Below are 69986 nucleotides of genomic sequence, written 5' to 3'. Positions count from 1 at the left end.
GTCTCAAACAATCTGCCACTTGAAATGGCTGTAATGCAGCCCTAATCCCATTATCGGACCATTTGCCTCTTCCTGCCTCTCACTCATTTGTTGCCTTACTGATGAAAGATTGTGAGAGTTAAAAATGTGCCATTCACTTCGGAGGTCACTCAACTGAAATTGGGGTGATGAAATCTCCCCTCCTCGGCTTCCGGCTACAGTCCTTACAACTTGCAGTTGCAAATGTAGCTTTTACCTCAGTTTTTCGACGCTTCTTACTTTCACTCGTTATTTCATCGTTCACACTTAAAGGATTTTGGCACCCCGACACTCACAGCAGACTTTGTGTTTTAGAGAATCATACTGAACCTGGTGCGCTGGGGAGAACTTCATGTCGTAGTTGAGCTGGTTGGCGTCCACAGAGAAGCGGAAGTGAGCTCTCATGCTTTCATGCGACTCCGACCTGGGAAGCTTCTCGCCGGCCCCTTTGCCCTCCTCCTCCTTTCTTTTCTTCCGCCTGTTCCGCCGCTCTTTGGCACTCTTGGAGCTGAGCTTGGAGGCGTCGGACGAGCTCTCGGCGCCGCCCGCCCTGCCGCCGGCCTCCCCGTCCTCAACAGCCGCCATGGCCGCCGCCTGCAGGGGGAGAGAAGGGTGCACCATTACAATACAATATTATCTTCATGAAATCATTCATTTAATAAATCCATTAAACTAGTTGGAATCTAACTAAAGAGGAGTCAACCTTGCGCTCTTTTTTGAAATGTTTTTATTTTACTTCACCTGAGCATCTTCCTGCTGCCGCTTGAGCTGCTCCATCATGGCCTGATACTCATCCTCCTTCTCTTTGGCCTCCTGGATGGAGGCCTGGCTCTGCTCCTCATAAGCCATGGCCACTACGGCCAGGATCAGGTTGATCAAGTAGAAGGAGCCAAGGAAAATCACCAACACAAAGAATATCATGTAGGGCTTCCCCGAAGCCCTCAGTGTCTGGGGAGGGGAAACAAATCAAGGGGAAAATGAGTCATTTTCCAGTTGTCCCAGTCTTTTCTTTTCGCTATTGTCATTTTCCACAGTGCAACTTGCTAAAATGAGTTCAGAGCCATTTGCTCCACTGGTGCTTTATGAAATTGTGGTGACTTTGATGGTCACTGTGGAAGATATATATGAAAGGAAGCGCAGTTTGGCTTTTTGGAAAGCACCAGGAAACAAATCATAATAAAAAAGCATTGGGTTCTGAGTTTGTGCTACCCAGCGGACAATAATACCCAAGAACACACAACGCTATAATAGAGTTCCTCATAAGAGCTTTGTACGGTTGTTTGCTTTACATTAAACTGCCTGTTCAGCACACACCTACTTGGCTTGTTTTGTTTGCTGGAGCCACCATGGGGCCTCACATTTGTTCCCTTTATCCAGGATGCACCTGCACGCTATTCAAAGGATTTGTTTAAACTTTAAAAACCAATATAGTCATGCGAGAGTTCCGTGGTGTTCCTGGAAGCGCTACGCCGTAAAGAGCAAGAGCAATCTATTTTTTCTGTCTCTTCAGAAAAACAATGTTTCTCATTTGTTATTACATTATGATGTTTACGTTGCATATGGGGTAAAACCTTGACGTGCATTGCACCATTTTAAATGCTTGAGCTCTACCAGGGATCTATCCTAATTATAGACATCTTTTGCGGTTCATAAAACCTGCCGACACGTTAGCAATGTGCAGATGACATTCAGCTATGACGTCTGCATCTGTATCTACTTCTAGTATTTCCAACACACATTTTACCACAGTGGAAAAAAAGTTAATTTGAAAATCAATGGATGTTATTGGCTGGACAATTAAAAAACATTTTTTTTTTTGTCTGAGGGTTTTTTTCGTGTTCATTTTGAAATTCATCAAGCCTTCTTTGCAGTGCGCTGCTCACCTGCTGGTAAAGGTTTTCCCAGCAATCCTGGGTCATCAGTCTAAACAGAGACAGGAAGGCCCAACCAAACGAGTCAAAGCTGGTGTAATCGTAGTCTGGGTTCCGTCCCACTTTGATGCAAGTGTACCCCTCCGGACACTGCCTGCAGCAAAAACAGCGGTCGTGAGGCTCAGAGAGAAGTGCCCTGCTGCCATTTCACAGAGTGCGGGAGCGTAAAGGCGGAAACTGATGCACTCGCGTGAGGTTTATAGCCTGCAATCACCTCCCAGAGGTTGGAATTCAAGCTTACCCAGCCTCACTGCTGTTCCCACAGAGCAATGGATCTCGTTTTCCTGGAAGGTAATAATGATGCTCTGATGGGGAAAGACAGAAAAGTCACAATTTGCAGCAGTAGTATCAGTAATAACCATATTTTGCACTCAGTCCAAAGGGTTTTAAAACATCTAATTACAAGTTAGTTTAACAACAAAGCTGTTTTTTTTAAAGATATATTTTATTAATTCCAGGATAAATTTCCTGAAACAGGGCCAACAACACGCAGGGTTCTTTCATTACATTCTCCCCAAATTGTAATCAAACAAAGCTATACCAGGAGCTTACCCTTATCCAGGGAATATGAAGTCCAATTGAAAGTGCCCGTGTTATTGGTGGAGTTGGTGAAGATGGTGGATTTGGTGGAATTACCTAATGGCATTCGCACGCACTTTTGTTTCAAGTGTCCCATGAACAGCTGTAATCCAATGAGGGCAAAGACACTCAAGCAGAAGACGGTGAGTATCATCACGTCGGCAAGCTTCTTCACCGACTGGAACAATGCACCGACGATGGTTTTCAGGCCTGCCAGACACAGAACCGATTCTAACTCTCACGGCTAAATGAAACATAAAGATGCTGGAGATGGATGCAGCAAAAACATGGCGGGAGTTTTACTGTCCTTCAGGTGGACTTGTAAGAGAAAATAGTGCAGAAAACTCTTTCAAGACAGATTTCTTTAAAGCAAGGGGTGAGGACGGGAGAGGCATCATCAGAGGGTGCTGGGCAGGCAACAATTTCCTTTGTAAATTAAGCCACTAGTGGGCGCTACGTCAAGGGCTTGATGTCATTTTTTCAATCAGAAGTCGACAAATTGTAAAAATGATTTTGAAACGGACTGTCCTGACTTCATTCACACTATTAACAAATTTTAGCCTTGACGTCATGAGCCATCATGACACACACACACACACACACACACACACACACACACACACACACACACACACACACACACAATAAATGTCCATTGCACAAAATGCTTCCCCTGAAAGAAGCAGAGAAAGTAGCAGCTGGCTGCAAAGGCGGAGGCCACTTAAGAAGCATCAACACTAAAAGGTTAAGAATGAGATTATTTATAAAATGTAAGAAAATGGCATACACTTCACTGAGAAACTGTCCAATGATGAGCTCAATCTTCCTAATGGCATTTACGCTGCAGACGCCAGAAGTAGACGCACTAATGACACACCCATGTCAAGTGGCACTAATTTGGGTCTGTTTCAATGATGAGTAGCAGCACTAAATCTATGACAAGCCTTTCATAGATTTTTTTTTTTTTTTCTATGAGTGTCCAGAAAGCATCATTAACATATTTCCTGACAGGAAGGGAAGCATCTGCAGAGAATCGTGCAAGGAGGTTCACGCGGCTGCTCACCTGGGATCACAGAAATGGCTTTGAAAGCTCTCAGCACTCTGAACGTGCGAAGAGCTGAGAAGTTTCCAAGGTTTACAAACTCTGTTACGTACCTAAGGATTTTTTTTTTGAGAAAAAAAATATTATTCAAATAACAATTACTGAGACAGAGGCACATAGTTACTCTTCCAATGACTGCTGTAGACTGGAACAAAACTCTTTTCTGAACGTGCAACTGACGGTGGCAATGAGCGCAACAATGAGACTCCTTTATTTCTAAACTTAAAAAAGCTCAGTGTGAAAGTTCCCACCTAATGGCCCATTGAGCTTGTAGAGACTCAAAGTGAAGCCTTTCAACTACTGCCCATAGCTTCATACAAACAAGCATTATAAGCAAAAAACCAAAAGCCCGACCCCGGATTTGGGAGCATCTACTCACGCCATGACGATGACACTGAAATCCAGCCAGTTCCACGGATCTCTCAGGAAGGTGAACTTGCCTATGCAGAAACCTCGAGCCAAGATTTTGACGAGGGACTCAAAGGTGTAGATAGCGGTAAATGTGTACCTGTAGAAAAGCAGAGGCGGCTGTCAATCCAGACGTTTCCACTGTCGCCACACGTGACGTGTGTGTCAATGTCATTGCTCGACTCACTCAAACGTCTTTGCCCATTCAGGCGGCTTGACTTGTGTCATAAATGCACAGTTGGCGATGATGGTGCACATGATCACAAGATTGAACAGCGTGCAGGAGGTGGTCAAGGAAGTCGCTTGTTTAAAGGTCATATATGAAAAAAAAAACAAATTACAAAGAGCTGATCCCCAGAAGTAAACAATGGACTTTTATAATTTCTGGGAGGTTCAGGCTCACAGGCTAACAAGCTAATAGGCTAACAAACTAATTGGTACATGTTATTATTGGATGGTGGAGTGATGTTTGCATAAAACCGGTGAGGAAATGATGCAAACAAATGACTTCCGTTGGTATAAGGTAGTGACCATAGTCTGTGTGCGTCTAACCATAACACCATTAACATCAATCACCATTAACATCAACCTAAAACCTCTGTGGAAGGATATGAGTGTACCAGAATCCAAATTGATATTCTTCTGAGTGGGTTGAAGGGACTCAGGAGGTACAAGGCAGGAGCGGCGTTGAAGCGGTAGATGAAATTTCCCTTGTTTAACACTATGAAAGTCTGTCCCGGTGAAAAAAAATGACATTACACAACATTAAAAAAACTAAAAGTCACACACTGTGGTTGCGACCTGAGCACCAACCCACTTTTTGATTTCTGTAGAAGGGGTCCAGGTCCTCCAGCGGTGTCGACACCAAGCCTTTGGGAACCTCCCCGTACAGGAGGGGCAGTGACTTTCCCGCCTCCAGGTCGACGCTGGGCTTGACCTCGTTCTCATCGTTGCGCTTTTTCTTCTCCCCCTTGGGCCTCTTGGTGTTCTCCTCTGCGATGCGTGCCTCGATTGCTTTGAGGGACTCGCGGCTGAAGGGGCAAAAGCTGTCTGGACCTGGTGGTACAAGCAGCTGTGCCATCTTTTCATCCTGCTCCTTCAGAGTGAACGGCCAGCCTTGAAGGTGAGAAAGGCCTGGCAAAGAGGAGGAGGGGGGGGGGGTCACAGGAAATAAAGGGGGCCACGGTGAGGCATCAAAATGCTGCGCTGGAGGTGAACTATAGCACAAGGAATACCGTTTCCTGTAAACAAAATAACGTGCAGCTCAACAGAGAAAAAAAAAAACAGGGTTACGTTAAAACGTGGATTGTGGTTCTACTCTTCACTCAGAGACCACCAGCTCTGGAAGTGGCGGCCCAGAGCTGTCGCACGCATAAATTCCTGCCAGCTGGGGGTAAAATTAGATCTAATTATCAGCCCCTCCGCAAGATAAAATTAAAATGTGACATGACAATGATCAATTCCAGGTGAAATTCCTGCTCCTCTCCGCCATCCCTCAAAATGAAAAGGGCCCACTTTGCCCCTCTGCGACAGAGCGGCGGGAAAAAAAAAAAAAAAAAGATTCATCCTACTAATAGGCCTGACTGTGCGATGTGTTAGGCAGACCTATGCAGTATAAAATATGAATGCGTTCCAGACGGCACTGTGTCTCTCTGGGTGCCCTGCCACACAGAGCTCGGGGCCTGATCTGTGAAACAGAATACTTCCACAAGCTGTGATGGAGGAAATCAATCACAAACTCGCCGGTCAATCGAATGCGCACAGCACTGCCTTGCACATGCGTGGTGTAATTGCAAGAGCAGAGGAACAAACAACTACTAAAAAAAAAAAGGAAAAGAAAAAATGAAATTCTACTCTCTGTATGGAGACACTTAACAGATGAAATGCAAATGCAAATGGTACACTTTTTCAATTTCCTGTGCCATAAAGGACAGTCCCCTCTGCAAGGAAAGATAATTAACACCAGTTAATTAGATTCACCATCGTAAAACATTAACCTGAAGTACTCTCCGCAAATATTGACTCGAGTATAACTGTCATACCACAATGTGCTATGTGTTTCCTTGCATCACATTTCAGAAAATAAAAAAATAATGCATAGAAAATACAAAAAAAGACAAAACGGTCACTTGACACTGACCACAGAAAATGTTCTCAAGTTGAAACAAGACCAACTGAAGTGGGCGCAACACAGACAGGTCGTACTTTACAATAAATTAGGAAGTCAGATAAAGACAAAGGTTTCGCCCCATGCCTTTCCTTCGCATTGTCATTGGGTTAGCCATCCTAAAACAATATACTACACACACTACCAGTCAGAAGTTTGGACACACCTGCTCATGCAGTGGTTTTTCTCTCATTTTAATTTCTTACATAGATTCTCACTTAGGGGATCAAAACAATGAAAGAACAAAACATATATGGTATCATGCAATAAACAAGAAAAGTGTCGGAAAACTCAAAAACATTTCATATTTTAATTTCTTCAAAATAACCACCCTTCATATAAAACATTTAGAGTTAGAAGTTAAAAATTATTTTTTTAATTTTTTTCCCCAATGTAATTTCATATATATTGTTCATATATTTCATGTCTTCAATATGTATCTACAATGTAGACTGGAGTAAAGATAATGAGAAGGTGTGTCCAGACTTCTGACTGGTAGTGTATTATATGAAGGTAACAACAGCAGACGGGAAGCCAAGTCAGAAAGCCGACAAAGGACGTCAGAAGACACGGCTAAGCTAAATGTGATTTTTCACCCGACAAAGTGAGGCGCCGGAGTGGCCAATCCCCTGGGGAGGTATGTATCACCTGTCAACCTGCCCCAGGCTCACTGCCCACAACTCCAGATAACGCCGCCACTTTGAAGCTTCAAATAGGCTCACTTCATTTTTATCTGCGACCTGTCGACATCGCAACTTCGCGCCGACTAACCTAAAATGGATGCATTTGTTCGCCTCGGCCCCGGCTGTAAACAGACTGTCAGCACACTTGGTTTGATTCGCCATACATCCGAGCGGCAGCGTGATGAGCTGATGAGCCGTGAGTGACGACTGACCTTGACCCCGCGATATCAAACCAGCTCACGGCAACGCCGTCCAGCCGAGGCTCTGTTTTAATATTTAATGTACTGCGCATCACTTATTCCGAACCTTAATTTCATTGACCTCAAAATGCTTCAAATGACTTAGCCAAGGTATTAAAAAAAATAATAAGAAGAGGTAATGACAGAGATGGGTAGTGCTTCCTGCTTTCACATTAAACCAGTGGAACCACTTCAGGATGTTGGAACTGCACACAGTGGATATGCAATCTCAACAGTTTGCCACTTTTCAAAATTTACTCGTATAAAAAAACCCGCAAATTTGTCAGCATTTGAAAGTATTTCAAGGCCATGTAGACTGTTTGCAGTTATTGGCGATAGGAATAAAAGTGATGACAAATTAGAGGGAGGAGCAAAGTTTGAACAGAGAAATAAGGTCAATAGTTGTGCACAGCCACGTCTGTCCTCTACCTTTCTCACACTTAAGAAAAAATGGATGGTGTGCGATTATGGTAATCAGGCACTGAGCTGAAACATTTACTCACATGGTTCCAATAAGGTCTCTGCCTTCAAAAAAGGAAGAAAGTTTTTCCTCGCGAGTGTCACGGCTATTATAGCCTCGGCCAGACAGACAGACAGAGTGCTCTGATCCAGTTTCAATTACTGGATATGAAGCTCTTTGTAGTGTATGTATTTTTTGGAAAGCAAACAGACACACACGGACATACTCAGACTTATGTCAGAATAGATGGAATATTTTTGCATTGTTTTTTTTCGTTAATTTGTTTGTGAGCCGCAGTAAAATTGAATCGAGCTTTCATATAATGTTAAAAAAAAAACTACTCTTTCAATAAAAGGTGTAATTATTATTTACAACAACAGCAACAACAACAACAACTATAAGTGAGGACTTAGGGGACTGATTCATTCACACATGAGCTCACAAGCAGCACTTGTCACTGCCTCTCACAAACCACACTCTGAACGTCGAGCCCATCCGTCCATTCAGGGCGTTGGCAGAGTTAACTGGTGATGAGAGGCTAAACATGAAATTCTTCCGAATAAATTCATTTCTTCCTCATTAAGCAGGCTGCCAAGCAGCAGTGCGCTGTCCAGGCGGGGAGGATTCTAATTTCTAATTGGCAGCAATCTAATAATGGTGTTGTCAAACAAGCAGGAAGTCGTCCAAGATGGATGGGCAATAAGTGCTGCCATGCCCAGACACTACTCTGCCGTATACACCACTGTAACACACGGGTTGGATGCACACCATTCAGAAACACACACTAAAACTGTTTCAAATGAAATAAAACTCAAAATAATTTTGTTTACAGGAACAATTTGCCCCATATGGGCTTTTGAAATCCTGACGAGATAGATAGATAGATAGATAGATAGATAGATAGATAGATAGATAGATAGATAGACAGGCGTCCAAATTAGCTATTATTATCATCATTACTATCAATTAAGATAAACTTATGACCCATCGAACCGAAACATCAATAAAAACAAACAAACAAACAAACAAACAAAAAAAATAAAATAAATCTGTCTACTCACCATCAGTTTTCCATCCCGGTCAGGTGACCAAACAAAAGTACGGTTTTGGGAACTTTCTCATGTACAATCGGCGGTGACGAGAAATTCGGCTGGCGGGTTTCTGGTGCGCGTCCAGAGCGCAAGGGGCTGCGACTTTCCACCGTTTGGCCTGCGTGTGCGAGCGCGCGCGAGCGCGTGTGTGTAAACGTGTGCGTGTGTGTGTGTGTGTGTGTGTGTGTGTGAGAGAGAGAGAGAGAGAGAGAGAGAGAGAGTCAGAGAGCTTCACATCTCATCCGCCCTTCCGTACAGAGGAGGCAGCGCCGCCGCGCTTCCGGATGTTTCCTGGGCACCCAGTGAGGGCAGGGATGCCGGGATGGCTGCTGCTGGTGGACATCACCGGCCTACTGCTCTGAACATGATTGTGTGTGTGTGTGTGTGTGTGTGTGTGTGTGTGTGGGGGGGGGGGGGGGGAATTACACGACACGGTAGGTCCCACCTACAGCAGGACACAGGTGAGCGAGCGCGTATGATTGGAACACGTGGTACAATTCAAGGTTTTGGGGTGAGTGACCTGCGAGTCAGCACGGATGTGCACTTGAGGTATGGCGCCACCTCGTGGTTGAATTGTGTTAGGACATCTGTGTCATCCGGTGGATAGTATTGCTTGAGCGTGAAGGAAAAATTGTATCCTATAATAAATAAAACTGGGTTATTAAACAGATATCGTGTGGCCAAACGAGTAGAAAAAACACTTACAATTTCTTCTCTCTCTTTTTTTTTTTTTTTGCTCAAGTGTAGTTAGGTTGTTTTTCTTTTGTTGGAAGTGTTTTTTGTTGTGTTTTACCTACTGTGTTGTATATTGTTATGTATGTTGTATGGTGTGTGCGAATATTATGACAAAAATAAAATAAAATAAAATAAAATCCAAATCCAAATCCAAATTAATTCAATGACTTATTTTTCAATGCAGGTTCGAAATCAAGAAATCGAAACCTTCACCGTGTCACAGTCTCTGCGAGCTCTCAATTTATAGGAAAACAACAACAATCAACCAGCTTAACTTGCGCACAATCACCCGTGAGTTGCGCCTGATGGGGTAGTACAGTAAAACGTCACAGAGTTCAGCGACGCAAAGTTCCTGACAAGAAGTAAACACCGAGCAGTGGATGGAGGAGGGGTGGAGCTTCGGAAAGCCCGAACTGAACTCCCATGTGGAGTCCTGGGACGCTATGGTGGTGTTTGCGGTCTGCTGGTGGCTAAACACCCCCGAACTCAAACTTTCATCCAGTCATACGGCAGCGATGAGGCGGTAAAACAAGAACAGCAACAAGAAGAAGAAAGAAGCAAGCAGGGGCTCAAAATGTTACGGCAGGTAAAGTGCGATCGATTATTATTATTATTATTATTATTATTATTATTATTATTATTATTATTACGACATGTAATTTTTGTTTTAAATTGTCAATTGTAAACAGTACAATTTGTTTTAAATTGTACTGTTACTGTACTGTTAAATTACTGTTTGTTTGTGAACTGGCCCAGCCAAGCAATGAAGAAGGGACCGCATTAATTGCCGCACCGAAAACTGGGGTGAAGATCGGTTCGGAGATATCTGCGTCGTTTAATTTTATCAACTCCATCATCGGATCGGGAATAATAGGTGAGTATCTCCGCTTGGTCATTGCGTGACTAAACCCAGGTATTAGATTATTAACAGTGGGTTGTGGGTTAGTCTTTTTTTTTCTTTTTTTTTGTAATCGCACGGATTTTCCTATTTTGGTGCAACAAGCAGAGCTTTCAGCGGTAAACCCTCCACATCATATGACCAGCGCCTGTTGCTCCCCCACCCCCCCTAATTTAACCCTTTCTAGCCACAAATTGGGTCATTTTGCACAGCAGAAAAGTGTTCACTCTCACACTTCTCAGACCCCAAGGAGGGAAGTGAGTTTGACTTGGGGGTGAGATTTTTTTCAACACAACCATGTGACATTAATGCAGTCTGGTCTAGTACTCACACACTTGACTTGATATTTGCAGTGACATTAAAACTCCACCATGCGCATGGATTGACTGCATTCTCCTCCGCAGGTTTACCTTATGCACTGAGCCAGGCAGGGCTTCCCTTCGGCCTTCTGCTGTTGGTAGTCGTTGCTTTTATCACTGGTGGGTGCGCTGGAGAGAGAAAAAAAAACACAATTGCTTTTGCATATGTAAAAAGTTCACGTTGGTCACCGGTGACGCCCTTGTTCTCACATCACGGCAGACTACTCAATAATTTTGCTGATCAAAGGAGGGAACCTGTCAGGGACGAACAGCTACCAGTCACTGGTGCAGAGCACGTTTGGCATCCCAGGTTTCCTGGTTTTATCTATTCTGCAGTTCCTTTACCCTTTTATTGGTGAGTGGTTTCAAGCAAACAAAATGATTTGTTTGTTTTGGATGTTAATTATTCATTAAGGATTTTATTGGTAACAGCGTAGGAAAGGTTTGTTTTTAATTAATCTTTTTTCCTCCCCCCAGCTATGATTAGCTACAACATCACAGCTGGCGACACACTGACCAAAGTGTTCCAGAGGATACCAGGAGGTTTGCAGAAAATAGTTCAAGTATCTCAGACTCACTTCAAAAGATATAGACAATGAATACATCACTTGAAAAAACAAACAAACCCAGAAACATTTCCGGTTTCCATGTTTTGCCCTGTGCTGCAGTCGGCCCCGGTCACATCCTCGCGGAGCGCCACTTTGTGATCTTGTTGACAACGGTCGTGTTCACGCTGCCGCTGTCTCTTTATCGAAACATCGAGAGGCTCGGGAAGGTGAGGTCAACTGTGGTGCAGCTGCATTTGTCGTCTGGCAGGCGGCTGCAGAGTCGTGCCTGCTGAAAAACATCCCCGTGTGTCACCAGGTGTCCTTCCTGTCCATGGTGCTGACGTTCTTCATTCTCATCGTTGTGATCATCAGAGCGGCGACGCTTGGCCCCCAAATGTATGGATGAACATTCTGCAAATTCCCAATAAACTTTTTTTTTTCCGCCTCGAAGGCTTCGGAAGGCTTTCACAAAATTCTGACTGTGTTGAACTTTGTTCTCGGCGATCTAATGTTTGTTTCAATCTACAGTCACCCAACAGAAAACGCGTGGGCATTTGTCAAGCCAAATGCAGTTCAGGCTGCTGCCATCATGTCTTTCGGTGAGTTTATCTCTGACGTGTTGATCGGTCAATGGTACAATACTCCTATTAGATGTAACGTGATTGATATGTATTGATAACATTTATTGACAGCAATTGTCATTCACAAAAAATGTTGTTGTTTTAACCTGTGTCAAGGAGCTTTGCACCAAGTTTAAGTTTATTTATTCATTCAATTTAAATTAGTCTACTGCTAGAAGATTCCTTTAAATATAAAATATGTCACATTATGTCATTTTCGGAAAATTTTATTTTGGTACTATGTGGCTGGTCTGCATCACATTTTTAGAAGGACCTACCTATGAATGCACCACGATGGTAGAAATCTCGCCTTTTTTCCCACAGACACACACTTTGGTGCAAATTATGGCCATAATTCAAGTGATGATTGATTATAATTGTTACCACTGCCACAAAGATGACTGCCTGGGGGGTAAAGTTCCAGGCTCTGGCGAAACACAGTGTGGGTTTTTTTTTATCGTGTCAGTTGTTTAATTAGTTTTTCATTGTGTTTTAACTTTTCATTGCATTTTTTGTGTCTTTCAGCCTTTATATGCCACCACAACAGTTTTCTGATCTACGGCTCCCTGGAACAGCCAACGCTGGCAAAATGGTCTCAGATCACCCACATCTCAGTGGGCTCGGCGCTAATAATCGGCGCTGTGTTCGCCGTCTCCGGCTACACCACCTTCACTGGCTACACTCAGGGTAAAGGGCGAAGGACATAGTGGACGACGTGCTTCTTAGTTTTTCTGCGTTCCAAACCCCTTCACCCTCTTTCCATGTGCCGACTTTTGCAGGTGACATATTTGAGAACTACTGCAAGGACGACAACCTGGCAACATTCGGCCGCTTCTGTTTTGGCGTCAGCATAATAACCACATTTCCCTTGGAATGTTTTGTCACACGAGAGGTAAGTGACACTTACTCACGCACCAGCCTACGGATTTAACGGTGCACATAAAATTAAGGAAAGTGGCATTTTAGGAAAATTTTAAAAAGCCTTGTGACAAAATGAAAGAGCTGGATTTCACCTTTTCCAGAAGGTTGAAGAAAGAAGTTGTGATGCTGGCAGAATAAGCAAATATGTCTCCGGGGGGACTGATTCATTTTCGGGTCTTTGTCTTGTTAGGTGGTGGCCAACGTCTTCTTTTCAAGGAATCTCTCAAAAGTGGAACACATGGGCATGACCTCAGCCATAGTGACAGCTTGCACAGCAATGTCTTTGGTCTTCGACTGTCTGGGAGTCGTTTTAGAGCTGAATGTGAGACAAACAAACATCATCTAAGGTGGATTTAAATTGCTTTGAATAATAGGTTTTAGACTAACGCTGATCTGCTCTATTTCCCAGGGCGCCCTGAGTGCCACGCCTCTGATCTTCATCATTCCATCGGCGTGCTTCCTCAAACTCTCCCCCGGCCGATGGTTTCAGGGTGAAAACCTGGTCGCTTCCGTCTTGGTGCTGATTGGCTTCTTTGTCATGATCACGGGTTTGATCATGACGGGCCTCTACCCTCAGGACTGTTCACACGGGGTGGAGATGTTCTACTGTGCAGATGCAAACATCTCCGTCACTACACCCCCGGCATGAAGTGAATGTTCACCAAGTGCAGTAAAAAAAAAAAAAAAAAACGCACAACATTATTTGCATGCATTATATTATTTACCTCGTGCTATAAGAGTCTTATTTATATATTATCAATGTTTTTGTACAATTTTGTTAGAATTTTGGCTGAATAGAATTTTTAAACGTCCTATGTCCCAATTTAATGTTGACTTGTGCTAATGGGGCTTTTGAAGAATATTTCTACTAATAACTTAATAAAAACGATCATACATTTATAAACAATGTATCTGTATACGTACGAAGTAAACGACTAATGACCTGTAAGGCATACATTTCCATGTGCAGCCACACGGTGTCACTGCAAACAAATAAATCTTCTATTGAAACGACGTTCAAAACAACGGCGCAACGAAACAACAGTGTACCCCTCCAAAAAAAAAACGTCAGAACTTTTTTTTTTTTTTCTCTTCAACTTATTATTCTCTTATTAATCGTCGTCGTATCTTATCCGGACCAGGATGTAAAAACAGTGTTTATCCCGAACGACTCCCGATCGAGGATCTTGGAGGTGAAGCGGATCAGAGAGTGAGGGGGAGAGAGAGAGAGAGAGAGAGAGAGAGAGAGAGAGAGAGACGCCCCACTTTCTAACGAGCGAGCGGCACAATGCTGCGATACACGGCTCGGCTCGGCTCGGGCTGCTGTGGGACGAAGCAGAGGGAAGTTGACCGAGCTGAGGTCTGCGGCACTTGATCACTCCAGACGCGGCTTGACGGAACCCGAGCCTCGGCAGCGCCCGTTTTTCGGGCACACTGGGATGGTTTGGAACGCGGAAATTCGATGCGGAATTATGGACCGTTTATCCAAACAGGGTCCCCTCGCGACGCTCAGCGAGTGATTACACCGCGTGAAAGCCTGATGGAAGTTGACAGCTGCAGCGCCGATCAGCTACATTCATGGTAAAAGCTCCGATGATTTGATTCGTTGTTGTTTTCTCCCTCTCTCTCTCTCTCTCTCTCTCTCTCTCTCTCTCTCTCTCTCTCTCTCTCTCTCTCTCTCTCTGTCTCTCCCCCCCTCTTTTTTGTGTGTCCCAATTGGGGGGGGGGGGGAGCTCGTGCGGGATTGGCCCTTATTACGGCGTCGTAATGATATTAGACAAGACAGGTGAGGCGTCGACGTGCCCTGAAGATGATGCCGCTGCTCTGTCTGTTTGTGTGTGTTTGTGTGTGTGTGTGTGTGTGTGTCCGAGCAGCCTGAGGGCTTCGGTGTGAATGAAGCCAATGGACCTGTTGATGGACGATCCCGGAGTCCTGCCCCATCCACGGAGCTCTGGCCTGAGGTATGTGCAACTGTCACTCTGGCTTGGCTGGCTGGCTTGGCTGTCAGTGCTTGTGTATTTTATTTGTCAATGATGGAGAAAAGCCGCGGGCCATGTGTGGCCTTTTAGCCTCTCGACCAAAAACTAAACAAATGTGGATGCTGCTGGTGCAGGGGGGAAAATAACTAGTTGAATAACGGAAACGGCGGATTTATTTTTCCTCACAATCACCCGTTTCACAGCACCTTTTTTTTTTCACCCTGGACCGCAGCGGAGAAGTTCAAGTTCAAGTTCAAGTTATATATTGTCATTGTTTGGAGCATCCCCATCACCACTGGCATCAGTACTGATAACAATAATCATAAATAAGTGAAAGAAAGAAAAAAACTCACCAACGTGCAATAGTGCTAGTGCATATGAAATATTAACTGTCTAGTTGCGTGCAAATAGCAAATAGTCCATACTCGTAAATGTAAATGGAGGGGGGTTCAGTCTGCAATAGACGGTGGATAGTGTACAGTGCAGCAACGCAGTCCGGTTCACGGTTATTGATGTTAGTTATGGAGGTGGTGGAGTTATGGGAATGGGATGGGGGTTTGTCAAGATCGCCCTTACCCCCCCCCCCCCCCCCCCCCAGTCTTTACAGTTTATTGACAAGCTCATGACACATAACACAGTTGAAAGATATTGGTAAAGCGGATTTTGTATACTGGTGCTGGGACCTTTAACTCTGTAAACTAAGGGGAATTGGTAGCAGGCAGCCCTCTGTTTATGAGCATAATGCCACCTTTGTGAAACTGCATGCGTACACGAGTGGCATTCTTTTTCCACCCAGAGCATCTGAGCAAAGTCGCAGTTGTTGCAGACGTCTCAACCTTTGAACCCCTCCTCATTTCCTGCCCTCTCCCAAGTTGTACTGAGAAATTGCCTTGACCATATGTAGGGGTCATGGGAAGTATTTAGCAGGCAAAACATTCCGGTCGCCGTCTTTGTGACGAGCCTGACCGGCGTTCCTCCTGCGCTTGGGGAAAAAAAGAGGTTCATCCAGCTTGAAAGTGATAGCATGAACAAAAAAAAACCCTGATTCTTCGTGTCTAGACGTCAGAGTGAGTTACTGTGCGATGCGCTGCGAGCAGATGACACGATGGAACTTCCCATAAGTTTTGGGACGTGGAGATGATGTCAGTCGCTTTCATTCCAGCGGTTGAACTCATTAAATGAAAAAAGGGGGAGTGAGTTTCCAGACCTTTTTCTAAAGATATTTTTTATTTTTTCAGAGTCACTACTCAACTCTCTCCTGCCGATTTAAATTAGAGGTGAGAGGGAGAATTTGAACACATTATGGTTTCCACTCCAGTATTCCATGAGCGCTGTGCAAATTTTCCAGCCCTGCCCTGCTGCTGCTGCTGCTGCTGCTGCTGCTGCTGCTGCTGCTGCTGCAATTTCTGACTTGCACAAAATAGCTCTCAGGCGCATCATGTGCTGCCTCCACAGAGAGAAATACTCTCTTGGTGTGACAGGCACTCGTACTTCAGAGATTGTTGTGTAACGCTAGCCAGCAGCCATGCTCTCCGTCCATTGAGAGTAGCAGACTATCTAAATCTCTCCTGTGGTTTGACTCTTATTTGGAAAAGTGAACCGCACTCCTCCATAAACGGCTGAAGGGTGGGGGCTGAGGAAGTCTCCGCCGCCCTTTATGTTTGGGGCCAATAAACTTGTTTTGCCTCCACATTCACTTCAGATACACTTGAAGAAAAATCCCGTGCATTTGTTGTCCATATGTTGACCCAGAGGTTCTGGCAGCTTCAGCTCTTTGGCACCCGCGGCACGTCAGAGCACGCAGCACGCAACATATGGACGCTCACCGCAGTCGTCAGAACGTAAAGCATTAACGTCCTGATGATTTGCTGCTTTCCTGCTACACCGAACGGAAAGACTTTCTTTTTATTGTGGCGCAGTGCGTCAGATTTAGTGACATTTATGGGCGAGAGAGCTTATTTGCAGTTGATGTCAGTGTTGATCTCTGCATTCTGACGTCCCCTCCTAATTTCATGTCTCTTTCATTTGAAGCGGGTAGAGTCATCAGACCCTGATTAGATCCACATTCTGGGGCTACTGTAGATATGCGACCGCACAATATGCCCACAATTACTTTTTAGTAACTTTATCTATTTTTTTTTTGTAATTTCATTCCGTGCCAATAGATTCTTTTGGATGTCACACACTGGGCCTTTAAAGCACACTCAATCGACTCTTGAGTGCTTCATATGCACCCCCCCCCAATCCTGTAAAGAAACCTCGGGAATACTCCCCGATAAATGTCGTCCTTCTTAATTGGTGGCCGCAGTCTTAACTTAACGAAACTCATGTTTGTTTTTGCGGCATTCCTCAACTGTAATTCTCCAGGAGGAATTTCGAATTTCGTACTTACGCAATCCCTCAGCGCCTCGCTTGGAACCGATCCCGTGGATTGGACACACCTCAGAGCCATGATCTCACATGGCTGGCTTCCCCCCCCGAGGGGCAGAATGTGGAATTAGTTAAGGTATTGTGAATCCCCACAGCTGTTCCTCCACATGCGAGGCAATCCAAGGGCACAGCTGCTCACATGAGGCCGCAGACCGCAAAGAATCACGGCGTGAGCGGCTGGCAGAGCTCGGACACGTGAGGCCCGGCCGGTGGTGTATATATACAGTGCAAATCTTGTTATCTTCTGGGCTCACTGCTTGTTGACAGCGGAGGCAGACGCGACACCGCAGGGGCTCAGCGTTTTAGCGCTGCCGCGATCTTCCGAGACAGCGAGGCTTTGTTTGCGCCGCTAAGTGTATCATTCGGTATGAAGCGCGCGGCCCCCACGGAAAAGCCCACTCGGATCCTCGGCGCTCGGGCGGAAAAATCCCAAAACACGACAACACAACAAGGATGTCATTCAAAGTCCCTCCGCCCCCGAGGTACAACAAGGCGGGAGAAGGAATCGGCAGGAAGGCCCCGGCCAGCTTCGCGCCGCCAGCGACGGGCCGCGTCCTTTTGAATTCTGCGTCCACCTAATTGACGCTTTCTGCCTCGCGGAACCGAAACAGACAAAGTGGCCAAGATCCAGGCGGCAGGGAGTAATGGCTCGTCTCTGCAAACAGGCCGAATACAAAGGGCTGACCACAAATGCAAGGAAGAGCACTTCACTTTGAGCACTTATGGTCAATTATGGAAGTCATATTCATCATCTCCTTTTTCTTCCTTTGACTGAACGCATCATTTTTAACTGCGCTGTTGACGTTGTGCACGGCGGCCCGTTTGGTCACAGTCGTCGCTCTGCTGCCGCCTGATCTTTGGCTACACAGTTCAGCTGCCCGGCCCCTCTCCTCTTTGTGTCTGTGGTTCTCCCTTCCAGGCCAGCGCGGTCGGATGCCTCCCACTCACCCGCGCAACTCTAACACTCAGGGAGACCCGCCGTGAATGAACGCTTTGTTTTGCCCCCAACAGGAACGTCTGCTTATCTCCGATGATATACAAAGATCCCGTGTGACAAAGGAACAAATTGCCCCGATTTGCTTGACCTCCGTTATCAGTGTCGCTCTGTTTTTGCGGCGATATGTGTTGAAAAAACGGCCAGTCTGCTTCGCTGTAGGTACTCAAAACAAAGCTTCTATCAATTAATCAACCAGCGAACCAGCCAATTAGAGGCCCCACATGATGAAAATTGGGAAAAAAAAGTTTCAACAACAATTTGTGTTTTTCTTTGTGTTGGAAATCAGCCTTTTTAGTGGCATTTACAGTTCCTTCCTAATACCTTTCCCTGGTTTGTGACAACACTTCAAATTATCTGAGGTTCCTACTTTGCACTCACTTTTTTTTTTTTATGGAAAACAATACAGCAACACAAAAGTGTCATTAGGAAGAGAAAATACAGCATTTTGGAGAGGGTTGCAAACACAGGGCAAATGTTACTTTTTGCAGAATGTTTGCTAATTGATCACCTAGCCTTCAAGGATGAACAAGGATGTGACATATCTCTTCAGATATGTCACATATCTGAAGATATGTGACATTGAGGCCAGGCACGACATTGAATGCCTGAAGATAATTCTTGATCACACTACTACTTTTACTTTCACTGCTCTCGTTCATAACGCTGCTCCATTTTTTTTTTTATATGAAAGATTAAGTGTCCCCAACACTTGAAGTGTCATTCCAAAATGTTGCACAAACGGACAAACGCCAGCTACTCTGTGTCCCAGTGCCATCGTGTTATTAAACATCAGCTGAAGTTCCTAGGTCGCACAATTCAACAAGTTATAGTGGGTCATGGTCAGAAGTTGCGATAATGTTGTGCAACCTCCTCCTGATTTGGAAAGATTACGGCAGATTTAGAAAGGTTTAGTAATCTTAGCAACATAAACGTGCAAATAAGCCTTTTTTCTTTCTGAGGTCTCGGTTGTGTAAGAGGGAATGTTGTGTTTGCCCAACTTAGGACAAAACGAGTCGGGGAAAGAGCTCATTTCAAGGCTCCAGTCGCCGTGTCAATAGAGAAAACCCGGGTCATGTGATCAGTGAAGGAGGAGTGTCAGAGCACCTCTTGAAAGATGCCTCGCTGGGGAATAATGCTGCATTGTTTCACGCAACCGGACACAGTGCGATGGCGTGTTTGACTTATGCAAAATAAAAGTTATGAGTCACAATGTTTTTTTTTCTTCGCTTTGCTGCTTGAGCGATGACCTCCGTGAAGCCCTGTGGGACTGTGGTGCATATCTTGAAGTAAATACCCACAAACCCACATTTCCAAGTCTGAGTTTATGTTTTGTGACAGGTTTATTAGGTTTATAAACAATACGTGCAATTGCGCATGAAAGAAACAAGACTAAAACAAAATGCAGCTTTTTTTGCAGAACCTCCAGTTTACTTTTATGACGACTGTTGTGAGAAAATGTTCTCACTGCTCCCAGATAAGACCAACATAATGGAGCGTAGCAGAGCTCCGGGCCCCAGTGTGGAGTGACTGCTGCTGTTTTAAGTCTTTGTATATTGCATTCTGTAATCTCGTTACCTGACCGGCTCGCAGACCTGCCGGCTCTCTCTTGCTTCGTAGTGTTATTAGTTCAGACTGTGAGAGGTAATAACTCAGAGGAAAATTGAGGGCGATAGTACAGGGGAAAGATGATTTTGTGACAAGATCTGCTCTTTTTAGGCTCCATGTTCTGCAAAATTCACCAGTCGACAGTTTTGAATAGTAATTCATGTCTTTGTCCCGGCAGTGAGGCCCCCAGCGATGAGAAAATCCATCCCTAACTTATTTACCTTGCCCCACACTCCGGAAAGTGTATCCACAAGCGCAACGTTTTTGTAATCCGTCCTTTGTGACATCACTAAGCGCATCTGGCACCTCCTCCAGGTTGGTCATTTGAACATCCCCAGCTAGCCGATGGCTCCGCCCTCTTCAACCACCCCACAGCTGCCTTGATTTTGTTACCTTCCAAATATGCGGGGGGTCCAACAAAGCATCAGGTTTAGCAAGAAGCTGAAACAGGGCATTTTTACAGGAGCCTGTAAAGAGAGGGCTAAATGTGGCGTTTCCTGGAGATCAATAGGACTTTTTTTTTGGGGGGGGGGGGGGAATCAATCGTGCAAAGCTGCTCCACAGGAGTCCAGGACGGGGTAAAAAAAAAAAAAAGATCTAACAGCGGGTGAAATATGGGGCCTCTAAATTTTTTTTACAGTGAGGGCTGAGGGCTCTGCCTGAGACCGGGCGGGGGGGGGGGGGGGGGGGGGGGGGTCTCCCTGTGCTGGGGCACTCTGTGGGAAAAAGTTTGTGTTTTTCCTGCCATCATAAACAAAACACATAGGAAGTGGGGAAGTTCTCATAGGGTCCCCGCGCTCTTTTTCTCCCTAATCTCTTTCCATCCCACACTGCTTATGAAGTAATGGCCTTTCCAGACCCCTTTAAAAGGCTTGTGTTTACTGTGAGTGACCTCTCACCAAATTACCAGCTGTGGCTCTGGTCCTGTGTTTTGTCTTTCCTCAGGGACACCCCCACCTCCTCCTCCTCACCTCCCTCTCCCCTCTTCCTCCCTTCTGTGCAGCTCCTCAACTCCCTCAGCACCAGCCCCGCAGGGCCTGCATCATATGTCCCCCCCACCCCCCCAGAACAAAGAAATTATGGTGTTTGATGGTTTTTCCTTTTTTATTTTAAACAACTCTTATGTAAGAGAAAGTGTGAGGATGCTGATAAGAGACAGACAATGTGGACTTACTCCATAATGGGAAGATCAGATTTATCATCTCGGTACCAGGCGGTGTGTGTGCTTGCTTGGCCAAGTTTTCACATTGCATCACACACTTTGAGGAAAAATCAGTAAAAGCAGCGGTCGACCAGAAGGGCATGCGGTTTAGAAAAGCTAGGAAACTGTTGGCTGAATATAAAGGAGCCTAAAAAAAATGACTTGTCATCCCTCATCACATCGCAGTGCTTTCAGGCATGATTAATTGTTGAGTGTTGACTGTGTGGACAATGAGGGGATCAGAAATAACAATAGCTGCAGCCCCTGTCATCCAACAGAGATGCTGAAAACCTCTTTCGACACCTTTGACTCACAGTTTTGCCGTAATAAAGCAGGTTTCCCTCAAGGTCCGATGTGATGCCCATTGATAGATTTTCATCCAGGACTCAAGTGGAAATCCAGCGTAATTTTTTGATTTAAAAAGAAACCTATGGATCCCCAGTAAAACACACAGTCACCCCTCTGTTTGTAACCTCCCGCAAAAAAAAGTGCCCTTTAGTTCCCTGCTAAGAACTGAGGCATTTTAAGGGACCTAAAGGTTTTCATGCCATGAACCTGTGACGTCTGTCACTGATGTCACAAAGGGCTGATTTCCAAAGATGAATGTCTCCAGCAGGCAAACATTTCCTGAGAGGTGGAGCAAGTACAAGATGTGATCCATTTTTTTTCTCATTTGTGGGATGTTCATTGACGAGAGGCACATATGACTTGAGAATCTGCCTTCTGAATAAAAGAATAAAAAGTGTGAAGCCCCTCATTATAACCGGACGTAGTTTTGGGCTCTTTGTGGGCTTGTGGCCATTGGTGACAGTCATTATCCTCGTGCTTAACCGTCAAGCCCTCTAGCGTGACTGTGAAGTGAGTCAGCGACGTTAAGGTGTGGTTTTTTAAGAAGCAGCCCGGCTGTTCAGCGCTGAACACAGAAACTGGCAGAAGTTCCTGATTGAATTAGTGGGGACGGCCTTAATGGTTCCCTGACGGCTCCACAGAGGAGACTGGGTTTCGTCTTTTTGTCATGATAATCGCGTCAACAGGACGCTTTAAATAATGGCTTCCCCTATTGATTAAAACACCTTGTGGCCAGCCTCCGCCGTAGCCCCGAGTGCCCTGAGCACATGCTGGAGTGTGTGCGGAGTAGCTCCGCCCACACGTTCGTGCCTGCGCAGGGAGGCGAAGCCGCTTACCTTTCAGCTGGTGCCGGCGGAGGGAGCGCTACCTCCACACAGCGTCTGCAGCTCCAGCTGACCCAGCCAGCAGCTGAAGGCAGGAGTTAGTGGCCAGTGTCCGAGCGCTTCCCTGGCTGATGTCAGGTCTCGGGCTTGACGTGAAGGTGGGCCGGCAGGAGCTGAGCTGATTGGATTTTTTTTGGGGGGCTCGGGGCAGACCCGCTGCGGAATGGAAAGACACTGAGCCGACGTTAACCTTCGGCACAGAGGTAAGAAAAGGAGAATTAAAAAAGAGGAAAAGCAGGTCCGTCACACCTGCCCTCCGACCGTCTGCCTTGTCAACGTTCAGCTGACCCTCGTCCTGGAAAAGAAAACTTGAAATGTTTGAATTTCCTCCTTGTTACGTCAGCGCTCTCTGTGTTTTGACTTGAAGCGGAGGGTGTGTTGCACTTGCAGCACCGTGGCATGTTACAGCCTGTGAAGCTTTTTGGCCGCTCTGCTCCACAAACGCTCTCTGCTTTTTTCTTTTTCGGAGGCTCTGGCCTTTGTGTTTGCTTGAATTAACCGGCTTGTTTTCTCAAAAAAGTGTGAGTCGTGCAGCACGAGGCCCTCTTGGCCCCCCTCCTCCAATCCCCCAACACTTTTATTTTTTCTTCTTACTGTGAATAAACTCCCAACTTGTCCAGAGGCCTCGCTGCTGCTGCACAGCAGCTGCTGAAATACCACAGTGGGCATGTTTGCTAATCCTGCGCCTCCTCGTAATTGTGGAGCAAAGTAGGACTTCCACTCCGCTGCAGTGCTGGTTTTTTCACCGGAGCTGCTGGGTCGTTCTTTGATTTTGGATTTGCAAGGGAGGGCTTTTAAAGTGAATGGCTGAGGGTGGGTGGGGGAATAAAAACTATACACTGATGTGACCGGAATCGGTTCTGCTGAGAGCCTTGCCAGCTGGAACAACGCGCAGCGGAATGCTGGGAATCTTTTCTTTCTTTCTTTCCAGGAGCAAATTTATTGATTGCAGAGTTTCTCTTCTGTCTTCGCTCTGCCTCTGTACACCTGTCGCTCTCCGTCTAACCTCTGATCCTTGTCCCTCGTTTTTACACATCAGGACAAAAGTATTTGAGGCATTTTCTCCACATGTGCTGCAGCATCTGGATATTGTTCCATCCCCCCATTTTACTTTTAGCTTTTCCTACAGGTCACCGATTATTCGCCGATCATAATTAAACTGCGATCCAATAGAACGGCTGTCGTCTTTTGTTTTTTCATGTATCCAGCCTCGCAAGTGTTTGTCAGGGAGATCACATGACTGAAGACAACACGCCTGTTAGTTTGGCCTGGTCGGCCGAGCGTGTCCTCCGCTGTTTGCCCGGCCTGTCAGACCTCGGAGGGGGAAACCCTGCGGATCAGCAGAGTCAAGCTTCAACACGTCTGCTCTCGTTCAGCATCACATCCTGGGCCTCTGACAGCACACACACACACACACACACACACACACACACACACGCAGGCCTGGTCTGCGCGTGTCCTCGTCTGTCACCTGCTGGAGGTGTCTTGATAAGATCACTCATGACACAGCTGTATAAACCCTTCCGACCCTGGAAAACGAGGCGCGCCGGTTGCATAATTTTTCCGTCTCAATTTATTTGTTCGTGCCTTCAGCCGGCGGCATTTCCAGTCGCATGTCACATGTCTCATGTGTTGCGTTCCGGTGTGTTTTTATCATAGTGAGGCTTAGTTATCACCAGCCCGTGGGAACACAAAAGTCGATGGCACAGTGTCGAAAAATTATCATGTCATTGCTTAATAATAGGCTGAGCTGTGAATCAGGACTCTGTATCCAGTGGAGCCGACAGTGCGACTGTCTGTTTGAGCTCGTCTGTTGACATAATGTGCAGGGAATGCAGGGAATTCATAGCGTTTATGTCATATTTGTTGGGAGGTCGCCATCGCTGTGGAATCCAAGTGTTCTTCACTTCCACGCTGAAGTGTTTTATCCATAAAGTCTCTTCACCACATTTCAAAATCGCATACAGTTTCATGCATCTATGATACATAAAATGAAATGTATTCGGCTCAAATCACTTTCACTTTTTTGTTCAGTGTGTATGTAGGGAAGCCTTATCCTGATTTCCAGAGTATGTAAAGCCTTGGAAGGCCGCTAAATTACTCCAAATCTCGCAGATTCATCTTGAAAACCTCCAGTCAGAAATCTTGATATCTGCCAGTGGGGTTTGCCTGTGTGCCAGTTGCGGTTCAGGGCGGCCGCCACAATGGCGACAGGTTTATCAGAACGTTACAACAGGGGAGGGGAACGTTTGCAGCGTGTTGCTGCACGACATTCTGACGTTCAAGCGCTCCAGTCCTGGCATGGTGCACTTTATAAAGTGGCCGTGACTTGCTGACAAATGGTCTTCAGATGTGAAAGAAGAAAAAAAATCCCATCAAAGTGTCTACGGTGTATGGCAGACATGCACGTTACGCAACAAAGTGTAAAGTTATGGCTCGACCGATGTGACCCAGTGCTTGAAAACATTTACACAAGCACGCGCGCACACACAGACACACACAAATATACCGTCTGTGTTGATATGAAGCATTGTGAACTGAAACAATATGGCGAGACGGCAGACAGACGGTGTCGATGTTGAGTTATGAGTAACACAGTGGACAGCAGAGGTTTGGGTCTGGTCCGAAAAAAAAAGAAAAATCTCCCCGTTCCGAAATGCTGGTGTTGAAAGTCTTACATCTTCCGTCTGGAGCTGATGCAGAGTTCACGTGTGACCAGAATGGAAAGTAGACATAATGCTTCTGCTCTACTGGGAGTGAAAGCATGTGGAGTTAAAAAATTGAATGTCACCCTTCAGTTCATGTTGAAACCTGCACAGCTGCTGCATTGTTCAGGTTGTTGTTGTAGAAGTTGTAAATTCACACAAACAACTTAAGGACATCTTGAATTTAATCGTGAACAAATCTAACCAGACAGTGCGGTGTAGTGATGATGTCGGCGTACTCTTTATGCTGTGACATTTTATTCCATGACATCAAAGTGTGAAGCCAGTTATTATCATCATTATCATCATTATTGTTGTTTCCTGCATCTCCCGGGCCTCGATGACTCAGTGGAAGAGAACCACTGCCTGTAAAAGCTCCACAAGCCTCGACAAGACAACGCCCCGTTTTGTCCAGAATTGTTTTTGTGAGAGGCCTTTTGTCTTCCTCTCGACACCTGACAAGTGTTACCTTTGTCCCTTTGCTTTCATCGCAGTTTCTCAAATTATAGCCTGCCTGCCTCCGCTGGTCTTTGGCCTGCCGTCGGCCGACTGGCTCGTCCACCTCGACAACCTCCCAGTGGAAAATGTTGCCAAACGGGTCCTAAATTTTCATCGGATTCCCTGAATCAAAACGGATGTGGCATGACAAGCGACCGTAGCAAGCTATTGGTAAAACATCACAGAAGAAGTCCCTGGAGGAAGAAGCTGTAATGACTTGTAAATGATGACTAAAGAGATTAGCATGGCTAGCGCAATAGTAGCACTTTTGTTGCGGCTGGACAGCATTTTAACGTTAAAAAAAAAATAATATATATATGTATATATATATATATATATATATATATATTATTTTTTTTTTTAAATGGACGACATTGTTTTGTTTTTACTGCTACTTGCTTTGGCAAGACTCTCTGTCAAACACTACGGTGTTCTAGCACCTAGCCTAACTGAACCAGTTCAGTCACCTTATGAGACGGATATGTGGCTTAAATCCAGAGGATTGAGAAAATGCTGCGTGTGCGAAATTGGACTCATTGGATGAGCAAATTAAAAATAATGCTCCTTTCAACCTCCCCGCAGAGGGAAGTTGAGGTCGCATGAGGACGCCTGTAATAAAGGTAAAGGCGAAACTCCTGCGTGCAGTCGTAGACGTGATCCAAACACCCTCCGCGCAATCGCTCCGTCTCACAAAGTGGATTTTCCTCTCGCCTCTACGGTGGAATGAATAATGGCCGTGGCCCACTCATCCTGAGCGTGTGCCCAGTGTGTGGGTCTCACGTCGGCCCCTCGGTCGCAGCGTTCCAGGACAGACGCTCCCATAGCGAGACTAATACTCGTGGAGCTGGACGTGCCTCCGTGGAGCCAGTGACCTCGCATTTCTTGGATTCCTCTGTTCAAATAAGCAGCGCCCCCCACGCGAGACCTTACAGGCTATAATTCAAGGCATTGACTCTGCAGTCGCGTTTTTTTCTCCCCCCCCCCCCATCGCACGCTGACTGACTGATGTGACGCTTGAATGTCTCTTCAGGGTTTCGTTCCTTTTTCTGAAGTCCGTGGCCCCCATTTAAGCAGCTTGGCACAAAGAAAAAAAACGCCAGTGGTGAGAACTTCTGCCTGCTTGACGCGATCCGCTGTTTGTTTTAGTTAATTGTGCAGTTTACAGACAGCAGGGTTTTATCGCCGGCTCCCTGGTGCATCATGGGAACGGTGTCATTATCCGAAACAAGGCCGCGTCACGGATTTTAAAGAGTCGTCCGACCGACGGCTCGCTGACGGCAAAAAATGCACGGCGAAGACGTTTACTTTGTTTGCGTGCCGGCCCGGCCAATGTGCGACTGTCACATGACCACCGCCTGTTCCCTACTCTCTCTCTCTCTCTCTCTCTCTCTCTCTCTCTCTCTCTCTCTCTCGCTCGCTCCCAAACTGTGTTGACACAGTTTTTTTTTTTTTTTTTTTGGAGCTTAGGCAAACACTCCAAAAACACACTTTAAAACAGCGCCGTGTTTGCCGTGACCACACTGAAAAACAATCCGTGCCCACCGGGGGGAGGTGGGTGGCTGGGTAGGGGTGCGGTGGGGTGAGGGGGTGTCCACTAACGCAGGAGGTGTTGCCTCCACATGAAAGAGAACAGTGTGAGACTCCAAAAGGCCTTTTTTTTTTCTATTTAATTTTTTCCTCAATGTATTTTGTTCAAACAGCGCCCGCTCACGCCATTAAACCGACTCCGCAGCTGCAGACCCTGCGGTCTCTGAACCTACAACTTCTTTTTTTTTCAGTCTCTCTCACATGTCTGTCAATTCCGAGAGGTTTCTTCGGGCTCAATGAGTAAATCTGTCCGCTGGGTTGTCTTGTGACTTGTTTGTAAAGTAGCCTTGTGCTCTTTCATGTAACAGACTCGGTGCCGAAGGAAGGAAGAAAAGGTCCCTCTCACGCTGCGCCGCCGCAACTTTGATTTCTCACTCTGATTATTTTTTTTTTTAAAAGACTGGAGCAGTAAATTCAGCTGAAGACTTCAGTCCTCACTCTCAGAAAGATAGTTCACTCAGAACCAGCGTCTCGCCTGTTTGCTAGTTACCGCTAATGCTGATGGAGATGTTTTCTGATGCACACAAAAGACTTCAATCCAGTGCCAATATTAAGGAAGCGTAAAGTGGCTTTGCACTGAAACATAAATGCAAACAAACACATGAAGAAATAGAAACAACACATGCTGCTTGTTTGCTGCTATCAAACTGTTTGGACGACCTTTGGGAGTAATGTTGTACTCTCAAAGGTTAACAAGAACGCAGCTCCAAGCTTGCAGTTCTACAAGAAGGTATTTTGGCTAAAAAATGTGGGGTTAATGTCGCTGTTTAGAGGCAAACTGGACCGGATAGCAATTGTTTTTTCTTCTATTTGATGTTAGTGTACTTGGCCCCTGTGAACTTCCATTGTATTGGCACAGGGTGGAATTCTTTCATCCCATGAAAGTCCAAAAGGGTCCTGTGGATTAGAAAATGCCACACGAGCCACCATGGATACAGCAGTGAGGAGCTAACATGGGTGAAATGTTGAGGTTTGGGTAACTTCTCTGGCTGTGCTAAAAGTGAAAGGTCGCTGAAAGAGAAACTCAAGAGGAATCTACGATCTCTCTGTCCGAACAACAGGGTGTCCACCAAAAGCAGAGCGCCATCCCCTCCGGGAATAAAGAAGCTGGACTCTCCAGGTTTGTCCCAGTGGTTCCCAGGAAGCCCCCCTCTAACCATGGACCAGAAGGAGAACCTCGTCGATAAGGAGCTGTCTCTGGTGGTGGTTCTGCCCGGCGGCGAGGAGAAGACCACCTCCGTACACGGAAGGTAAAGTCCCGACACCCCCTTCGGCCAGGCTGTTGTCCTTCATCGCGATGCATATTTCCGAGTTTAACGCTCTCTTATTGGATTAAACATTACATCACAAGACTAATGTGGAAATTGCGCCAGCGCGCGGAGCGAGATCGGCTCCAAACAGGTTGAGTCAGAAGGGCGGAGCAGCCCCACGTGTGGTTTTCCCTTTTTGCACTCGCAGCAGAAATGAGGAGGAGTAAATCCATGGAGCTCGGGCTGCGACTCCGTGGCCTAGCGTGAGTGCGGATCTCGCCGCTCGCCACCGCTGCTGCGTTGCACCGCCTAATGGGATCAGCATGGGCCAGCAAAAGACCTCAGCCTGGCTTCTCAGAGCAAAGGTCCGCGTTGTCTTTCACCAACAGTCCGCACACCCCCTCAGCCTGGGCCTCCCATCAGCGCTTCAGTTTACTCAAGATATGATTGTCTCACTCACAATGTGCACTGTTTACAAACATGTTTTACCCGCACGTTGCACGTTGGCCTCTTGAGAAAGTCCCCGGGACAAATCCTGTCTGAATTCTTTACCTGCTTTTCTCCGCGGAAAAACAACAACAACAACAACCTGCGTTCACTTCCTGCCCGGCGGAGTTAATACCTCAGTTGGTGTTTTGGAGGATGAAGTGTTAAAACTGTGTTTTCAGAAGCTGTCGGCGCCGGAGAAAAGGATTCGTGGGAATGACCTCTGCCACTGGTGTTTACTGTAAATGAGCTTTGTTATGCGGTTATTTTTGGTATTACATAACGTTTGGCTCAGCTCGGTGATTGCGACCCCGTCTGACCAGAGGTTGCAGAGCAACACTGTGCACATCGCTCATTAGATGGCGTGCCAATTATGACAAACATCTAAACAAATAAGTCAGAACATTTTGGGGCTGAAGGCCATGTTCACTGTAGCAATACAGTGTGTTGTAATCATTTGTTTTGGGGGTTTAGTCGAAAAATTCAAAACGAAGGCTAAAAACTACTAAACAAAACTTGAATAGCTGCAGCCTTAAAAGTTCACAATATGCAACTTTTATTTAAGGACTTTTTCCTAGCTGTATTGTGTAGAGGAACTGGACTTGGTAACTGGACTCTGATTTAACCTAAAACTGAAACCCTTTCAAATGTCAATGAAGAAACATGATCTTGTTTATGTAAGTATTTCAGTGAGCGTCCTACAAAGGATCAGATCGTTGAACAAACCGTCCTTTGTCCCGATAAAATGATACAATCTCTTGTCTTTTCACTCTGGCTTAGTCGCATTCCATCAATACCTAAAGTCAGACACGCTAATCTCCCCTCTAATCAATGTGCTCTGCAGCAAACCCCTGATGGACCTGCTAGTGACACTCTGTGCAAAGTATCGCCTGAACCCCTCAAGCCACACCCTGGAGCTGGTGACCGCCAACAAGAAGAGCACCAAGCTCAAGCCCAACGCTCTCATTGGAACTCTGGAGGCGGAGAAGATCATCCTGAAGGCTAAAGGAGAGGAGAAGAACAAGAAGACAGGCCCTCAGATGCCCGAGGTACGTCCAAGAACTCGACATCCAGTTGTTAACCAGCGCACACAGCATTTTATTTTCTCAAAATTCCCATTTTCACATCTTCCCTGTAGGCAACCGTCCGGATGGTGATCAACTACAATAAGACGCAGAAGACGATACTGCGGGTGAACCCTCGGGTGCCGCTGGCCGAACACCTCGCGGCCATCTGTGAGAAATGTGAATTTGACGCAGAGTCCACAGTCCTGTTGAAAGACGTCCACTCACTGGCCCCGCTGGACTTGTCCTGCTCGCTCAACGATTACGCAATACGGGAGGTTTACGCAAGAGACACTGGCAGTACGTATCAAAGAAGTGGTGGCGGGGGGGTGGGGGGGGGGGGGGGTGAAATGTTGAAAACGCAGGTACGTGGCTTGGAGGGAAACTCTTTTTGCACTGAAGCTAACTGTTGCTGCTCCCCTGCAGGACGACCCTCCACTCCCGTCAGTCCGGTCTCGCCGAGCCATGCAGGTATTTTGGCGAACTAACCTCCCTTTATGGCTTTGATGGTGGTTTTTCAAACGCTGTGTTTTTGTGTTTTTCCCAGGAAACGTCGTGCCGGGAAAAGATAAAACCCAAAAGGAAGAGGAAAACAAAGGCCTCTTCAGCAAGTTTCGAAAAAGCAAGAAAAAATCTGAGCAGGTAATGACGCTGCGTGGAGCGAATGAACAGTGACCCGGGGCGGAGGGCGGTTTTGTTGACTTTGCTTTGCCATTGGTCGACGACGTGCACGTTTTTTTGTTGTTTGGAAAGCGTAGCCTTATCAGCGTCCTGATTGGCCTGATTGCTTCTTTTAAAAGGCAGCCACGGCCAGCGCGCCGGCTTCTCCCGTGCTGGTCAGCCGTCCCCGACCGCTCAGCATGGCCCTGCCCAGCTCCGGCTCCTCCGCCCTGGGCTCCGCAACGTTCGCCGACGGCCCCAAGAAGAGGCGCGCGCCCCTGCCGCCGGTCCTGGTGTCCCAGAGCCGCTCGGCGGAGCTCAGCCCTCGGCGGAGGATCAACTCTGAGCCCAACACGCACCTGGACGGCGAACAGGTGAGAGAAGCGAACAGACGGGCGTTGAGCGTAACTACGGTGTAACTACAATGCAACTACAGTGTCGTTACGGTTCACAGCTGGCCGGTTTGAGTCGAGGCTCCTCAGCCGAGTCGTCGCTGAAGAGAACCAAGCGCAAAGCTCCTCCGCCCCCCGCTTCCCCCTCCGCAGCGCTCCAGCAGGCCGTCCCCGTCGATGAGAAGTCACCAGGTTGGTATTGAGTTCGTAGCTGTGCCTCCTTCACCTCAGTAAAAGGCCGTTCCTCTCCCTCTGCCAACGCTCAACCACAGCCGTCATCAAATTCTGCAGCCTGAGCCTGAATTTATTACTTTGACTCTTGCCCCACCTAGTGTTTAGTGGCGTGCAGTGCCGAGCAATGTGTAAGCGCAAGCTCCTTGCAGGAAAAGCTAATTTTTCTGCTGCATTCCAAACGGCCGGAGCTTCTGGATTTCCAGGTATTTTCCAAGATGAAATATAATTAACTCCCTTTGATTTACTTTCCTGCGATTGTGTTGACTCCTGGTCACATTGTCCCTGCGCTGTGGACACCCGTCCTGTGGACAAAGCAAAAAAAAAAAACAAGCGTTTCTCCCCAGTCAGTCAATAACAAACCATGAAGGTTGTCAGGGCTGATTAGTTTAACAAGATTTTGATAACATTATAAACCATGAGTGATCTTTTTTTAAAGGTATATTTTGTGCTTTTCATGAATGCAATTCTGGTGGCATTTTTTAATGTCTTTTGTTTCAATGTCCCTTCTTTTCCTTGACAATCAGATTTTGTTGAGGCGTTAAAAAAAATTGTATGAGATAACTTCACTTGATTTAATCTTGTGGTTACTTAGCAGCCCAAATGAAAAGTAATTTATTGGCAATTAATTATATTGTGATTAGACACTCACAATAATAACTGTAGCCAAACTGCACAGCAAAAAGTTTTCTGTCTCACGTATTTTCCACGAAACCTATTTAGAATTTAATATAGAGGGGAATTAAGTTGAATCACAGACTTTATTTTTTTTTTTTTATTGATTCTCTGTGTAAACACGCCGGCCTTTCCGTCCTCCCTTTGTCCCCGGGTTTTTCAAACGCAGAAAACTCTGAACTTCCTCTGCCATTTCCACAACAACCCCCTGCTGCATGGTGGTTAGCAGAGATCAGAGGCTGCAGAATGAAGACGCTGCAAGCTTTTGTTTAAGTAGCCTTGAAATTCCTTTTGCTCCCTGCTCCTGCCGTGCACTTCCTCCTGGGGCTAAATTTAAGTCCAATAAAGGAGTCCGGGTGGCGGAAGCAGAAGTGGGAGACATCAAAGTGGAGACCTTTATCAGAATGGATCGTCCTCTTCCTTGAATGCAGAATAGGGAATCAAAAGCAGACAATCACAAAATATACATATATATTTTTTTTAGTTGTTTTTGCTACTGCCAGTCATGCCTTTGACTGACCATCATGTTGTCTGGCAGAGGCCAAAACACTGGAGGAGATCATGGAGCAGGAGGAGACCACAGCCTCGGCCAAATCTGCGGCCGCCAGCGATGACCAGGGGGAGGACGGCGATGCCGCGTCCACTCAAGTCTCGCTTCCTTCCCCAGAGAGCATGGCAGCAGCAGCAGCAGCAGCAGCAGCAGCAGTCGTCCCCGAGACCAACGGGGAACATCATTCCCATGACCTGTCCTCGGCTGGCGAGTACGAAACCCCAGCGTGACTTCCAGAGCCAGAGATGCTTTTTTTTTCTCTTACAGCCATTTTTAATGCTCTTCACCTCTCTGCTTCCTTGTTGTTGCTGTTTTTCAGTCAAACGCAAAGTCCAGCCACCGGGTCTGCAGCTGTGAGTGACGTCAGTGCAACTGAAGCCACATCTGAACATTCGGAAATGAGTGAGTTCACCGCTGTATCGTTGCTGGTTATGTCTGTCTGCGCACATATATTGTGCATGTATTTCTTGATATCTTGGTGGTGTTTTATAACCTGGAACACAACGTTTCCTAAGTTGTTCTCACATACCCGTCTGATAGGAAAGCCCATAGAAAGTGGTAACAAAGGCTGGAAAGACCTGGAAGCTAACGGGATAAACCAACTGCTTAACATATTTAGTTGGACCAATTAGATTTGTTATTGCTATTTTGATCAGCTTTAGGCTTCCTATTGTTGTTTAAGGGGTCAAAGAAATCCTCCAGTGATGTTTTTTCTTCTTTCAATGAGACAATTTTGTCCATGTTAACCTGTTTAACAGCAGCTCAGTTCTATACAACTCAAATTAGCCCCTTCTTCTGGAGCAGTTGCTTCTCCTTTTAGCCTCTCGTGCACTGCTTCAAGCATGGAGGAGTCTCTTCGTATCGGTCTTCCTGGCACCGAGTGACAGCTGCTTCCTGGTTCTGAAAGGGAGCAGATTTGGGTGTTACTATCTGGTTACGAAATCCAAGAAAATCTGAAGCCAGTCTACTAACTCTGTCTGCTGGAGGAACTGCAGGATAGATGAGCGAGACTTCAGAGTTGCAGTTTGAGCGATTCAGCTGCGGCGTCAGGCTGAAGTGCGTTTGTCTCTCTCTGCAGACGGCGGCTCGTCCCCACCTGACGCGGAAAGCCTGTCGCCTCCGTCCGAAGACTCCGCCCCCGAGGCTGCCGGCGAGCAGGAAGTTGAGACGCGCTGCTCCGTCGAGACCGAAACCGACGATGTCCGGACTGCAGATGTGAAGATCACAGAGGTACCGGACGTGTTGCACGCCAACGCCGAGGACGCTCAGGTGCAGACAGACGTCCTCCCGCCACCGCCGCCGTCACCGCCGCCGCCATCGCCACCGCCTGCGCTCTCAGAAGAGGCGGTGCTGACGGTGCCTGATGCCCTCACCGTTGCGGAAAAGAAAGACATGGCCACTTCAACAGAGGAGCTCGGCTCTCCTGACCTCGCCAACATCCCTCCTCAAACCTCAGAGACCTCGTCTTGCCAAGACGGGGAGCCGAGCGTTCCGGTCTCGGCTGCGGCACCGAGCGCTGAGGTCCCGACCGCGGCGCCGTCCGTTTATGCGACCGACTCGGACCCGAAGCCGAAGCCGTCCAATGAGCTGACCAGGGACTACATCCCCAAGGTGGGCATGACCACGTACACCATCGTGCCCCAGAAGTCTCTGGAGAAGCTGCGCTACTTTGAAGTCGCACTGACACTGGAGCGGCCCGCCGGCGCCGGTGAGGAGCAGGAGGGGGCGGGGCTTGATGCTTTGACTGCTCCCCTGTCCGGGGTCGGCGCTGCGCCGAGGGAGCAGGCGGCGGCCTCGGAGGGAAAGGGTGAAGTGGTCTCGGCTGCACCTGGGGAGGATGTACCGACCAGTGCTGCTGCTGCTGCTGCTGCTGGTGCTGCTGCTACTGCTGCTGCTGCCCCCCCCACCCAGCGCGCCGCCAACGGGAACGAGTCCCCGACCGCAGCGGCGGCAGCGGCTTCGCCGGCCCAGGTCAAGGCGGCAAAAATTCCACCCGCAACTAAACCCAAGCCGGGCTCTTTCCGCTTGGCACAGCACAAAAAACCTCCTGGGTATTACGTAACGTCGGCGGCGGAGAAGCATCTCCAGAGGGAGGTGGGGTCGGAGGAGTTGCCCCTCCCTCCTCCTCCTGCTCCTCCTCCTGCTTCTCCTCCTGCTGCTGCTGCTGCTGCTGCTGCTCCGCCTGTAACGGACTGCAACGTTGAGACGAACCCCAAGGTGGGCGGCGGGGGCGGCGGCAGCGACCCGGCGCCGCTGCGGTTCCCCAGGCAGAGCAGCCTGCCGTCCAGGACTCCCGTCCCAGCCCTGAGTTTGGAGAAGCTGAGGAGCTTCGCCACGCCGAGGCCGTTCACGCCGTCGAGCCCGTCTCGCTTCGCCCAGGCCGTGTCCTCGGCCGTGAAGAGGAGCCAGTCCATATCCCATGAACCAAAGTCGGGGTCCTGCTCACCGGTCCGGGCGCCGCTCTCCCCAATTAGCAGTCACCCGCCGGCCGCCGATCCGAAAGGATTACAGAAGCTCAAGGTGGGTTCAGACACCGCGGCTCTTAAAACTCATTAGATTACTCAGAGGATTTTTTTTTTTTCCCCTCCCTCCCACAGTACTTAAACTCATACTCTGATGTATTCACGATCTGGTTGCAGGGGCACTCAGCTCCTGCACATCAAAGCACTTTTCTTTTCGGTTTCTCCCTCAGAGGAATAATGTAGAAGAGGACGAGTGTTCGTTCTGCCGCTCCTGAGCATTAGGAACGTTTTAAAAAGCTGAATTCCTCACACCGGTCGAGCCGGAACCACTGACCAGAATCATCCAGGAGGGGCGCAGGGTTCTCTCGTAACTGCTGCCTCCTACATATTAAAAGTTCCTTTTAAAAGCAAATGTGTGCAAAAATGCTTAAGGTACTTGAACTCTTGTGCAGTTCTGTTCATTCAGCCCCAAAAAAAAAGGAGTGAAAAAAAAAATGCAGGAGCGTGCACCATCAATAAATATTAATGGGAAAAAAGTGAGAGGTGGTTTTTAAAGCAGGAAAAAAATTGTGAGTGGATGATACCGATGGTATATAACTCAGCTGTTACATAGTAATAATATTAATAACACAGACACAATTATTAATGATGCCAAAAAATGAAAACTGGCTAAAAAAAAAATTAAAAATAAAAATAAACCACCATTAAGAAAAGTATGACACATTTTGGACAAAAACGCCACGTTAAGAAGTTTAAACACAGCTTTGAGTGCAGTTACAAAGTGTATGGCAGATCTCTGCCGACCCCTGCAGTCCACCGTCCGTCCTGTGTCGCTCACTGCTGCTTGCTCTTCACTCGTCTTTGTCACCACAGGACGGCGAAAGCGCGGAGACGGGCGGGGCCGAAAGCTCCACCTCGATGGAAAAGGGCGAAGGGCCGTGTCTGAGCGGAGCGGGTGTTCTAATAGAGGGACAGAGCGGCCCGTAGCCAGGCAAAAACATCATCATCATCATCATCATCATCATCGTCATCATCTACTGTATGTAACTGGCGAGGTGTCGCTAATGCAGAGCCACATAAAAGGACCTGGGAGAAGATCCTGGTCCTAGAAGACTTTTCTACAAGAAAAAATCTGCGGGAGCTGCAAGTGTCCTTCACGTTACCTCTCTGCGACGGTGTACAGACATTGATCCATTTTTGATAATTCACGTTCACATTACTGTACTTGCTTTTCTTTCTTTTTTTTTTACAATGTGCCGTTGAGAGTCCACGCAGGCAGACCTGCGCGCTGCGAGGCGTCCTGGATTGTTTTGTGTTGCATTTAATGCACCGCAGTTACTGGAGAACAAGAAGAACGATTCCTTAAATTATTGTACTATTTTTTTCCCCCCCGCCACAGATGTAATATTATCAGGATTATAAATAATAATAATAAAAAAGGAACTGGATGTTTAGGACAGACCAGGTCTGACCTGTGCTACTTTAATGTTTCTGAGATAATTAAGCAGAATATGTATTTAAATATATATATATACAGAGTTTTGATTAAGTTTTATGCAAAAAAAAAAAAAAATACTAATGTGCACAACTGTATTTTCTTGTTGAGCAGTGTTGTCATGAATAAAGCTTTTATCATTTCACACGGAGGCTCGTTTCTTTGATGTGCTGCAGAGACGACCCCTCAGGAATAGATACGAGAAAAAAAATCACAAAGAAAAGTTACAAAGCTGGATGAGAGGGAGGAACTGAACAGCGATGATGGGAATGCGTGTCGTAATCCAGGTGAAATCATTGCAGTGGGATTTAGCTTGTTTCATAAAGGAACCAGCTTGGTGTTACTAGCATGCGAGGTGATGTTTGTGCTGTATATCAACAACATACGCTCACCACCAGCTGCACGAGGGACACCGCGCTAATACTGGGTATCTAATAAAGTGTGTCGCGTCTTTGTCATTTTTAAGCTACACAGTTATCTTATATTTGTAATTTCTTGCTGAAGTTGACGGCAGCAAAAATATTTACGACCTACTTCTGTTTCTAAAGCAGCAGAATTAAGAGAAATGAGGTGGACACGGAGAAGTTACTAAAAATGCATATAAAATAACAATTAAATTACACAAAAATTACTAAAATTAAGCACTTTGAAAAAAATACTCGACCGGAAGATTGCACAAAACACTGGACTGTTTGCTGCAGACAGTATCATGTTATGATCATGTTACTACGACGATCAGGAAGTCATTTTCCTCTGCAATCATTCGTAATGTGGTGAACTTCTGAAGACAAAATACAATTCTCTTTCATTTTCACAACAATTCCCAGTACATTTATTGAATTAAAGAACAAAAACAAAACAGCAGCACACATCTGGCCCTGATGATGATTCCAGCAGCTTGCTGTTATTGCTTCATCATGTTGCCATTATGGTTTTCCGGCCGTCCCCTAAGAGTTAAAACGGTCGAGGTTTTTCCTCCCTTCGCCGAACTGACGTTTCTCCCGGCCTCGTGCTGCCGCGGCACCGCTCTGACCCCGCGGCCGTCTGCGTCTCCGGTAGCCTGCCTGCCCTCTGTTACACATTAGCCCTCGGAACCCTACGCGTTATCAGCCAGACCCTCCCCCTGCCCGCACCACATGGAGCCTGTCACCGAATGACACAGCCCACAGCGCAAACCAATCTGCAGGGCCCCCCTGCACCCAGGGGAGGGGGGGGGGGGGGGGTTGAAAGTGCAACGTTTGCTCTCAATGCATGCACCCTGAAAATAAAATGCTTGCTTTCATACTCTTGACTTCTTTTCTATTGACCATTCAGGTTGCAAAATGGTTTCATGAGCAAAGCAAATGTGACTGAAACAGCAACAAAAGGCCTTTAACTTCGGTTAGTTTGCCTTCCAGGGGACTTTTTTTTTTATTATTATTATTATTATTATTAAGTTGTTGCATTATAAATACCTTTATTGTACTGAATTATATTTATGTGACTGGGATCATTTTTCCTCCCTGTTGGACCAACCTCATGAGCAGCAGCAGATGATCCACACAGACTGTGCGTCTGTGCATGTGCGTGTTTGCATGTGTGTGCGTGAGCCACAGAGCTGAGCCAGCCAGTGAGCGCCCTCCTCGCTGTGCACACACACACACACACACACACACACACGCACACACACACACGCACACACTCCAGCCCGGCAGCCTGCGTCCTCTGCCCAGCTCCAGAAGATGATGCCTGGGATTTAGCCGGCTTCCCGCCCCCGCCCCACGCCAGTGATATGAGTAACACGCTGGACCGAGTGCACACTTGTGGAAGTCTGGGAGGAAAAGCAGAGATTTTTCACGGCGGCAGGGCTGATGAGAGCGGCTACAGCAGCCCAGCCCTCACCTCTCTGCGCGCTCCGCTACTGGACGCCCAGCGGACCAGAACGACGCTCTGCGTGGGCAGCAGGTACGTTGTGTTTGTTTGCTTGTTCTCTTACTTTAAATTAAAAGCAGTCTCTCTCTCTCTCTCTCTCTCTCTCACACACACACACACACACACACACACACACACACACACACAGACACACACACGCGCACGTCTCTGAAAGTTTTGCGGGTTTTTTTTACGTCTTTGTCTCCACTCACCGACGCGAGGAGCCAACATTCTTGGCGTTAACTGGAGTGAGACACGGAGGTCTGTTTGAAAAGCTGCGCGTCGACTTAGCAGCACCTGTAAATACATCTCTCTGCCATCCCCAACCCCTCCCAGCACCTCGCCACTAACGCAGCTGTCGGCGACGTGCAACGTATTCTTTCAGCGGCACGCAGTCGAAGATCCCCCGGAGGGGAGGGGGGGGGTCGAATCCAGCACCTGTCAGTCTGTGTCGGATAATTAGTAACTTAGTAACAAGTGTGTTTACTGAGCGGCCACCAGCGGGCCAATCAGAGAGCGGCACCTTTCAGCCACCGCAGGCCTCCTTTCACTGCTCATTTATTAAGTGGGAAACTTTTTACCGAGTCATTTTTTTTTTAAATTGTTAATATTATCATGATTATTTTATGTTGGTGTTGCATTTTTTCCTCAGTCAGATGTCATGTGACAAACAGTAAAATTATAACATTTATATATACATTTCTAGATAACGTTGCTCTTGCAGTGTGACGCTGAGCTGACGTGCACTTCATTGAGCACCTTATCAACAGTGGGCTTCTGAGTGGGGTGTGTCTCCTTTCAAGTGCTCCTTCAAGACTTTTTATGGGTGGAAGGGAGACAAGAGACCCGTTGCCTGTGTCACACACGCAGGGAGAGTAATGCTCAACTGGGAAAGTGAATAATAATCCGAGAGTTAGGTTTAGTTGGAAGCACAAGCCAGACAGACATTTGACATCCAATCTGTAGGACCTGGTTCAGACGTCGATGGTGACGATGCTCCACACACATCCGCTAATCTCTCTGTGTTTTTTGTGCTTCAGGAGCCACAGAGAAGGAAAAGAAGCTGTTGCTGCCCCTGAACTGGCACCGCCAACCTTCTGCCCTCAGGTGTCCCAGTGTTCATCATCAGGGACCAAAGGTGCAGCAGCACAGGTTAGTATTCCAGACAGATGCAGGTCAAAACAGGTTCAGCCTTTCACAGCTGAAACTTAAAAAACAAACAAACACATTCTCCAGATGGAAGCGAACGGAAAGCCTCGCTGCGTTCGCTGGCTTTTGGAATTGTTTGAAATGTTCACGGCACGCCGCCGTCGCAACCAGTTCTGCGAGTATGCAGATGGCTGGGCTGCGAGGAGACAAATGCGGCGTCAGCGAGCTCGTGTTACCATTGAGGAGCTCAGGCTTGGTCTGCCGCACCCCTGAGCGTTATCAAGATTTATTGTTTTTAAAGTGAGGCTTCTTGGAAAGATGGGCTCGGCGCTCACACCAGACGCTCACGCAAAATCCACTCACAGGCCGACGACGTGGCGGCACCTCAGTGCATCTCGAGGCTCGTAGACACCCGGCTGGACGGCAATGGAAGGGCGTTCAAGAGTCAAGAGCTCCAGCCGCCGTCTCTGCGGACATAAAACGGGGCCGTTGCTCTGAGAGGCCAGATACTTGAAGTGCCCAGACAGTCTGCTCCCACACGGTGTTGAGTGTTGAGTTTGGCCATATGACTGCCTGCCTGCCTGCCTGCCTGCCACTGCACAGGGACGGGGTGTTATTTCTGATCCCACATGCACCATGTCTGTGTTCCTCGGCCGGTCCTCTATAAAAAGGTTGTCAAGGGCGCACGCTTCGCTGCTGTAAACACTTATTTAGGGGTTGCCCCGACTCATAGCTGCGCTGCTTACTGTGACGGTGCAGAGATAACGCAGCACAACATGCACAGGGTTGAGCGAGGGGGTTCATTTCTATACATCTCTGGCAGGCAAACAGTGTCTGACCAGGTGACTTGGTCAGTACTGGAGAGGCAAACTGACTGGCAGTGAGTCCAACAGGGAGTCGGCAGATCCTGGCTCCCTGGCTCCCTGGATCAGCACCAGGGAATCAGGCAGGTGCGTGCTGAGTCTGTCGTGGCAGAGCAGCGAGTCTGGAGCTGGTGAATTTATGCTGGGGCTGATTACGGGGGGGGCTGCAGGTGTGCTGATTGACTGAGTGAGGGCAGGTGCAGGTGGACGTGAGCAGAGTAGGTGCCTCGTTTAGTTGGAAACACTTTTAGTTTTTTTTTGTCAACACTCACTTTAGACATATACATATATACTACCAGTAAATACAAGGAAAGTGTAAAATAACTCAAACACATTATACATTTAGATTCTTCAAAATCCACCTTTCATAAAAAAAGCATATTTAGTTATTTCACATGTTTTTCTTTGCTGCATAGTTACATATATCTTGCTCAAAAAAATTATGTCTTCAGTATCTATCTGCAGTGTAGAAAGTTGTAAAGATAAAAAAAAAAAAAAAAAAAAATTGCACGAGAAGGGAAGGTGCGTCCAAACTTTTGACTGGTAGTGGACACACTTCAGTTCTCTCAACCAGCCATTGTTCGATTTAAACCTCCCCTTCCAAAATGTGTCAAATGGTCAACACAGCAAAACTGAACTTGGCCACTGAACTTTTAGCTCCTGCTTTGGGTGTATCAGCCAACCTCTCTGCGCTACTTCCAGCTAAAAGGGGATCTGGGGTTCAGCGTGCACGGTCAAGGACACGGCGTCTGGAGCCGCCTGTGTTGTGGCAGCTGTGGAGACTCCGTTATCGCCCCGGCTCCATTAATTCCAATTCATTTTAGCTCCTTGATAACCGGCAGCGTCTGCTCGCCTGCGCTCTCACCAGTCGGCGCCGCTGTGCGCTGAGATAAACACTGAGTCCAGTGTGGGAGGGACGTCCTCTCCTGCCAGTTCTCAGGAGCTGAAAGGTGGTGGCGGTAGGGGTGGGGGTCACTCGGCATCCTCGAGGGGAAGCAGTTTGTAAAGACAACGCACAGGTTTACAAATGTTGGGGGTAAAATGTTATATAATGAAAAAAATATATATATTCACAATCAGATGGCTTCCGCATCTCAAACTTACAGATGAAAATTGCAGGGAAAATCACAACATTTTCTTTGCGATTCATTTCTTTATTTCATTTTTTGAGATCTATGGAGATTTCAATTTATTTAATAATAAACAGCCTTGAGTAGCCTTGAGTGCTACAAAAGTTGCCTAAAATCAAATTAATTGTATAAATTATGAAATAAAGATTAAAAAAAAAAAAAAAAGATCCTACTAAGATCTAAAAGTGGCTGTATTATTTCACCTCTAACCACCACCCAGCTGTCTCTCACTCTACAGTGCTGGACCTAAACTGTCTGACATTCCCTGATTAAACATGACCGCTTGCTTCAACAGTGACAGAAATGTTTTTTTTTTCCAAATAAAACCACCTGCTAATTTCAGACTCTGTCTTGCTCTCATAAGGTGCCACAGCACCCAAACCCACCACAGGAAACCCCCAAAACATCAGTGAAGCCTCCCAAACATGTTTAATGTCTGCCAGTAAAAATAGCCGTGTAGTGTCTGGCTGAGAAGGCAAAACAAAATCTGCCCGGCGCTGGTGATTCCTGGGAAATCACCTCTTTGCTGCCGTTTGTATTTGATCAGCGGGGCCGATTTTTTTTTTCCCCGAGATTTCAAACCCCTTCGGCTCTTGCTCGCTGCGCGTCCATCTGTCTTCTGCCATGAGAAAAGCTTCTTTTTTTCCCCCCCACCAGTTTTGTTTATCGGAACTGCCTCTCTAAATAGAGAGAAAAAGGAAAAGCTGTTGCACAGTCAAGGACAAAGGGAGACTTGTGTCGAGCGGAGTCAGCGGCGCTCAGTTTCTCACAGGTTCATCATGAGATGCCAGCTCTGCCTTAGCCTCCAAGAAGAGCCGTCTGCCGTAGAAACACGTGCAACAGCAGCTTTCATTCCACGGAAAAAGGGCGACCGCAGCCCACCGCCAGCTTCAGTTGTTATGTCAGGGAACTTTCTGTGGACCTGAAGCCCAAGCATGAACTTCCGTGCCAGGAGAGTCACCTTGCCGGCCATCACGCCGCTCTACCGGCAGCAGCAGGTAGGAGGGAATCTTTTGCAGAGCTCCCGCTCAGAGATTTCATCACTTTGTTTCAGTTGCCTTCTGTTAGTTTTTCTAAATTTCGCTCTGCCTCAATGCAGTGGGATGCGATACACTGCCATGTGACTGAGCGCTGTATAATGGTGCGCTTTGTTGGAGGATTTTGCAAACAATGGTGCTGCCATCTTTCAGTCCGCTGCTGCTGCTGCTGCTGCTGCTGCTGCTGCTGCTGCTGCTGCTTGACCTGCTCTGCTCGTGGTTTCTTCTGCCGAGGCTCCCAGGCGCTGAGGGGAAGGGAGAGCCACGTGTTTACCTTTACAGGTCATCAGTGTAGAGGAGCTGCACTGTGTTTCACGAAGTCAAAGATGCGTGCTTTCAAGTGGAATCAATGGATCTTTTTGTTTTTTACACGCCTTTATGACCACTGTTACAACACCACAGACTGACATTCTGGCGCCAAGTTGAAGTGATGCTTCAGCAGCTTTTGCGTGACTCCACGAGGACAGATAACATCTGTCTGTACAGCAAATGACCTCCTGGTCCCTCAAGTGTTCCTCAGTCACAGTGACCGTTATGCATGTCGACAAACTCAGTCAGCAATTTTGAAAATCTTTTTTGTGTTGCCACTTTTTTTTGCACAATTACAATATTTTTTTTTAACTCAATCACTAGTTCATATTGTATCAAAACAGTTCTAATTCTATGTTTAAAAAACAACAACAACAACAACAAAACAACCTTCATGTGTCTCTTGCTGTGGAAGGATTGGCAGGATGTCCTTGAGCCGTTTGCTACGTTTTCATTTTTTTCCCCCGCGGACGCACAAAGTTGCAGCTGAAACGTCTGGCTACTGACTGCCAGTGTCGCTCGCGCACCCTCGTGCGTTCCATTCGGCCCCAAAACCCACATCCATATAACAGAAAATAACGTTTTAATATCCGTCCACTTAAGTGACGACTTTGCAACGGGTAACATCCCACAGGCGTCGGGCCGCAGCGATGCTGTTAACGAAGTCCCGTCAACGGGAGCTTGTCTCCTTTCCCGGTGTTCCTATACGCTGGGACTCGGGCGCTGGGAGGACATCTGTGATAGAGAGCCGGCTGGAGGCCACCTCCTCACTGGCACTGGAGCTGCAGCTGTGGGAGTGCGGTTCAAGGTCAAGCCAGCGCGCTCTAATTGGCGAAATAACTCACACTGTCCTGCCCTTGAGATAAGAGGCTCTAATAGAGGAGTTTATTTTCGACAAGGCTACACCAAGTGCTCCTCGCTCGGCGATACCTGCATTTTTTTTTTTTTTTTTTGTTTTCTTTTAGCACTGCCTCATCCAGACCGACGTGGGCCCGAGGCATCGAGCAGTTTTTTGTCTTCTCAGTCCCGTCCTGTCAAGGACGTCTTGGGGGAGATTGTTAAAAAAAATCAGCTCTGAGTCAACAGTGAGCTCCAGATGCATTTGGCTGGTGTGGAAGTCGGTGTCTCTCCAGTGTTGGTGGTGAAAAAAAAAAAAAAAAAAATGTTGTTTTTAGGATATTCTTTTAGTCACATGGCAATATTATGAACATGTGGTTTGGGGGTGGGGCAGGGTACCACTACCAGGCCCTTGCAGAATGACGGCTTAATATAAAGACAGTAACTCAATGATAATAATAATAATAGCAACAACAATGATAATAATACTACTACTACTAATAATAATAATGACTTTCAGCCAATTCACAGTTTTCCTTCCAGAAGTGTGTTTGAAACAATCTCATCCAATCCTGTTCATGCAGAAAAATTCCGACAAATGTGCCTTGCTGAATAGCTTCTACCAATGAGTGACTTTCGCGTGCAAACATGGCCACAGACTGGAAGCTGCCAGTGCAGCTGCTGCAGCGTCCACGGCATTGACAGAGGAAACAGGGACAGTCCAGCCAATGTGCACGAATCCTTCTCATTGCAAAACCGTGGATCCGGCTTTCTTGCTGATGAATGCACCACTGTGTTCACCGATTTAAAAAAAAAAAAAAAAAAAAAAAAAAAAAGGACAAAAAAAGAAACACAGTTGCGCAGAATTTTACCTTGTCTGGCCATTCATTAGAGCCTCTTGACCAATGATTCGCTTTGGGACAGTTTATTTTTCTGCCACCTGGTCCGATCAGCAAAATATTTCACCTGTAGAAGTCATGAGGTTTCAATCTGCAACTATCCTGTTGTGTTAGACAATAATGGTGACACTAAAAAAAAAAAGAAGCTCGCCACAGTATCACAGTTACGGTATCTTTTTTTAAAAGTCAACACAACTACATGGCTGGGGGTGTTAAGTGTCTCTAAGTTCTACTTGGCAGGATACTGGGATGGTTTGCTTTTTGCTGATGTGTCACATTTTCTGCCAGCTAATGTTTTTTTTTTTTTTTTCTCTTTACGGTTGGTCAAAATCGTCAGACCTCCTTTCTTTCGTCCGTTCTTACTGTTTATTTTCTCGCACTGGGCAAGAATCCACACGGCGGCTCCCGCAGAGTTTCTGTATGTCTTCGCCATGCAGTGCCACTGTAGTCGAGCCAAGTGGTTCACTGTTACTGTCAGCTGTGTAACAGTGGCTGTATTGACGTGTGTCCCAGTTACTGATCGTTTCTTTCATTTTCTTTCTACCCCTCATTAGTTTTCAGTTTATTTAAAGTTCTAAATTGCATCATTACAGCTGTTACTACTTCTGCGTCATGGTCTAATTTCCAAATAATTTCTTGCACATGACTACATATTGTTTAGACTTACTATTATTTATGAGTTATTTTATACTCTCTTTTTATTCACATTTCTGTGCACACACTAAGGTGATGCAGTCATGATATCACAGTTTTCTTCATTCTTTTTTGTAATTTTTTTGTTTTCATTGATGTAGACCTAAGAGTCTGAAATTAAAACTGATAGGGAGATTGATACATTTCTTAGATTCGTAGTCATAAGTAGTCATAATTTAATCACATGTATTACCACCACTCTAACTATTGTTTAAATCAGTTCACTGAAAGATTAATGTCAATTCATGGAAGGAACATCTGAAACGGGTGTGAATGACTTCTGTGAAGCTGCTGCTGAGGTTCTCCCCTCACCGCAGAAGCGGCTCTGCCCTGCTCACAGTGTAACGTGATGCCTGACTCATCGGGTTTCGCCACATCTTACAGGGCCACTTCCACAGCAACCGGGCAGAACTGAAGCCTGGATGCGGCCGCCCTTCCGCTTCTTCTTCTTCTCCTTGGTGTGATTTTTGCAGGGTCCTCAGCTGCCGCCGTCCCTTCGCCTCGCTCGGATAATTAAACCTGCGCCGCGATGATGTAAAACACGGGCAGCCTGAGTAATCCGCTTAATGCAGCCCACTGTCTTTGTTGGCCGTCCACACTGATATTTGCTTTGTAAGGCTCCTGGCGGGCTGATTAAACATAAATGGTTTACACTGAGGGGTGATGTCATGGCTGGAGGCTCCCATTTGCTGATGGCTCCTCCGGGACTCAAACCCCTGCCCCACTCCAGAGCCCTGCCTCCCCTTCTCACCATAATGTGCACCATTGGCGCGGTTTGCGGATCAAAGGAGCTACAACTAAATTTTCCACAGTTTCGGGACAGAAAAATCCTTTTTCTTTTTTAAATCATCACTTTGAAGGAAATCGCATTATTTTAAATTTCCTACTTTTGCCCCCACCCTGTGCACGCTCCGTGCCCGCCTGCTCCTCGAGTGACAGCAGGTGATTTTATGGACCCATTCCCAGCGGTACAGACATGCAGACTCGGGACAAGCGAGCGCTGAGAGACAGAGGCAGGGAGAGACGGGGTGGTTGCACTCCGCACTGACTGGGCTGTGGTCAGCGCGCTCTCAATGTTTTATGGTTTGCACTGTGTTGCAATGCTGTGTGCACAGACGTGCACGGGATACAGGACTGGCCCAAACTCAGAGTCCTGCATGGCTCTAAACAGGAGGGTAAGTGTTGCACGGCGGTGGATTACGTGTTTTTGTTTGTCCACTGTTAGTTTCCTTTACAATTTTTTATTTGCAATATGTCTGCGGAGTCTGTGCTTTGTTTGCTTTCGTCAGCTTTACAGAAAGACAAGGCCTGCCCGACACAGCAGGTCTTGTCTGGAGTGTAAGGAGGACACGGTTGTATTTGTTGCTTTTCTTTCGTTATGATTTGAATATCTCGACAAGTCTTTGCTGGTGCCACGTGGGTCAAACTGGAGACTTTGTGTCCACACAATAACAAAACTGGTGTGTGAGTGTTGTGAAAGGGTGTCGCCGCTGTTGAGGGGTTGACACGGCTGTCTGTTGCGCTTCTCTTGCAGGTAATCAAAGTTTATAATGAAGATAACAGCAGCCGAGCGGTAGAGGTTCCTAGTGACATCACTGCCCGGGACGTGTGCCAGCTGTTTGTCCTGAAGAACCAGTGCGTCGATGATCACAACTGGACTCTTTTTGAGCACCTCCCCCATCTGGGGATAGGTAAAACTTTTGTTTCCCCGAAACCAAAGAGTTATGCAACTTCCTTTTAATTCCATTTTATTTATTTTTTTTAGGTTAAATTTGTTCCGTTTATTTTTAGTTGTTCTGGGCTTGTTTTGGCGTAGCCCCGCCTCGCCAGTCTAACCTGGATATCGCTGCACACAGTGAGACGATAAAAGATCTTTTTTATCAGCAATCCAAATGTGCAAATGTGCCAAAGTCGCTGCCGTGCCCACAACGGCCGAAGGTGTGTTTGAGTTCGACCTGCTGCACCTATTGTGTGCATGGCTATCAATCATGTGACAGTAACGATGTTGGTCCTACGGGCGAGGTCCGCTGGGCCTTAATGGGAGGAGTGGCTGTATAGCCGGTGGGACGATGAAACGTGCACATGTGTAAATTTGCTGGTGTAAGTGGGTCAGTTTGGTCTGGATTAGCTGAGCTGGAACTGTCTGTGTGTCTTCTGAGAGAAACACACCCCACATTATGCCCAGTTTCATATCTCTATCTCTCATTTTTTTTTTATGTGGTGAGCAGTTTTGCATGGCCAAGCAATTAAATATAGGCTCCATCAAACAGCATATTTTGCCCTCTGTTTACAACCTTCTGCAAGAAAAAACCTTCTCCGTTTTAGCTTCCTGATAAATGTAATGCTAGCTGGAACAAGAACTGATTGGGGTTTTTGTCACTAACCCTAAAGGAGTTTTCAGTGACACATGGGTGCCCTTTGTGACGTCACAAGGAGCTGATTTAGCTCAATGCTTAAAGTTACGCTTTGTTTTGCTCTTTCACATGTGCAAAGGGGACAAAAGAACAAGTTTTGATTAGTGAAGTGTGGTATCAACAGCTGGCCAGAGATGTTCACCCTAACACCCAGAGGTATACATGAGGCTTTGGTGACCCTTTGTGATGTCACAAAAGGTTCATTTCCAAGGACAGCCAAAAAAGTTGGAGAAAGAAGTAAAGGTTGAATTCCAAGAGACACACACCACTGCCAGACTGAATTTTGCGTCACGTGGACACTTTAAATCATTAATGCCAGCGTTGTGACGTGGTCACTTCATCAGACACCAAAAGCTCCTTAAATCCAGTTTTCACAAACAGTGGGCTGGCTCGGTGCCAACGTACAATAATTACCGTCATTAAGGCCTTTATGGAATTTAGCCTCGTAACAGCCAATGACCCAGTTGACTTTGGAGATCCATTCTGTTTTATTAGGCTTAGCGAAAACAAACCGACACTGTCCTGCACCTTCACACACCCTTGGCGGAGGTGCTGAGGACTTTTTGGGTTCCACCTGCTCCTCCCTGCTCCCTGATTCAAGGGCTCGGCGTCGCCTCTTTCAATTCGCCGCAAAATCAAATTAAGCAGCAACTTTGGCAAATAGACGGTGGAATCTGCGGATAGGAGCAGATGAAAGAGCAGCTTTGACGAAGGGCCCTGTAACTGGTTGACAACTATAAGATGTAATATTCTGATCCGATCTGGATGCGACGATTAATCACAACCACCTTCTCCTTTTGCAAAATGATTAATGGGCTATTTCACCTCTCGGCGCAACACATCTTAAATCAGCGGGACTCTTTAAACTCGGCATAGATTTGGTTAATGAACATATACCAGAAACTCACGTTAGGAGTAAAGGGCACGTCTATTCATTCACGTGCCATTTGTCATTCTCAGTGTATTGTTTTTTGTTTTTTTCCCCCATCCGTGTAAATGTCATGAAACCTTTTTTCAGCGCCGTTGTCGGCGATCTTTCAGCGCCACTTCATACGCTGCTGCCGTCTGGGGAGTCTGTCCCCGCCCATTCAGCAGCAGCTTTTGGAGGGAATGATTAATGTTTACGTTAGACGGCTCTGACCCAGAGCTGGGCTCTCCTGAGCTGGTTATACATTGATATCAGGTTAATAATCAAACTCCAAAGTGCAGCGATAGCTCTCAAGTCAGTCATTGTTGGCCAGGAATCCAGTAAATTACAAACATTTATACTCGTGCATTTACCCCGAGTTTGATTAAAAAAAAAAAAAAGATACATAGCTCAGTGAGACACACAGGCTTCCTGCCATTTATTCTTTTTTCCTGGTTTCACCAGAGAGAACAATCGAAGACCATGAGTCTGTCCTGGAGGTGCTCTCCGGCTGGGGAATGGACACTGACAGCCGGCTGTATTTTAGGAAGAATTTTGCTAAATACGAGTTCTTCAGGAAACCTCTGGTGAGTCTGCTGTAACTCCCTGCCTCCCTGCTGCTGTGCTTAACCCTAACCCTAACCCAGTCAACCCTAACGGTGACGCAGCAAACCCTAACCCAACAAACCCTAGCCTAACCCAGCTTACCCTAACCCTTACCCAGCTAACCCTAACCGAGATAAGCTTGAACCAAGATAGTCCTAACCCAGCAAACCCTAATCCTTACCCAGTTAACGCTAACCAAACAAACCCGTATCCAAACCCAGGTGCCCTAACCCAGCAAAACCTTACTTAACCCAGCTAACCCTAACACAGAAATCCCTAACCCTAGCCCAGCAAACTCTAACCCTAACCCAGCTAACCCTAACCCTAATTTCGTTCTTAAGCGCAACCCTAATGCCATACAAGTCTATGGGGTTCAAAGGTCAACTTTGTCCTAGAGACATGGGGCCACTTGCTTTTTCATCGGGAGCCCTCAAGACACACCCACACCAAATTTGGGGCTTCTAGCACATCAGGAACCCCCGAAACCCGAACCCTAATTTCAGCCTTAAGCATAACCCTAACCTTTGACTGACAAATCTCCAGTAACTGACCATCTCTGTCAAACTGTGAAGGACTTCTTCCCTGATCACATGGTCTCACTGTCGGGTGAGACGAACGGGACGCGGGACCAGTCTCAGCTGCTCCAGGTGGGTGTTTACAGATGCGCTCACTCTCACCGCCGAGTCCGACCGCTGACACGCCCACCTGTGGACAACATGTTTTGTCTCCTGCGCAGACCTTCCTCAACTCGAGCGCCTGTCCCGAGGTACACGGGCACCTTCACGCCAAAGAGCAGAGCAGGAAGTCCTGGAGGAAGTTTTTCTTTGTGCTGCGGAGGTCGGGCCTGTACTTCTCCAATAAGGGAACTTCCAAGGTTAGAAAAAAACCAAGTGACCTTTCCAAAAGATGCAGCGAAAAACTTGGGTCGTTTTGTCTTTCCTGACTCTCAGGCCAAGTTGTAACCCTTTGCCAAAATTTTGTTTTTGCATGTTTAGCTTTTTTTGAGAGAACTGCATCGATCTCCATAAATGCAAACATCTTTAGCTCTCTGTTTGCAGCCTCCTGCAAAAATGCTCACTTCATAGCTTCCAGATGAAAGTGACCTTCCGTTGGATCGACCTACTCGTTCTCGAAAAACATAAGTGTCGTCAAAACAATGTGTCACGAACCTGGGAGAGGTGCCAGAGACCTTTGTGACATCACAATGGGCTTGCTTCAATGGCCCAATGTGCCCTGAAACACTCCCGTGTTTACACTGTAAACACGCAGGGTGAAAAATGCACAGCAGCAGCTGTAAATCACACTGCGGCGTGAGAGAACAGTATAAGGGGTCATCAGTTCACCCGCTGCATATATCTAACTCATACTGTCGGAGGCCGGAGGAACAGGATCAGCTTGTTTGTCTTTTTTTTTTTTCTCTTCTTCTTCTTCTTCTCCTTCGCCGGTCAGCTGGTTGTGAAGCCCTGCTGACAAGCGAAGCGTCCGCCCCGTCTCCGGCCACGCCAGCAGCACGAGCACCTCTCGGCCGCTCGCTCTCCCTCCAACAGTCGACCTTTTGTTGGCCGACTCTTTTGCACGTCAACCCTCGCCTTTCTTTTCTTTGTTGTTTTTTTAATATTATTTTTGTACCCTGTTGCCGTTTTACCATTCTGCTGCGGTCCGGGTCAGACACACAGCTAGTCAATGAGCACAGGCGCAACCGTCTGAATAAGGAAGTAGGACGACTGCCGTGTGTGGAAACTGCCGAACAATGGCCACCTTTGTGTGAGCTGTCTTTTTTTTTTCTTCTTCTTCTTCTTGGTCTTAAACACAATGTGACTATTGATATTGTTCCCATACGAACCATGTGACTAACTTTCCTTTTTCTTTGTTGTCTGTCTGTCTCTGCGTTAGACACACACCCAGAATGACTGATGACAATGTTTGCTGGGAGTTTGTTTTTTTTTTTTCTTTAGGCCTACGACAGTTTGCATTATCAGTAAAATATAATGAATAGCTTTTAGTTGTCTAAATGCTGGTGCCCAGTTTACACATTTTAATTTAAAATCATTTTTTAGCTTTTCAAAACGACCTTGTACGCCATCATGGCTCACGCCTCCTGTCCTGACTCCCCTTTTCAACGACCCGCAGGATCCGAGGCACCTCCAGCTCATCGCCAGCTTCACCGACGGTGACGTGTACTCGCTGCTCTCGGCCAGAAAACTGCACGGCGCGCCGACGGATTACGGCCTCTGCGTCAAGGTGCTGCCGCTGCCTCTCGTGCGAACAGTCACAAGTGGAGAACAAGGCGGATCGTTGATTCCCAGCATCTTAAACTGCCGCTTTGTTTTCGTTTTCACCCTTCAGCAGTTCTCAAAGTCCAGTTCCGCACGTGACTTGAAGCTGCTCTGCGCAGACGATGAGCAGACCAGGACCTGCTGGATCACGGCCATGCGCCTGTTTAAGGTTGGCTCAGAGTGATGCGTAACAAAAGAGATTCTTAGTCAGCGTCAGAATTCTGATTTAGCTTTTTGCTGGCGGTGATGCCTGATTCGCACTCCCAACTTTTTTTTTTTCTCGAAATTATTTTAAGGAAGATGCATGTGCCTTTGTCTGAATATCTGCTGGATACAGTTTGGAGGATGATTCACTCTTCTGCTGGTTCATAAATAAAACACACTGCAGGGCCACTGAAAGAGCTTCTTTATGTGGACAATTTAAAGGTCCCCTATTATGCGAAATTGACTTAATTTAGTACAAGAGTTGCATCCCTCTGGCCTCTCAGTGAGCTCTCTGAAACAGCAAGAGTTCCTCCTTTACTTCTTTGGCTGCACCCCTTTGGCAAAACACGCCCTCGGGAAGTCACAAAAAAGACTCCAGTCACCATTTAATGGGTTGTGTTCCATTGAAGTCCAGGATGAAAGACAAAGAGTAGGAAATCAGTATAACGTGGGATCTTCAAGTTGTTTTTTATGTGTCAGAATTTAAGGGCCTTTTTATATTTTCAGTACGGGACACAACTGTACCAAAACTTCATTCAGCCACATCAGAAGCAAAAATCCTCTCTTATGGTAAGTTAAGTGAAAACAATTCACTCTCATTCATTTTGCTACTCTACCATCTCCATTAGTCTTGGCTCAAACAGAAGGTGAAAAGTTTATGAATGATATTTAAAAAAAAAAAAAAAAAAAAACCCTAACGCAAAACACATGAAACTCATAAAAAAAAAAGTGTGGAAACCTTGATGATCCTTCTATTTAGAAAACCCTCTGAGACGAAGCGAGCTGAGCGCTGGACTCTGGCAGAGCTGGCAGAGATGGAAACCTCAAAGCAGAGCAAAGCAAACATTTACCTCGTGCGTGCAGAGAAAATGCTCAGGTGTTGACGAGATGTTTGAACGGAGAGGCGCAGGCCGGTCATTGTGGCCGTGTAATTGCACGGGACAAATGAGGCACCTTCAGTGTGATAATGTGGGTTTGATGTCCCAGAATAGCCTCAGACTGCACCCTCAGTATTTTTTTCCTTTTTTTTTCTGTTGTGGCAGTGCGCTCGCTCTATTTATGGCTTCTGGACACGTTCGTGAACCGGCTGCTTTCTAAAAACGCACGCTGATCAGCTGCTCGCTCAGATTTAACAACTCATCGCCTCGTCTCTGCCGTCTGAGGGTCATATGTGACCGAAAGCCTTGCCAGGGAGGATTAGATTAAAAGATAGGGGGAGCAAATGAATCTGCTAAATGCGAGGTCACATCAGGCTGCTCGGGAGCCGAATCTGCTGTTCGCCTCAATGAAAAAAAAAAAAAGAATCTCCAGAGAGCCGGTGTCGGAGCATTTTGCAGACGGAAATGAAAACTGTTTATCAACGACGTTTTTTTTTGTTTTTTTTTTAATCTTTGGCTTTATCAGGACGGACTCTGATGATTCTGTCCTACACAGTTTCTTTTTGACACTCATTTAAGGGTGAGCATAGTGGTACCGAATGAACACTGTCAGTTAAAAGCTTCTGGGTAATCCTAATAAGAAGAATTATTTCCTTAAGTGCATGCAGCGAGGCTCTCACTATATGGCAGCTTAGAGGCATAAAATGCGCCCGTGTGTCAAAGCCTCTCTAATCCCCCTCCAGCGGCCGCCTCCGCCGTCCAGAAGTGATGGAGACGGCGTCGTGTTTCTCAAACACTAGGTGGCAATGCAGTACCACACGAATGGACGCAGAGCCAGATTGGTGGAGCAGAGCAGGAGTCAGAAATACTAACGCTAATGTTAAAACAAATGATAACGATGAATGCCCAAAGATGGCAGAAGGTTGCGTGTTTTCATGCTGTGTTCTTTTGTTCTTCTCTTTTTGTAACATGAACCATCACAGTGGTACTCAAAAATAACATGTCAGTGTGTGTCACTGCAGAGAAGCATCTCAGAGAATTCACTGGTGGCCATGGACTTCTCGGGCCAGAAGAGCCGCGTGATTGAGAACCCGTCCGAGGCGCTTTCCGTGGCTGTGGAGGAAGGCCTGTCGTGGAGGGTGAGGGTGACGTTTAGCGTAAAGGCTCCATATTAAAGCTCTTCAAGCAGACTGGTATCAAAATGCTCAGACCGAGCACCTGGCTGCAGATTTTGTCTCTAACCTGAGAGAGTTTTGGAGGAGCTGATTTCTGTATTTCAGACTTTCATAGCAAAGGAAAAAAAAAAAAAAATCAAGGATGTCCATTTTTTTTTTTTGCAAAAGATGCAAAGGTGTTTGTCATTTTTGTTAAGAAGAGTGATTAAGCAAATTTTATATAATATGGGACCCAAGTTGTCAAAATTACAAAATACTGCAGCACCCCCCCACCCCCCAGAAAAAACGAACAAACACAGTGTGGATGTTTTCGTTGTCACTCGGCACTCTGGCTGAAACTGCGTCTCCTGCTTCTCTCCTCCGCAGAGGAAAAGCTGCAACCGGCTGAGCTGCCACGGGAGCCCATCCACGTCTCAGAGCCTGCTGTCAACCATGGGTTGGTGTTGCTTCCTCAGCTTTTTGTTACTAAAAGGAGATGAGTCACGTTGAACGTGTGTGTGTGTGTGTGTGTGTGTGTTTTTGCAAAGGCCTCCACTTAACTCAGCCCTGGTTTCACGGCAAACTGTCCCGGGACGAAGCTCAGCGCCTCATCACTCAGCAGGGACTCGTTGATGGGTAAACAAGCAACACCTGCCCCTCTGTTTAGCTCTGCTCCTCATACTGCTTCACGAGGAGGTGCAGATTAAAATGCTAAAATGCTTAGACGACACTTGTGCAAGACACCTAGGATGACGGCGCTATAACAATATAACGTGCTCGATAGAAAAGGGTGTGAAAACCAAGTCGAGTGTGACCACGTCCTTCTCCTCCCAGCGTGTTCCTGTTGAGGGACAGCCAGACGAACCCCAAGACGTTCGTGCTGTCGCTGTGCCACGCGCAGAAAATCAAACACTTCCAGATCGTCCCCGTGAGTACAAACCCCCGCCACCCCGACCTTTGACCCTGAGCCCCGCTCGTCGCTGCGTCCCGGTGGGCTGCTAACGTGCGCCGCCGTCCGTCCACCTTGCAGATGGACGACGAGGACGGCCTGCTGTACAGCCTGGACGACGGCAGCACGCGCTTCACCGACCTGATCCAGCTGGTGGACTTCTACCAGCTGAACCGCGGCGTGCTGCCCTGCAAGCTCAAGCACCACTGCGGCCGCATCGCCCTGTGAGCGGCGGGGCTCCCTCCCTCGCTCGCCCGCCTCCCTCCCTCCATCAAACCTCCAGGGGCCTTCCATGGACACTCCCAGGGTTTTAGTGCCTTGAAGAAACCAGACAGGAGACTAACCCAACAGCCATGTGGCCTGAAACGTGCGCGCAGCCTGTTTTTTTTTTTTTTTGTCCGAAAAGTCCGAAATCAACAGTCATTTCGCAATAACACGTGCTGAAGGCCGACGTGTAGTTTTGTCTGCTCACTGTTCTTCTTTCGGCTCCTTCTGCTGGCAAATCTGTTGTTGTTGCTGTTTTTTTTTTCTGTTGTTGCTGTTGTAAAGCTCAGATAGGCCTTTCTTTGTACAATACGTTGTAAAGCTTTTGATTTCTAATGAAAGCAGCGAAACAAATTCTGTGAGTCAGGAAGGTTCAAGGCCACCAATCACCTACGGTATATGCAGATGAGTTGTTTTTATTTTTTAATAGATAATAAATGTCTGTTATTTTATGTCAGCATGGGAGAATCCTCGTCCCTCCATGACGGCCATTTGGTTGTATTATGTTAAATTCAGAACAATATTCTCTGGGATTTGCAGCACTCAATCCTTTGATTCTTGCCATGGGAAAAAGAAACTGCTGTTTCCAAAACTGGGCTTCATGTTTACACCTCAGCAATCAGCTGTTTCGAAAGGACTTTGCTAAAGGTCTCAGCCAAGACTGCAGCATGTCGCGCTAATGTCAAGTACACGTGCTGCTGCATTCTAATAGCGCTTTAATATTGACTCTCTAAGAATGTGAGAAAACAAAATGAATCTGGAATGGAACAGTAGTGAAAATCCTTCGTGTCAGAGTAAAATCTTCGGGCAGAGGCACAAAATCTCAACGACAACATGAATAAAACAACGCCTTTATGTAGATAAATATTCATATTCAAATATGTTGTTTGATTTTTATTGTAATGCAAACTATTCAGGTATTTTTTTCTAGAAAATGAAAATCTTTGTTTTTTTGTTTAAAGGCCTAATGTGTAACATTTCATCAACTGGCGTAACCAGACGCCCTGCTGGCCGAACAACAGAATGCAGCATGACACTGGCTTCATCATTGAGACCCTGATGACATGTTTGTTTGTTGAAATCTATGTCTTGACCTAAAGAAGGGCTCCAGTGACGAGGAGGCAGCTGTGTTGCGCCGTCGCATTTGACGCGAACACCCTTCGCAATACGCTTGCTGGCCTTTCGACCGTGCCGTATTTTACACACTGGGCCTTTAAGTCTCAGGACAGTTGGATGTGCTTGCCCTGTAGGATGAGATGTGACATACGTACGAAGAGATGAGTCACACAGACCTCATCAGCCTTGACGTGACATGTACTTACGTGTATGCAATAAAATAAGGTGTGCCTGTTTCACAGAAGCCAGTCTTGAGTGTGCTGCGAAGCGGGAGCTTGCGGCAGGTGTTACATCTATTTCTCAGCTCTGAACCACTGAGGAAGAAACCGGTGACACTGCACTGCTGATTTGATCTTGCCTAAATTCACTCTAGAATACTTGAAATGCATAAAATAAGTCTACACATATGTCATCATTTTGATATTTGCACCACGTTCTGTGCAAATCACAGCGGCCTCACTCCTATTACCATGTCATGACTTGAGTATCCGCGCTCTACGTGAACATAAGTGACGATTTGATTGACCACTAGATGGTAGTATAAGCATTTTGCTTCGGCTCGACCGGTCTTACGTTAGAAATCATGTGCCTGATGCAATTCAAATTACATAATACATATGTAAAAGGTCAGAGACGGAAATGTGCTCAGGATTAACTTCCAGCTGCTGAAAATAAATAAATAAATAAATAAATAAATTACCCAACAAGAATTACGATGCTTTTGAGCGACTGGAATCTTATCACAAAAAAACACGGCAGGGGAGACACAATACTGGGCTTGGAAGTAAACTCCTCATTGAGACCAAAAGAGAAAAATTCCATCTTTAGGTTTGACAGAAAATAGAGAGAAATTTCTACGACAAAAAGATGGGAAGATGAAAAGAAAAGCGGCAGAGTGCAGCCGAGCCGCTTTCCCTCCGACAGAGTCGACAGCCGAGTGTCTTGTTTCAAGCCTCCGTGTTAAACAATCTTTTCTGTAGTGATACAAAACATGTTGCCCCAATACCTCCCTCGCTTCCACTTCAATAGCGCATTTTTTTTTTCACATCCAGGGGAGATGTGTGCGCGCACACACACACACAGAAAGTCTTAAATGTACCCCTGCTTCCGAGGTCTTGTGCTAAATGTTGTTTTGGATGTATTCCTGCCATTGATCGGAGTCTGGCTGCAGGGGCAGAGACGGCAGCTGGGAGAGACTGCGCTTCCTTTAATGAATTCATCCAGCTCCAACCCGCCCAAACGGCCTGTGGATACGGCTCCTCTCCCAGTAAATAAAGCCTCTCACCAGCTCCGTCTCAGGGCCCTCACGGACAACCAACCGCTGTTTGTAGCAGCGCCGCCGCTGCTGCTCGCCGCTGCGCCGGATTTATTCCTGCCTGCCTTCCTCACTCGGATGACTTCAGCGTTCCCACTCGAGACTTCCAGCCTGACTCGGCTCTCGAATGCACCTCTCGCTGAATTATTCTCGTCTGCCCAATTTTCTGGCCCCCACTTCCGTCTTCAGCCAATTACCCACGATCGCTGATGAAGTTGAGGACCTTGACGTTTTTTTTTTTTTTTTTTTTTTTTTCTGCCGCCCTTGCACTACGGAAAGGGCCAATTTCTGGGTTACGGTTAAGAGTTTTGACAAGTCTGTAAGGGAAGGGAGGCCCAGGTTGTGCGTTGCAGACGGTAAAGCGCGGGTGAAAGTAAAGGCTCTCCCCTTCAGGACTAACAGAGGCCAAAAGTCCCGCTAACGGTGACCACAGCGCATTGGGAACAAAAACGACAGATAGGTTGAGAGAAATTAAGGAGCTGTTACTAGACCCATTTGTATTGACACAAGTAAGAATAATGGGCTGAAAAATGTGCCTGAGCGGTAGCGAACTGGAAGTTGGGTTAAAAGTAATCAGTGCACTGCAGAATTGAGAAAAACCAAAAGACAACATAAAAAATAAATACAATTCCAGGAGAAAAATCTGGATTTGAATCCAAATAATACAGTTAAAAGCTTAAATTGAAGGTAACGTGGACGCCACGTACACCTCCAGGTCAGTAGGTGTCGCACTCTCGCTTATTTTGCATCGTCACAATCGTCGCAATAGCGGCGATAACGCAAGAAGTAGGCCAAACTGCTGTTAGCTAGCTTGTTTATATACAGCATATTGTATGTTGAGACATATTGAGCCAAGTTGTTACACTACGTGTGACGCTGTAAGCTTCCCTGTCTTGTGTCTTTGTTGATCAGACAAAGACCAGAGAACCAGCTTGTTCAGAAAAACTCAAGAATTCCTGAGCTTTGCAGATGATTTCATATGATATCAAAGTAACCCTTGACTGATTGCCCAGCAAACTTCAATTAAGTGCAAATATAATGGCAGTTAATTACTTAGCACATAGTCTAACGCAAAATATATGTATAAGTACGTGTGTGTGCGTATATATATATATATATATATATATATATATATATATATATATATATATATATATACATATATATTTTTTTTAAAAGGCAGATTTTCAAAAGTTCAGTGAACTTCAACTTGTTCGTCAAATTGTCATCTATAGCACCTTAATAACAGTGTATTGACTGTACAGCATCAATACTGTGATAGCACTTTAGCAGCAGGCCCTATCAGTCTAATGGACTATATTACATTTCCAGCTCAGAGGTCAAGTTATCTTATCACACTCACAGTTTTTTGATAAGTTGACATATTACAGCAGTATTATACACATTAACTGCTATTTGGGACGTCCGGTTCAGATCTGAAGGCCAAACCAGACCAATTTAAAAATTCAACCCATGAATTTTTAAATTTAAAGCATCGAATTATTATTTCTCGTCTAACTCTGATGAAGGCGACACAGTGGCGCAGTGGTTAGCGCTGCTGCCTCACAGCAAGAAGGTCGTGGGTTCGATTCCGGGGCCTGGACCTGGGACCTTTCTGTGTGGAGTTTGCATGTTCTCCCCGTGTCTGCGTGGGTTCTCTCCGGGTTCTCCGGCTTCCTCCCACACTCCAAAAACATGCATGTGAGGTCAATTGAACACTCTAAATTGTCCGTAGGTGTGCATGTGAGTGTGAATGGTTGTTTGTTTCTATGTGGCCCTGCGATGAACTGGCGACTTGTCCAGGGTGTCCCCTGCCTTCGCCCTATGACAGCTGGGATAGGCTCCAGCAGACCCCCGTGACCCTGACCTCGGGACTAAGCGGGTATGGAAAATGAATGAAAGGATAACTCTGATGAATGTTTTTTTTTTTTTTAGCACTGAAAACTAAAAGCATCCTACTCAGTTATAACATCTGCTCTTTCACCCCATAAGTTACAACCTCACACTACAAAGCAATAGACACGTTTTACAGCCGCTTGCATTTTAACCAACTGTATGATTTCTCTCGACGTTATGATAATATTTGTTCTGCTGTTGCTGCTGCTGCTGTGAGGAGAGGCTCTCTCAGTGCAATGGGCATCTTTGGTAATGTGTTACATGTCTCACATAATTGCCCAGACAGTGCCCGCTCCGTAAATGGCCTTTCTAACCTCTGATACACTTTTTCTTTTTCCTTTTTCCTTTTTTTTTTCTGGGAACCTTGGAACAGGCAAACGGTGAGTGCCAAGCTTTGTTAATTACAAGGATAACACATGCACTCGTCAAATAATGGATGCGGTTTGCAATTTCAAGTTTTAATAATCAATTACTGGCGGTAATTCTCTGTGGAGTCACAGGATAGTCATTAAATCTCAAAAGGCGAGACACGCGCGACGCCGCTTTTTCTTTTTTTTTTCCACAGCCCTATTTTTAAATACATAAGGGAACCGGCTCCGCTTTAATCCTGCGCATTTTGTTGCCTTATTACAATGTAAAGTAGCTCAATTAGAGCACGACAGCGCCGCTTGTAAGGCAGCTGATGAAGACGGTGAGTGATGAACGCTCGCCTCATTCCTAAAGGAACTGAACCAAAAGGGGACAAGAGTGGAAAAAATAAAGTAGGACTGCAAATCAGCAGTTTTATTCTTTTAATATCACCCATTTCCTGCAAAGGTGCCACATTATGCAAAATTCACATCACTCGTGTTTTCTAATAATAATTCAAATCGTGTCCCTCTGGCCAATTAACTGATAACGCAAGAAAAAACCTGGTAACGCCACAACTTTGAAAAACCTCTCAAATATCACTGAAAGGTTTTGACGCTCTCATGAAGTGGTTTTTCAGATGTATCGCCATAGAGGTACGTCGCAAAAGTGTATTTTTTCGAATTTACACGACAGTGGACGTGACGTACGGGGGTCACGTGACCAGTTCACTTCGAGTGAAAACGCCGCGTTATGTTTATGTTTGGACGGAGGACACAAAATAGTTTTTACGAGTAACCAAAGAGAAAAATATAACAACAAAAGCAAACATAAGAATTACGACTTGTGCTTCCCATCATTCAATGGAAACACCTGCAAATCGCAATTGTACTTTGTCGAAATTTTAGAAATATCGTTTTTATTTTGTGACAAAGTGTCTTGGAAACGCAGTTTGTGCTGTGCTGTCCGGCCCCAGCAACTCTGCGTCCCGGGCCTCTCTGATCCTCGTGAACGGCTAAAAGTATCAAACCAGCCCATCCTGTCCCCTCTTCTCCCCTCTTCTCCTCTCCTCTCCTCTCCTCCTCCTTCTCCTCCTCCTTCTCCTCCTCCTGCCCTCCTCCCCCCGCCGTCCTGTGCAGCGGGGTTCCTGTTGTCGAATTTCCAGTCCACCTTCAAAGCTGAAACATCGCAGAGGTTCCTCTTGACCTTGGGAAATTAACATGGGAGGACTGGCTCCGCTCTGAGGGGGGAGACCTATAGAGGCCACGTCCCCTTCCTAATCCCCCCCTCCCTCCCCCACCCAACACCCTACACCCGCCCCGCTTGAAAGGCATACCTCCACTGCTCACATGGCAAAAAAGAAGGAAAAAGGAACACGCAGCGTGAACCCCGGCGCTCGGACGTCCCTGGTAGCGAGACGTCCGTTGGGATGATTTAATTTTGCTGAAATTTCCTCAATTATTTAAAAAAAAACTGATCTTCCAGGGGTGCGTAGCGTCCCTGTGGGGTTTATTCAGGCTTGAAGAGGGGGCATGGGGGAGGAGTGTGTGGGGTGCGGTGGTCCCTGCACTGAGCGAATGTGAAGTGCGGCGCCCTGTGTGGCTGCCCACCAACTGGACAACATTAAGGCACTCCTCCATGTTAAACCTGCTCACTTGAAAAAAAAAAAGGAAAAAAAAAAACACCCCCCCGCCCCCCACCCGCTGCCGAGTTTGAGCGAGCGGAGCAGCGCGGGGCCCAGCGGGGGGGCGGAGGAGCTCTCCCCTGGAAGGCAGGCTGGCGGACGGCGCCGAGACATAAACCACAGCCTGTGCAAGTGATGGACTGATGTTTTAGGGCGATCAGAAGGAGGGATAAGGAAAAGGGAAAACGACAGGGGTAAAAGCAGGAGGGGGGTCCGGGCAGAGGAAAACATTTCAGACTTTTAAAGGTGGAGACGGACGGGCGGGGGGGCGGGGGGATGAAAAAAAAGGAAGAAAAAAAAGAAGAAGGAAAAAGGGAAAAAAAATAAAAAATAAAAGCAAAAGCCGGGCTGAGGTGTTTGACAGCAAAGCACTGGGGGTGAGCGCTGCAGCAGGTGCAGGCGGGCCAGCGGGTTTCCTGGCTGTTTGTTTTCGAGACGCCGCTGGAGCAACTTCTGCACAACTTGGTGCGGGAACGCTCGCCGGCCACTTTGTTAGGGACACCTCGCCAGGCCCAGGTGGCTGATCAGGCGGCCCGCTCCAAGGTTTGGGGGACGTGTCGCGGGTCCCGAGACGGTTGTTTGAGTTTCCTGCCTTCCCGCCTTTCTGTGGTCTACCAACCGCTCTGCCCACTCTGACCTCTGACCCCTGACATCAACAAGGCGTGTTTTTTTTTTCTTTGTGCCGCCGCTCGGTGGGTGTTTTTCTTTCTCTTTTTGGGAGGCTTCTCTGTGCAGCCCGGAGACTGTTGAGATGCTGTTGAAGCCCCAGCAGATTCAGCCGCAGGTTGTGAAGCACTCGGACTCAGCGGCCCCGACGGCCATGTTGGCCACACGCGTGATGCTCAGTATGAACTAAAGCAGGTTGCTGCTATGTGATTGGCTGATTGGCTGCTTGTTTTCACAAGGGCTTGAGCGATGTACCTAATAAAGTGGCCGTTGGGTGCAGATCACGGGGGCGGTTCATCTGAAGTTTGACATCACACACCGTCCTCACATCTCTGTGCAAAAAAAAAAAATTGTCCACAGCAGAGTTTACAAGTGCGCATGTGTCCAGACGCATCTTTTTTTTTTTTTTTTTTTGTACTCGTATTGGACCAATTCACATTCATGCCTACTTTCTCTCCCCCCCCCCCCCCTCTTTCTTCTTTACTACTTCTTCCTCTTCTCTCTCATTTGCATGGTGTGCGAGTGACTCCGGCAGAAGTAGAAGTAGAAGGCCTTGTGCAAGAATTAGGAAATGGTCCATTTTTTCTGTGGAGAACACAGCGGAATAGAAAGAGAGCAGCATATGTTGGGATTTGAATGGTCAATCGATGAATAACCCAGAGCGGTGTGTTTCTGCGCGCAGATTGGCAGGCATTGTGTTGTGGTGCTGTCCGCGCGCCTGCCTGCGTGCGTGTGTTTGTGTGTGTGTGCGCGCGCGAGGCAGAGGAAAAGCGAGAGATGGGGGCACGGAGGAGTGGGGATTCATCCTTCCCCAAAGTATTACGCAGTGGTCAGAAATATTTGCAATGCCAGGAGGTATTTTGAAAAATATTTGAAAAAATTCAATACTGCGCTGACCTTTCGCTGGGCATTTGCGAACAGATTCACTCTGCATCTAATCTGGCGCAGAGTCAGGGAGGATCTGTGTTACTGTATCGTGCCGTCGATTCTAAATTATGTTAATAGATGCAGTTCGCACATATACTTTGATGTCTTCATTGGATTCTTTCTTTTTTTTCTCTCTCTCTCTCTTTCTCTCTTCCAGATTTCGCCTTAACGCGGTTTACCAGCAGAAAAAAAGGAGAGGAATTCTACATGCTAAGAAAAACAAACGGTAGGTGTGTAGGTGCGTGCGTGTGTGTGTGTGTGTGTGTGTGTGTGTGTGTGTGTGTGTGTGTGTGTTTTTTTTAACAAACTGAGAATTAAAATGAAAAACCGACTAACTGAGACGATGTCCCTCCTCTACACAGTAACACCACCAGAGGGCAGACAGCAGCCAAACACGTTCTAAAAATACAATAAACATATGAATACGTTTCAAAATTTCAATTTCCTCTCATAGCATTAATATTTATGAATAGGTTAGCAATAATTTAATTACCCTTTCAAAAACAGACCAACGTCCAATATGTGTTAGTAATGTCTAAAATCTTTGTAATTATCCTCTCGGAAATGGTGGCAGTTTGTCTCCCTCAACAACTTGCTGCATCTCAAATGTTGCAGTCGGCTGTTAATCAGAATCAAAGTTGAAATCAAAAACTTCAGTTTGGCTAAAACAAATAAATAAATAAATATGAAAAGCAGCTTTACTTTAGAAAGACAAACAGGGCAATAATTTATACTGATGTATGCAGAAAACAACATCAAGGCTTTCTCACGTTCCATAATTTCAAAACAAAGCTCCATTCAGCCGATTGTTTGTCACGCGCCGAATAAATTTAGGAGAAGTTTGTGCTTGGGTGTCATCTTCCCTCACCTAGCGTGTTTCTTTGTTTATTCTAAGAGCTGCATGAATAAACAAGGATTAAAAAGAGAATTAACAAACAAAAAAAAACCCCACTTGATATGATTATTGTTTAAAAAATGTCATGCATATTTTTTAAATGTTTTTTCTCTCATTATTTAAACTTTTTTTTTTTTTTTTTTGCAATACTTACCAATAAAATGATTGTCATGCTAAGAGTGTAGCGGGCAGGATCATGTCTTGACTCTGCAGAGTCAGCTGTTCTGCTGACTAATCAGCCCTTTAATGCCGATCAATAGTCGCTGTGGTGGGCACCGTCTGATGCAGCAGCCTGACGGAATAAAAGTGGCACAAACGGACCAACTCTCATTAAACTGCAGGCGTGCAAAATGCATTGTATGATCCTTCAATTCGTTGTCAAGGATATGTGCCTGAATTGTTTGAAATGACATTCAGCTGAATTGACTTTTTGATATTGATATCTTTGTCGTGTGGATTAGCCACTGTACAAAACCATTAAAAAGAGAGAAACATGTCACACAAAAATAAAATTGTAGGGTCAAATTCCAAATCAAGTCACTGGCACAGTTGATAAGACAATTTGGCAACAAGAACAAAAAAAGTTTTTTTTTGAGAATTGCTAATTTATCACACATGATTTCTTTTATCTACCATGTGTGAAATTAAGAGGGAATGGTAATGTGGATTGCACACGGATTAACATGAAGCGGTAAAGGTTGGCTTCCCTTAATTGTCAGGATGAAGAGAGGAGGTAGCAGCATCCTGCAGGATGAGGGGAGGAGGCACTTTATGGACGATGAAATCAGCCTGAAGGTCACACTACAAAAACTGCTTGAGATGCAGAGTAGTTAGAATGAGTTATATATTGTTACATGTAGATCAGTTATTACAAGTTATAAGCAACATGCAAAAGGAAAACCGTCTGAATTGAGTTCAACAACATGTGTTATCTGAGATGTTGCGAATCCCCCTCACGACCCCGAACGCTGACACCTTCCAACACATCCAAGTCCAGAGCTACAGCGGCCCTGAGACATCTTTTTTTCTTCTCTCTCCCCCCTCACACCCTGTGGATGCAGACACTGAGGTAAGACAAGAACAGCCGGGATCCCCCCACACCCCACCCCACCCCTCTGTGCGCGGAGGCTGGTTTGACAATAAATTCCTCAATTTCATGGACAGTTTGGAATTTCCAGGTACGCTGAGGTCACGCAGCATCCTCGGCTGGAGGCATAAAGAAGCTCCATCAATGTTGTCGGGCCGGGCGGGCCGGCTGGCTGGGCCGGCCCTCAGCTGCAGCTGTGCCCCTCGCCAAATCCACGTGGATTTGTTCCCCTCCGTGTGGCTGTAATCATCCCCACTTTGATCAAACCTCGACTCGATTTCTGACCTCGCCCCGTCAAGCGCCCTTAAAAGAATTGTCCGGCTATTTTCCCCGCTACAACCTCCTCCTGTTGTTTAGGCGTCGAGGAACATTAGGCCGCGCCGTGATTGGTGCACACTCGCGTTTTTTTTCCCTTCATCTTTTTTTCCCCTTGCAGCTGCACATTGCTCGGTATTTGCCAAGAAAATGTTTGACCATATCTCTCCGGCTTGGCAGTGAGGCACTGCTGGAGCGTCGTGCCGCAGCATGACATTTAAGGAAGTGACTGCGGAGGAGCCCAGACATGATTCCGCACTGATTACTTCACAAACTCTGATATGAGATCAAAGCTGTGCTCCAAATCACAAACGCTTTCCCCAAACTGCGGCGCGCACTTCAGTGGAGGGCGCCGCAGCTACCGAGTGGCGCGCTGATTTTTCCACATTAGCAGCGCAGAAAGGGCTCGCTCAGGGGAAACAACAACCTTTTATTAGCTCCTCTCTTGGTCCCTGTCTATGGTTTGCTAAACGGTAAATCGCAAACAGCGCAAGCCACATTTTTTTTTTTTTTATCACATTAGCAACATTATAAAAGCAACAATTAAAATGTGCCGCAGTAGCTAAAAAATGTAGCAGCCAGCTAGTGGGAGTAAGAATTATTTCGGCTAGTGCGCTAACAAATATAGCAGCCAGCTAGTGGACGGAAGAATTATTTCGGCTAGTGCGCTAACAAATATAGCAGCCAGCTAGTGGACGGAAGAATTATTTCGGCTAGTGCGCTAACAAATATAGCAGCCAGCTAGTGGACGGAAGAATTATTTCGGCTAGTGCGCTAACAATTTTTACGCTACTTCTGTTGCGTCACCGACAAGACGTTCACTGATCATTTCACACTTTTAGGTGTGCGAAGGGCGGAATGTGAGCTTCTCAGTGTGAACACGCATCACACACTAGTGCCCTAAAGATAAAATAAAGTATTTCGCAAAGAGGAGTGTGATTTGAGAAGAACCTCGAGTCTCAACACCACCGTATGGCTACAGTTTCAAATTTTTTTTTTTTTTTTTGTCATCATTGTCGTTGCTTTTAAATCTTCAAATTTTATTCCTGCAAAACCTTTTGAGAGGCTCCTGTGTAATAAATGTGCAATACAAAGAACGCTACCTTGGTAGCCTGGCTACACAAGCGAGATTCTGATCGGACCACATCTGACAAGCTGAACAGAGAAGTGTGATTTTGTTTCCTTTCCTTTTTGCTGCTTGACATCACAATCGGCTGTTTGAGAAAACTATGTGGCGGCTCTGGAGCAGCTTCCATAAATCCCCCCCAAAATTCTGCCCTGGAAGCGAGTTTCAGATCAACGGAGCGTAAATGAAACAGGAACTACACTGATCGTTTAATACTGCTCGGGTCTCATGTGCCAGAGACGCGCGTGTATGTGTGTGTGTGTGTGTGTGTGTGTGTGTGTGTGTGTGTGTCACTCAGGCAATTATTAGTCAATATTAAATCACGCCACATCCTGTTATGTCACCTCTAAGCAGCCACTTTACAAGCAACTATGACACACAAGAGTCAAGAAGTCAGTTGTTTGTTCTAAACTTGTCGGCATCGCTGTTAAAAATCTCACAAGAGTTTTTCCTTCCTGAGGAGAATAATAACTCCGACTCATGCGATTATTACAATTTGTGAAGATTCTTATTTTTGTTCCAAAAGCTCTTTGATGTAGTCAACTTCTACTATTTACCTACCAACAATCTTCTCCTTTCACGTTTATAGCCGGCGTTCACGCCCGGTTCCTCGTGCGCGCTAAAAGTGTTTCCCTCTCTCGCCTCGGTCTTCTGGTCCTCCCTCTCCGTCCTCTCGCTTGTCGCAGACGGAAGCCTTTGAGGACACGTGGTGCCGGCGCCGGGCGCTGCTCGTGTGTTTAGCTGACACTAAATGCGCGGTCCTGACGGCGCGGCGGAACAACGGGAGTAATATATTCCGGGGGGCCGCGGTGCGGAAGAGTGGTGGACTGTGAAGTGTGCAGCGGAGTGTATCATCAAAGGTGAGACGCAGGATCTGACACTGTCATTCACTCAGCGCAAATAGGAAGCCATTTGTTTGCAGGAAGAAGACCCGCAAAGAGGAAAGCGGGATCAGAGGAGAGCAGGGGCAGACGGCAAAATAGGCGTCGTCAATATTTAAGATAAGACAACACTAAAACGTCAAGGTCTTGTGTTGCACGACTGCTGTAATCAATTTATGAGCAGAACGATGATCTAAAAAAAAAAAAAAAAAATCCCAATTAATGTTTCTATTGAGGCTTTTTCAGTTTTTTGTTTGTTTGTCATTTGCAGCACTTTGGTCATGTTCCAACGCACAGTGTGTGAAACTCTTAACTTCTGCGAGTTGGACAAACCAAAGCTACACAAAAACTACGCAAGGCAATACAATGGTTAGAGAAAGAGAAGTTGTTTTATTGGACCAGAAATTGACAATTTTGTCGCTATTAAAGAAGCAAAACAAGAAAACTGCCCCCCTACTTGAAGATGTCGTGACACTTCAGCCAGTTTATGGCTTCCTCACAACATTCTGATTAGCTTGAAGACGGGACACCTCGGTTGGAGTCTTAGAAAAAAAACAACAATGTGACATCGGCCGTCTAAACCGAACCTGTGGAAGGTCCAATATAGCCTCGGTTTTAGCGGGAGGATGTAAACAGAGGGCTAAATATGCTGCCAAGCTGAGATCCATGGAGTTTTATTCTGATTATTACCCTCACTGGAATCCTAGAAGTAAAAAGAAAGATCAGATTTTTGTTTTTTTACATGAGAATCAAAAAAATAATGAATTTGGAATTTGAACGTCGACATTCTTTTGCGTTGCCAGAATCTTCAAGGTGAGACGCTAAAATCACCAAGTTGTCTCTCCGCCGGCCTCTCTCGTCGCCCGGAGGTTTCTTCCTCCTCCTCCTCTTCCTCCTCCTCCTCCTCCTCTTCCTCCTCCTCCGCCACGTCGAGGCTGTAATGAGATACAGCTCGTCCTTCAACCCAGAGATTTACAGCGCGGCTCATCGACTTGCTCGATTCATCAACAAGCCACAATAACGCTACACTTCCCCCCCCCCTTCCCCCCATCACTGATCCAGCGGACATGTTCAACAAACAACATTTGATGTGACCAAAGAATATACGGGCTGTTTTTTTTTTTCCTGCACAATTTAATAAACACAGAGGGTTTCCTTTTTTCTCCCTCTCTTTTTAAGGCACACTATTTTACTTAGCGCTTCTTTCACGCCGAGGTTGAATGGAGGCTAACGTCAATCATTGCCTGGAGCCTCGGTTGTGTACTGCTAGCTCCCAGTCGTTGCCCCTTATTATAACACAAGTTAATTGAATCTCAGTCCGGCGCAGGCTTCCAGATGATACCGTGTGTATAGAGGTACAAAAGTGATGGAGCAGGTGCAACAATATTTGCACTTAGAGTATTTCCGCTGAATATCAGTTCGCTCTGGTCAGACGTTTAAGAGAATAGTCGTAGCTTTGTAAACCACTTTCATTTCACGCTGGGCAGTATTCCTATCTTCCCGTTTTCAAAAGATTCCTCTTTGACCCGCATATAGCAACAGCTGAGAGAAAGACCTCAGTCTGCACGAAGACGCCGCCGCCGCTACACAGTTTGGTTTGCTTGCTAAAGATACACCGAGAAATGGGATATGGACGGAACGGCCGTGACCTCGGACACGGCTGCGTGCTAAAAAAGAGAGGAATGCATCTTTGTCCGTAACGGGGCGGCTGAACACACAACATATTTACTCGTGGCGGCTTGCAGAGGTGGTCAGTGATTGCCGTCGTATTTTCTCAAACTCGCTGATCAAAAACGTGGCGATAGGAATTTATGGGCGATGTTTGTGTGTTTGTGTGTGGTAGCGGGCAGCAGGCGCCGGCTGCATTTACCTCCACAAAGACAAAAACACCTTGTTCCGCATCATTTGTTCACATCACACAGGACGTGTTATCTTTGTCTGTTTTTTTCTTCTTTCAAAGTTAACTGGCAGGCCAGCGGAAGACCTGGACGTTTTCCCATAGGTGGTTGAACGAGGAGAAAGTGGAGAAACGTCTGGGAGCAGGTTTTTGAATTAACTTTATTTTGACCATGACGACAGACTGTGTAGGAGGACCAAGTATAGGGTTTTATCAATGGAGGGAGATGACATGCGTCACAGATGTAACCATTTATTCTTTATTTTGGAAGTTTAAACAATCTTCTGGAGTGACAAACAAAACCAGTTGAAAAATTGAATTGAAATGTTTTTCAGATCTCCGAAATGAAACAGCTTCACAACATTAACCTGAAAATCCCTAGATATCAACAGAAACAGATAGATAGATAGATAGATAGATAGATAGATAGATAGATAGATAGAGAAGACAATTGGCTCCTGTTGATGGTGAAATTATCAAAAATAAAAAACTTTTCACGGTATTAAAAACAAAGAAATTGGGAATTGGGAAATTGTGTGGTCACCTGATTTCACATAATTCCTAAACCCTCATCAACGAACCCTTTCTGCACAGAGGAAGAATCTAAGCCCAGCAAACTGTATAAAAGCTGCCCTGGGTCTGGATGTAAATTTCCGGAGTGCTTCTCTGCGAGCTGCTCTGCAGGGAGTTACTTATAGCTGCTGAGGAGAGAGAGTTTCCGCACACAGCAGCACCCTCACGCTGCTTTATGTACATATCAAACCAGCGCGGACTTTGTCAATACATTCTTTCGCCGGTGTCACGGCACGGAATAACAATTCCTCACCTACTGACCCTGGCACGGGGTGTATTGAATTTAGAGCCTCGTGGTTGCACGCTTACATCTCTTTTGTTTGTTCTCTGACATAAACATAAAGTGTCCCGCAACCTGTTTTCAGCACAGAGGGGGAGCAGAAATACATTTTTGACATTAACTTCTGCGCATGTAATGATATTACATGCTATTTAATCTTGGATTAATGAATAAAAATATGAGCAAGAGGCCAGAAGAGGTGTTTGATTTGTCATCAAAAGTGTAATGTAAAATGCCTTTGT

General features: G+C 46.4%; 3 protein-coding genes across 12 annotated transcripts; all 3 read left to right on the top strand.

The window, feature by feature from the left end:
- The first annotated feature begins 9559 nt into the window (after nt 1–9559).
- slc38a11 (solute carrier family 38 member 11) lies at nt 9560–13825 on the top strand. The gene is made up of 12 exons (XM_076039789.1): nt 9560–9999; nt 10170–10287; nt 10716–10790; nt 10891–11025; nt 11148–11213; nt 11339–11445; nt 11535–11614; nt 11747–11817; nt 12364–12525; nt 12618–12730; nt 12950–13081; nt 13169–13825. Exons 1-12 carry the CDS (start codon nt 9988–9990, stop codon nt 13406–13408), a joined length of 1311 nt encoding a protein of 436 aa, XP_075895904.1. The 5' UTR covers nt 9560–9987; the 3' UTR covers nt 13409–13825.
- Nucleotides 13826–14027: 202 nt separating this feature from the next.
- Nucleotides 14028–36405, top strand: cobll1b (cordon-bleu WH2 repeat protein-like 1b). Of its 5 annotated transcripts, XM_076039785.1 has the most exons (13): nt 14029–14340; nt 14634–14720; nt 28055–28243; nt 29574–29778; nt 29868–30093; nt 30220–30264; nt 30341–30435; nt 30594–30827; nt 30908–31037; nt 32290–32512; nt 32621–32703; nt 33380–34821; nt 35637–36405. In XM_076039785.1, the coding sequence occupies exons 2-13, from the start codon at nt 14653–14655 to the stop codon at nt 35748–35750; spliced, it is 3054 nt and encodes a 1017-aa protein (XP_075895900.1). In that variant the 5' UTR covers nt 14029–14340; nt 14634–14652; the 3' UTR covers nt 35751–36405. The 5 variants fall into 5 exon arrangements, with proteins under 5 accessions (XP_075895899.1, XP_075895900.1, XP_075895902.1 ...); XM_076039784.1 differs by lacking the exon at nt 14634–14720 and having other exon boundaries at nt 14028–14340; XM_076039787.1 differs by lacking the exon at nt 28055–28243.
- A 1525-nt stretch (nt 36406–37930) lies between these two features.
- Nucleotides 37931–54702, top strand: grb14 (growth factor receptor-bound protein 14). 6 transcript variants are annotated; one of them, XM_076039962.1, is made up of 14 exons: nt 37931–38202; nt 39210–39321; nt 46621–46777; nt 48873–48994; nt 49586–49660; nt 49750–49887; nt 51144–51254; nt 51363–51458; nt 52001–52063; nt 53394–53510; nt 53913–53982; nt 54074–54161; nt 54360–54453; nt 54556–54702. In XM_076039962.1, the coding sequence occupies exons 1-14, from the start codon at nt 38030–38032 to the stop codon at nt 54700–54702; spliced, it is 1563 nt and encodes a 520-aa protein (XP_075896077.1). In that variant the 5' UTR covers nt 37931–38029. The 6 variants fall into 6 exon arrangements, with proteins under 6 accessions (XP_075896077.1, XP_075896078.1, XP_075896076.1 ...); XM_076039961.1 differs by having other exon boundaries at nt 37933–38202; nt 51360–51458; XM_076039963.1 differs by lacking the exon at nt 53394–53510 and having other exon boundaries at nt 51360–51458.
- Nucleotides 54703–69986: the final 15284 nt, after the last annotated feature.

Source organism: Nelusetta ayraudi, unplaced genomic scaffold (genome assembly GCF_046127955.1).
Source record: "Nelusetta ayraudi isolate G7.1 ecotype Tasmania unplaced genomic scaffold, CSIRO-AGI_Nayr_v1 ptg000060l, whole genome shotgun sequence".
NCBI classification, from domain to species: domain Eukaryota; kingdom Metazoa; phylum Chordata; class Actinopteri; order Tetraodontiformes; family Monacanthidae; genus Nelusetta; species Nelusetta ayraudi.
This window is presented reverse-complemented; position numbering and strand designations above follow the sequence as displayed.

Bases quoted from the DNA above. Each gene is read 5' to 3' on its own strand.
- slc38a11 (XM_076039789.1), top strand. The intron at 11,214-11,338 runs GTTTGCAGAAAA...CCTGTGCTGCAG, and splicing joins GTTCCAGAGGATACCAGGAG to TCGGCCCCGGTCACATCCTC. The intron at 11,615-11,746 runs GTATGGATGAAC...TTCAATCTACAG, and splicing joins GCGACGCTTGGCCCCCAAAT to TCACCCAACAGAAAACGCGT.
- cobll1b (XM_076039784.1), top strand. From the start codon at position 14,222: ATGCGGAATTATGGACCGTTTATCCAAACAGGGTCCCCTCGCGACGCT. The intron at 28,244-29,573 runs GTAAAGTCCCGA...TGTGCTCTGCAG, and splicing joins ACCACCTCCGTACACGGAAG to CAAACCCCTGATGGACCTGC. The intron at 34,822-35,636 runs GTGGGTTCAGAC...TTGTCACCACAG, and splicing joins AAGGATTACAGAAGCTCAAG to GACGGCGAAAGCGCGGAGAC.
- grb14 (XM_076039961.1), top strand. From the start codon at position 38,030: ATGAGTAACACGCTGGACCGAGTGCACACTTGTGGAAGTCTGGGAGGA. The intron at 53,983-54,073 runs GTTGGTGTTGCT...GTTTTTGCAAAG, and splicing joins GAGCCTGCTGTCAACCATGG to GCCTCCACTTAACTCAGCCC. The intron at 54,454-54,555 runs GTGAGTACAAAC...TCCACCTTGCAG, and splicing joins AACACTTCCAGATCGTCCCC to ATGGACGACGAGGACGGCCT.